General features: G+C 43.6%; 5 protein-coding genes across 6 annotated transcripts; 3 read left to right on the top strand and 2 right to left on the bottom strand.

Annotated features, from left to right (window-relative positions):
* Positions 1 to 22,097: 22,097 nt before the first annotated feature.
* Positions 22,098 to 22,964, bottom strand: LOC106024691 (extensin-like). The gene has a single exon (XM_029113463.2). The coding sequence runs from the start codon at positions 22,962 to 22,964 to the stop codon at positions 22,098 to 22,100; it is 867 nt and encodes a 288-aa protein (XP_028969296.2).
* Positions 22,965 to 27,166: 4,202 nt separating this feature from the next.
* pou3f3a (POU class 3 homeobox 3a) lies at positions 27,167 to 30,083 on the top strand. The gene has a single exon (XM_013137818.3). The coding sequence runs from the start codon at positions 27,766 to 27,768 to the stop codon at positions 29,053 to 29,055; it is 1,290 nt and encodes a 429-aa protein (XP_012993272.1). The 5' UTR covers positions 27,167 to 27,765; the 3' UTR covers positions 29,056 to 30,083.
* A 17,964-nt stretch (positions 30,084 to 48,047) lies between these two features.
* Positions 48,048 to 56,497, top strand: gpr45 (G protein-coupled receptor 45). 2 transcript variants are annotated; one of them, XM_020054613.2, is made up of 4 exons: positions 48,048 to 48,533; positions 52,674 to 52,957; positions 53,999 to 54,084; positions 54,188 to 56,497. In XM_020054613.2, the coding sequence occupies exon 4, from the start codon at positions 54,298 to 54,300 to the stop codon at positions 55,486 to 55,488; it is 1,191 nt and encodes a 396-aa protein (XP_019910172.1). In that variant the 5' UTR covers positions 48,048 to 48,533; positions 52,674 to 52,957; positions 53,999 to 54,084; positions 54,188 to 54,297; the 3' UTR covers positions 55,489 to 56,497. The 2 variants fall into 2 exon arrangements, with proteins under 2 accessions (XP_019910172.1, XP_010878822.1); XM_010880520.3 differs by lacking the exon at positions 53,999 to 54,084.
* Positions 56,498 to 59,700: 3,203 nt separating this feature from the next.
* c16h2orf49 (chromosome 16 C2orf49 homolog) lies at positions 59,701 to 63,254 on the top strand. The gene is made up of 4 exons (XM_010880518.3): positions 59,701 to 59,876; positions 60,590 to 60,753; positions 61,122 to 61,404; positions 61,700 to 63,254. Exons 1-4 carry the CDS (start codon positions 59,745 to 59,747, stop codon positions 61,754 to 61,756), a joined length of 636 nt encoding a protein of 211 aa, XP_010878820.1. The 5' UTR covers positions 59,701 to 59,744; the 3' UTR covers positions 61,757 to 63,254.
* A 245-nt stretch (positions 63,255 to 63,499) lies between these two features.
* fhl2a (four and a half LIM domains 2a) lies at positions 63,500 to 71,398 on the bottom strand. The gene is made up of 6 exons (XM_010880517.4): positions 71,304 to 71,398; positions 66,608 to 66,800; positions 66,345 to 66,519; positions 65,634 to 65,803; positions 64,975 to 65,161; positions 63,500 to 64,573 (listed from the first exon to the last, which is right to left on the bottom strand). Exons 2-6 carry the CDS (start codon positions 66,761 to 66,763, stop codon positions 64,422 to 64,424), a joined length of 840 nt encoding a protein of 279 aa, XP_010878819.1. The 5' UTR covers positions 66,764 to 66,800; positions 71,304 to 71,398; the 3' UTR covers positions 63,500 to 64,421.
* Positions 71,399 to 71,899: the final 501 nt, after the last annotated feature.

The raw sequence follows: 71,899 nt of genomic DNA, 5'->3' as shown, positions 1-71,899 counted from the left end.
GCTGTAAATAATAAATAACGCCACTCTGCATTGGGACAAAGATGGTATGCTTCCTCCTTCATCTGAGGGCTCTTCCTTCATCTGAGAGGTCTTCCTTCATCTGAGAGGTCTTCCTCCATCTGAGGGCTCTTCCTCCTTAATCTGAGAGCTCTTCCTCCTTAATCTGAGAGCTCTTCCTCCTTTATCTGAGAGCTCTTCATCTTACATCTGGGGGTTTTTACTCCTTCATCTGAGAGCTCTTTCTCCTTGATTTGAGGACTTTTCCTCCTTCATCTGAGGGCTCTTCCTCCTTTCTCTGAGAGTTCTTCCTTCATCTGAGAGCTCTTCATCCTTCTTGTGTTGGGCTCTGAGGAAGGGCTGTGCTGGGAAGTCCAATCTAGTCCAATGGGTACCACAGTACAACCATAACCCTAACCTGAACCACTAGCCTAAAATAACCTCTAAATTAGAATTGGCAAAATGAACTATTATTTTTTGATTTGCCTGTGGTTAACACATTAGTGAAGATTTCTTGTTCTCATCAAGTAATAGAGACACACACAGACACACAGAGACAAACACAGATATACAGATATGCTAACATAACAGAGAGAGCGAGAGCGAGAGGTGGAAAGATACATCAATCAATTAGCGACCATTAACAGCTAGCCTTCTGCTAATCAACAGTCCCTTGTCTCATCCCAGGCTAAGTGTTATTGGACTGTTAACTGGTTCCCAGGCTAAGTGTTATTGGACTGTTAGCTGGTTGGCACAAAGTCTATTAGCCCTGTTAAATTGATTCAAGAAGGAAAACCACTTCTTGCTATTTTCTACCAAATACTTCCACTGTGAAGGATGATACCAATAGTATCCTTAGCTAGCCTAAACAAAGTCAGTCCGTTCTTCTCTAATTAACACTCTGCCTCTAAAGCAGTCTTTAGCTAACTCTCACGTGTTCGAAAGGCATTCATTGTTCCTCCATAATAACCATTCCATTGTAGATTGTTAGTATATCATTCCCTGACTGAGGTTGTGTAATAAGTTTTATTAAAAGCCTTAACACAATAGCATGCATTTCATGAGGAAGGATTTCAGTTGGCACCTGACACAGATGAGAACTTTCAGAGTTTTGCTTTGTTTTTTGTTTCTGGAGGACTAGGTAGAACTTAAAGAATGCTATCAACCAGTTTCTTTGGTTTGTTTTTGTGGGACTAGGTAGAACTTAATAATGTTATCAACCAGGTACTTAAAAAAGGTTTAAAAAATAATCGGTTCGATTTCAGAACAATAAGGATATACTTTTGTCAAGTTTCTGTTGCTCAAAAAAAAAAAAAAACAGATACTTAGATCCATAAATGCATCAAGGTTTGTATGACAGACACTTCTCCAACAATCCATAATGGACGAATCACTTGGCTTTCTTAGTTTAAACCTTCCTCGCTGCATTTGAATACAATGGAAGAAAGGCCACTTTCAATGAAAATGCACACTACAGACATACAGCGGGGTACCGCTGCTCTGTGATAAAGATGGAAAGGGCTCCGCTGGCTCTAGGACTAGTCATGTGGATAATTGCCTATCGCTGCTATGGGACTGAAAAGCGCACCCGTATGAATATAAAAGAGCAGACTTTTAATTTGAAACACTGTCCAAACTACGCAGCTGCAGTCTGGTGAAACGTCTCTGGTCGCAGGGAAGCTCCAGAAGCTCCAGACTGGGTCTGCTGCTGAGAAGGAGAGTGCAGGATAACAGTGACCCTGGAGCATAGACGGGAGAAAATGGAGAGGGAGAGGAGACGATCAGGAGAGGGAGAGGAGATGATCAGGAGAGGAGATGATCAGGAGAGGAGACGATCAGGAGAGGAGACGATCAGGAGAGGGACAGGAGACGATTAGGAGAGGGACAGGAGACGATCAGGAGAGGGAGAGGAGACAATCAGGAGAGGGACAGGAGACGATCAGGAGAGGGACAGGAGACGATCAGGAGAGGGACAGGAGACGATCAGGAGAGGGACAGGAGACGATCAGGAGATGGACAGGAGACGATCAGGAGTGGGAGAGGAGCGCAGGGCAAGTAGAAAGGGAGGTAGAGAGGGACACAGGAGTGAGGAATATCTCATGAGCATTGTCATTATGGAAGAAAGAAAATTGAGTATTGCATATAATGAGTGACAAGATGAAAATATGCTGAAACACAGAAGAAAAAAACTAGTGACAAAGGGATGTTCTTGGGTTTGAAGCTGAAGTATCGACAGTAAATGCTCCATGGGTAGAAGATAATATGATTACAGGAAGAGGGAAAAAAGAAAAGAAGAGATAATTAAGAGAAATATTACAAGCTAACATCCAGGTAGTCAAAGTGTAAATGTATCACTGATCGATGAAGCAGAGGACAGCAACTCTGCTCTTATTGATCCTCTCAAGGCCAAGGTCACGATCAGCTTCACACACTGGAGCCTGGCCCTTTGACACCTTTGCCTTGGACTAAAAGCAATAAACTGACCTTTGACCCATAGCATCTGACCCCTAAGGCTCTACCACATGTGACCTTTGCCTGGTTGCATTTTACCAGCTTTAGATGCATCCCCCTCTAAATGCTCCATCCCCACTTCCCCTCAGAAGCCACACCAGGAAGGGAAGGTTAATGGAAGTCAACTGGGTTTTAGAGAAACAATCTATCCCCAGGCTTTTAGCTCGGCGTCATGGCGTGCCGAGCTAGAAGACAGCAAGCGAGACAGAGAGGAGGAGGAGCAAGGGAGAGAGGAGGAGGAGCAAAGGAGAAAGGAGGAGGAGCAAGGGAGAAAGGAGGAGGAGCAAGGGAGATGGCTGGGGAGAGCATGAACGTGACTTGCTGTATTGATCCTCAGACTGGGGGCGTCAGCTGTTTGGTGCATTCTTGTCACATGATGAATTTGCACTCCTCAAAACAGGAAGTCGATGGCTAACAAGAAGAAATACTCAGGTAGGTGGGGCAATTCTAGTTTTATGGATTTAATATAATAAACAATTCAAAGCAATCACGCGCACACACACACACATGCACATACACAGAATAGGTTGACAAAGTGCCATCTGATTCCAATTCTGGACTCCAGAGAGGTAATGCAACATCCCTTAAATGCAAGAAATAATGAATCTTACATTTTGAAAAAATAAATACATTGCATATTATTCCATGCGCCCGTGTTCAGTGTGTCCCAAAGTTTGAACAAGTCGATATTTAGTGTTGACTACCACAGATATAACGTGACCTTATACTGATGCAGTAACTTGAATCACACAGACTTGTGGAAAATGCACTCTTGTGGAAGCATAGCTTGGATCCCAGCCCATAAAAAAAACTATTTTAGTAGTGGATTACATGAATAAATGAACCTCCCCAAGACCCACACATTGTCACAAACACACACTCACAAAAGAGGGTGACGGATCAAAGTATTGGTCAACTTTGACAGTTTTGCTCCCCACTCAACCCAATCACTAACCCTAACCCACTACCTAATCCTAACTCACTTATAAACCTTAAACCTGACCCACTAACTAATCTTAACTCACTTATAAACCATAACCCTGACCCACTAACTAATCTTAACTCACTTATAAACCTTAACCCACTAACTAATCTTAACTCACTTATAAACCTTAAACCTGACCCACTAACTAATCCTAACTCACTTATAAACCTTAACCCACTAACGAATCTTAACTCACTTATAAACCTTAAACCTGACCCACTAACTAATCTTAACTCACTTATAAACCTTAACCCACTAACTAATCTTAACTCACTTATAAACCCTAACCCACTAACTAATCTTAACTCACTTATAAACCTTAAACCTGACCCACTAACTAATCTTAACTCACTTATAAACCTTAACCCACTAACTAATCTTAACTCACTTATAAACCTTAAACCTGACCCACTAACTAATCCTAACTCACTTATAAACCTTAACCCACTAACTAATCTTAACTCACTTATAAACCTTAAACCTGACCCACTAACTAATCCTAACTCACTTATAAACCTTAACCCTAACCCAATAACTAATCCTAACTCACGTATAAACCTTAAACCTGACCCACTAACTAATCCTAACTCACTTATAAACCTTAAACCTGACCCACTAACTAATCCTAACTCACGTATAAACCTTAAACCTGACCCACTAACTAATCCTAGCCCATTAATTAATCCTAGCCCACTTAATGACCCTCTCCCTGTTATAAATGTACTGTTACATAGTGTAGTTAGAGCAACACAGACAGTCCAATAGCTCCATGTCCTTTCATATGGCTTCCAGATGTCCATATATATCTGCTCTGACTGTTTCAAATCTCCATCTCATTTCCAGACTATGCGTACTTCCATATGCTCACTGAAGATCTGACTGCCTTTCAAGTATGGGAAGAAAAATTCCCCTAATGGTTTTCCTTGAGGGATATTTTTGAACGGGCTTTGCGATACGGATCCGGCCCGCTGGCTGTTCTTTGCCCAGTCCGGTCCCAGTCCGCATGGATATGAAAATAAATGTCTAACTTCAAATATCTTACGCATTACAAGAAACCTTTTAGAATAACTGCCCTTTGTCTGCACCACAACTTGCTTTTCACAACAACAACAAATCTGAGCGCCCCTTAAGCCAAAATGATTTCCCACGTCTCGACTAGGTTGAGGAGATTGCATTTCACTGGATCTCTCTCAACTAGCTGAGAGAACCAAACAAAATCTATTATACACCTTGTTTTACTGGCAAATCAAGGTATTTATTTTTGCCCAGGAGAATTTCACCTGATTGAACTCATCAAGGGCTTCATTAGGTGAGTCAGGCATGCTCATCCAGAGTAACAGCCAAGACGTGTACTGTTGGGAAACATGTGGGCATTGGGGAGGTATCCCTGTTCCCCACAACTTCACTCAAACAATCCCATTCAAACACATCCATATTCCATTTGCAATTTGGGGATCAGATCTAAAACAGGTCCAGACAGGAGAGGTCATGGTAAATGTGTGTGTGGGAATGTGTATGGAGGTGATGAATCAGGATCGGAATTACAATGTAACTCCACACTCAAACATCAACCTCTTCCCCTCCACCCATTAATTTGCATCTCCTGCAGACCACCTGAACCTTCCGTAAACAAAAGTGCTGGCTCAATAAACAAATGCTTTACTCAAGAAGATAATACAGCAGCCGATGTTTGGACTTTATAATTTGTAGATGTTATGGAGGATCTTCCTACAATCTTCTTCTTTTGTTTTCCTCCACTGCTACCTACAGCAACTGTGTTGTTGATGCCCAGATGAGATACATGCAGGTGCCGTCAGATCAGACCACCAATCATCCATCCGTCTTTATACGTCAAGGCACACCAGAATCTCAATGGGACTCCAGCAGCAACGGCCGCTGCAACTTCCTTGACAACCAGCCGAAGCAGGGTTTCATCTCTCCGCTAATTGTCTCATAGCGTCGTCCCATCACACTACAGTTCACAGCCAGAGGCCCATCCTCTTCCTTGGGTCGGCAAACAGAACAAAGCAGTCTGAGTTCAAACACTAGTTACCCTCTCATCTCCCGAGGAATCGACACTAGCCTAATTGGATTTAAATGAACTCCAAATTTCCCTTTGTTTCGGCAAATAACACGCAACCATTTTTAATTAAGATGCCCACGCTGGCCCACGTGGATCGAGGCCGCCAACGCTTTCATGTTCCCCTCTTCAACGGGCGAGCGGAGAGAGGCAGAGCCGGAATGGGGATGGGCCCGGGCCGCTGTCTGGCCCGGCAGGGGGTTCTACTGATTCTGATCTGAAATCGGTGAGATGTGGTGTTGTTGAATGCTGCCGTTCATGGGTTGGTACTGGTCCTACGTCTACTTACAGCCACTCTCATGCGACCCATCTTGGGAAAGTATATGTTATAGTCTTAGAAAAAGGCGTACAAGAAAGGATATTCATCTCATCCCATAGAATCACAATTTAAGGAATCCTTTTTGGCTTCATTTAGAACCCTATTTGGTTCAATACAGAACCCATTTAACAGATTACTTTACATGGAACGTGAAAGTGTTCTGGTTGGAACCAAAAATATCATATCATACCTGTCGTCTTTATCCCCCACCCCCTCATTCTAAAGAGGGAAATACAGTTCTTTAATTGAATTGGATCTTGGAAGGCAGTCTCCTAAGTAGTGAACTTTAGAGGACTCATTAACAGATGATTACTGTAATCCACGATAGCCTTAGTTATATGTCAAACTTTTATTTAAAGGGGCCAATATTCAAAGGGGCATATACAGCTCTGGAAAAAATGAAGAGACCACTTTCTTTCCTTTCCAAAAAAGTCGAAAAGGATGGTTTTGAGTGAGGAACAGAAGGGTTAAAATTAAAAGACCACTGCAAATTGAACACTTCTGTTCCTCACTCAAAACATTGCTTTTCAACTTTTTTGGAAAGGAAAGAAAAAGGTGCAATGGTCTCTTAATTTGCTCCGGAGCTGTATATAAAGGGGCAATATGTAAGGTTGTTACAGTACTACTAGCATAAATACATGCAGAAATGATCAGTAGACATATCTTAGACAAATATAAGATATCCACTGGGAGTAATTCCAACAAGGCCTAGTTTGAAGTATCCTGATCTTGCAAATCAGGATGGTTTGTTGAAGGCCAGTTTGGGCACGGCATCATTTAATTAATTATTAGACATGGACTAGTACTAAAGACCAATCAGATATGAGGAAAACACAGGACCAGCCTCACTGTAGAGGATCTGAAGTTGAAGCAGAGACTCCTTTCATGACAAATCCTGTTCGCCTGTAAGTCCTAGAAAAAGGTCCTAGCTCCTTCTTCATGACTTCATGACATGTCTTTAAAAGAGCAGCCTAATGACTAGCGGGTAAAAAGTTGAGAACAGATCAGTGTCCAGGCTTCTGTCTGCCGAACAGAGCTGTATCTTATCATCAGTCTAGTGGAGAGAAGATATTACAGCAGATTACTGTAACACAAGGGTGACACAGGACCAGTGTGATGGAAGATCTACTGTCCTTACCGTAATTCTGAGAGCAAGACAGTTTTGAACTCCAGATGAATGTCAGGTGGTTTGCTGTAGCGGTATCCCAGTGCTCTGGCTATTGGCCTCTTGGTGGCACTAATCATTGAACGTGCGCTCCCCTTCAGGGACCAACCCCTTCCTTTAGTGTGTGTGTGTAAGTGTGTGTGTGTGCATGCTTGTGTGAGAGTGGTTGCGTGTGAGCACAAGTTGAACAGTTGCATCTGGTTTGTGAGTGAATTAATCATGATGATTAATTGGCCTTCAGATTGAATCACCACAGAGTGGTGTCAGCCTGCCAGGCTTCATGGGTGTAATTGACAGCACTTTAAGGAGAAGCAGATTGATTTACACAAGACCCCAATGAATCCCTCTTTCTACTGCGGGAGGGGCGAGAAAGGTAAACAAATCTTGCACTCACCCCTTTCTCTCTCCTCTCAGTCTGTTTCTCTTTCTTTATCTTACCTCTCTCTCTCTTATTTCCTCTCTCTCTGTTTGTCTTTCTCTCCTCTCTCCTCCTTTCTTTCTCTCTCTTCTCTTTCTCTTTTACTCTCTCCTTTTCTCCATCTCTTCCTGTTCTCTCCTCTACCATTCCCAGTCCCCTCTCACTCTTTCACTCCCGATCTGTGTATCTTTCCTGTACTCTGTTTATTCCATCTGCAGGTCTGATTGACTGTCCTCTTTTGTCCTTTCTTACAGAGTAGTAAAAGGAAATGTGTATTTGTAAGAGTGTTTGACCATTGCCCCTCTCCACTCCCTCTCCCATCCCTCACCCCTCCCTCTCAGGTTTTCCTCACCCCCCCCCCCCCCTCCGTGGTTCGGTCCGTCGCCACACATGTAAATGAGGGTGAACTGTGCATGCAGGCGCATAATGCACTTCCTGGTTCACATTGCAAATGAGGGTTTTCATAGTAATAGTGGAGCAACTGATTGTGGGATCACTTTCCTGTTCCTGACGAGCTGAAACGACCAAAAAGTTCAAGGGTCATCACAATTTCCTTGTATAGATATTAGGAGGAAAGAAAGGAATGTCAACAAAACATGAAGTAAAATCAATAAATAGTACTTTTACAATTGTTGAGCATTTTTCAGTTCATGAATACTGTTATAAATGATTTATTCCAGAATGAGAAGACTCCCAACTTCAGCTGCCACTGGCCAACACATCTGTTCCTATATATATATTTCTTGGCCGGCCCCGGTCACATCATTAATATTGATTAATGATGTGGCCCTAAGACACCATGACCTCTAAAAATCACCACAGTCAAAAGAGGCCCGGCCACCGCCCTGGGCCATGTTCCTCTCTGGGTTTTTTCTGGGCTCTAGGCGTTTTTCTGCCTTTTGCTGCATGTTTCATGTTATTTAGTTAAATGAAACTAAATATGATCATACGTGGCAGAAATCAATTGTCATCATTCCAAAGAAGTGACGACAGACTGATCTGCCCTGAGCTCTTTGAGCAACAAACGACACAACAATCAACAATCAACACATAAAATCAATCATCTCAACTTTCCTTTTAATAACTGCAGGTCCAAATCAATTTCCATCTTTTATATCTATGGGTCCTAGTCAACTTCCCCTTTAATACCTATGGATTCAATGCAACTTCCCTTTTGATTCCTACAGGTACAAGGCAACTTCCCTTTTAGTATGTACGGGTTCAAGGCAACTTCCCCTTTAATACCTATGGGTCCAAGGCAACTTCCCCTTTAATACCTATGGGTCCAAGGCAACTTCCCCTTTAATACCTATGGGTCCAAGGCAACTTCCCTTTTAATATGTACAGGTTCAAGGCAACCTCCCCTTTAATACCTATGGATTCAATGCAACTTCCCTTTTGATTCCTACAGGTTCAAGGCAACTTCCCTTTTAGTATGTACGGGTTCAAGGCAACTTCCCTTTTAGTATGTACGGGTTCAAGGCAACTTCCCCTTTAATACCTATGGGTCCAAGGCAACTTCCCCTTTAATACCTATGGGTCCAAGGCAACTTCCCTTTTAATATGTACAGGTTCAAGGCAACTTCCCCTTTAATACCTATGGGTCCAAGGCAACTTCCCCTTTAATACCTATGGGTCCAAGGCAACTTCCCTTTTAATATGTACGGGTTCAAGGTAACTTCCCTTTTAATACCTATGGGTTCAAGGCAACTTCCCCTTCCATACATATGGGTTCAAGGCAACTTCCCCTTTAATACCTATGGGTTCAAGGCAACTTCCACTTTAATACCTATGGGTCCAAGGCAACTTCCACTTTAATACCTATGGGTTCAAGGCAACTTCCACTTTAATACCTATGGGTCCAAGGCACTAAATTAAATGAGTGCAAAGTAAACATATGCAATTATGTAAGATTATTTGTTTTGGCAGTGAAGGTACTTTTGGTGTTTTTGAATATAAGAAAATTCTAAAGTTTTCCATAAAATTTTGAAAAAACAAAAATTATTTAATGCTTTGCCAATTTTGTATCCAAAATATTTGTATTTCATTTTATTGTCTTGGGGAGGAAAAATCTTTGCCTCATTCTGCATTTCCTCGTAGCGTACAGTACTTACACTTTCCTCTGTAGGTCAGCCTGAGGGTGTCCCAGAGCACAACCAAGACCACCTCCGTGTTCTAGAGACTGTATTGAATGTAATATACATTTGTAGCCAACCGGTCATTTTTAAGTAATTTATTTGTAAGAACACCTGGTGAAGGTGTTCTACCACTGACTCTGTAGCTTAGCTTTTGGTTGATAGCATGTCATCTTACAGCAAAGCTAAACACATCCATGTTCCAGACTCTCCTGACTGGATGGAGTTAATCATGAGTTTGTAGTCATTGCCCTCCTGTTGCTCCTGACCGTATGAACAGTAAAGAATTCATAGTATGAAAATGCAGTAATGGAACAGTGTAATGGATCTTATTATGAGGAATAAATTGTAGTTATATCTATGTTCATTAATTGATATAATACCGTTCATGAACAACTTACTAATATTTCTATAAACTTAGGTACAAAGCTTAAAAAATAATGAATGAACGGTATACTACTCTGGTATGAATGCTTATTTGTATGTATTTATTACAATGTGTTTCTGCATTAAGAGCTGCCTGTATACAACCCAAAGCTGTGTGAAGGAATATCCCACTGGACCCTAAACATGGAAGCCACATCCACGTAAATCACACTCACCAACAGCCACGAAAACGACCTGTGTTATTTTTCAAAATAGCGATTTTAGCAAGCCCACGTAGCCAAATTATTATGTTCTTGTAGAAACTGGGCCTTGTGCTGAACAGAGGGTCATAACTGGTCAAAGGCAGGAGCTCATCTGATGGTCGTGTTTGATGTTCAATGCTACACGTTTTCTTCTCTCCCTCTGCTGCTTCTGCGGCCCCAGAGCCTCTCTGATATGCACTGATGCTCATTACTGTAAGAAAGCCTCTCCACCTTCACATCAGCTTCCAAGTCATGGTCAGCTGTCTTTGTGTTGTAAAAGGGGGGCAAACAATATCAATAACAGCAACAACAAACAACAACTAAACTAGCCTTCTGCCCCGGGAGGAGAGGAGGCGCGGAGGAGGAGGAGGTGGGGAGAGGTCTTTGATAGTGCAGATCAAAGGGTGGAGGTAGAGTAGACGTGTTTTCATCGCCGTGTCTCGGCCTCCCAAGGTCGGCTCTGATCCCAACAAGGCCAATCAGTTTACAATCACACTTTCTTATACACTTCAGAATTGTTACAGGGGAGATAAATGTCTGTGGGAGAAGTGGTTAATATAAGGTATCGTTACCACAACTGCATGAAAAGAATATCCTGTCTGGTGGTGTGGAGTTAGCAGTGGGGGAAACCAGGCTATCTAGGCTCTGTGGAGTTAGCAGTAGGGGGAAACCAGGCTATCTAGGCTCTGTGGAGTTAGCAGTAGGGGGAAACCAGGCTATCTAGGCTCTGTGGAGTTAGCAGTTGGGGGAAACCAGGCTATCTAGGGGCTGTGTAGAGTTAGGTGTATGGGAAAACAGGCTATCTAGGCTGTGTGGAGTTAACATTGTAGGAGGCATCAATACAAGCATCTTATGCAATTTTTTCCCACAATCTTTTTTTTCTCCATGAGCACATTGATGCACAATGGTCCTGGTTGCTGAAATTCTACACAGTTCACTCATTTCTGTTCATGTGAGAAAACAAGCGCTGCATATTGTTGGGATCATTATTTTAATCTGAATTGCTATGAGATATTTTAAAATACTGAAATATATCATTTTTACTGCTCTTTTTTAAATTGGTCCATCAAAACGGAAAGTGAAACACTAGAGTGGGAAGCTGGAGAGACGGCGATCTGCCTTGAATAACAACGGTTGTTGTTTCAGTTGACCTGTCTTCCACATGGAGACAAAAGTCTCCACATCCACAGAGCCTCCAGAAAGTATCAGTTGTCAGGCTGACAGAGCTTGGTGATTATTCTGTATCAGTGACGTTTACGTTTTGGGCTGAAAACAAAACAGAATAACCAGCCATCCCGCATTCCTGTCCACAGCTTTAACCGACCCTGCGTCTGCTCATCAGCACCCCTAGTGGGCAGTTTTCAAGTCCTCCGTAGACGTGTCTACCACTTTAACTAATGTCTAACATTACAGTTCTTCCCGTTTCTTACAAGCATCGAACAATGCAGACGTTACAGTAACAAAACTCTTCACACAGTCAGCTAAACAGAAGTGTATGTGAACCAAACTGTGAATAATTTATCATTGCTTTCACACAAAATGCATTCAATGAACACATTCCCCAAAATACATGAACTCTTTTCTCATTCAAACTCAACCACCTACAAAACAGTATATTCACTGCACGTTTTCTCAAATGCTCACACACTGTTCTCAAAACGGTTAAAAACACATTCAAAACAGAATGATGGCAACTGGTGTGCATTTCTGCAGTAACCAGATTGAAATATAAAGAAAATGTTTGATATTTGTTAGAAAATGTTAATTATGTTATAATATTTGATCAATACAAACACAGTTGATTGCAGTTTCAACTGAAAACCGACCCAAGTGTTGTACACTGTGCCCTTTGAGAGAAACGGCGAATGTGTGAAAGAACTCCGGTATCAATATATCCAGGTAAGATGTCTGTTCAATAACCAAACAGGGTATTTACACATTTACACATAATGTAAAGTACTGTAAAACTATGGATTTACTGTTTTTTTAGAGTGTAATGGAGATGGAAGCCAGTCAAACTGCACATAAATTCATCTTTGTGGATGAAGCTGGATTCAGCCTGGTAAAAACACCCCGCAGGGGAAGAAATGTGATTGGACAGAGAGCCACCATGGATGTCCCAGGCCAGAGAGGAGCTAACATCACAATGTGTGCAGCACTGTCCAATGATGGTTTGGTGTTACACAAACCACTCATTGGCCCCTACAATACACAGAGGCAAGTGATTATACTCTACTTGTTGATGTTTGTTTGTTTTTGTTGCAGCCCTGGAATTTGGGTAAATTCGTTCATTGTTTGAACTTATTCTAGATGTAGAAAAATAAAGGATATTCCTTCAAATTGCTATATTTGTGATTCATTCTTGTTCCATATATATTCTATGATCAAATACAGATTTACTTGAAAAATAATTTTAAAAACCTACAAGATAAAACGTTGTCATTTATGTAATGATCCCTGTTGTTAGTGTTTTTTAGGTCAGTGTGTTTCTGAGTGAGAATTGTCTTTTGGTGGAACAAGCTTGTTTTGAGACATGTAAGTGTTTTGGTGGTTTTAGTGAGTTTTGGGGGTGAGATTACAGTTTTTTACAATCACTTTGGCACTAATTTCAGAACCTTGACAACATTTTTCAAAACTCTAGACACAAAACTCAAAACGGTCATCACTTATAACACAGGCTGTCCAATGTTCAAAACATTGCATTGTGTATTCATATCTTTAAAGAAATCTTGCACTTGCACAATCATTGGTTCAAAAAACACATTTATTGTGAAATACCATTGAAACATTAGTTTAGATCACCCACAAACAAGCAACCGATAGTTTCACTGTGTCATTGTTCATACAGTCATTAAATATTGTAGCACAAAATAGGTGATACATGTTTCATTATGGTACTACATGTAAAAACATCCCTGTAAAAGTACTGCAGTAGTAGAGGGAATACTACAGACACAGTGGAATCATTGAACAAAATCTGAAATGTATTGATGAAAAACAATACAGTACAATCAAAACATAGGTTTATTTGAATCAAAGCAAAATAATTAGCTACGAAATAGAAAAAAGAAAAGACAGTACTCTAAAACATCAAATGCAGTGTTCCTCAACTTGCTTGCTTGTACTGTAAAAAGCAAAACATAGGAGTGATTACTGTACTTCTGTATTTTCATCAACTCTGTTTTGTGGATTTGGCCACAGGTTCTCATCTTCATCACAATGGATGTTTTCATTAGCCAAACATCTTGGAAAAAAAGGTATGTTTTTTGGCGAATCCAGGCCTGACACTGGTCAGCCGTGATGTCATTGCATGCGTCATCCATGGCCTGGAGAAGAGTGACTTGTTCATGAGGGCGCCTATCATAAATCTTTCATCTCCAAGTGGAGAAAAATTCTTCAATCGGGTTAAGGAAAGGAGAGTATGGGGGTAAATACAGGGTGGTAAATTGTGCATGGGCCTGAAACCATGCTTGCACCATATGAGCATGGTGGAACCTGACATTTTCCCACACAATGACATGGGTCACGCCATCAGTTCTATAGACCTGATCGAGCTCATCAAGGACGGTTACAAGGAGAGCTGCATTATATGTTCCAATACGAGGTCTGTGTCCCACCACACCATCTTCTGATTTAGCCACACACATGATAATGTTGGCCCCACATTTATTTTTTATTTTTATTTTTTATTTATAAAGCCCTTTATACAACAGCAGTTGTCACAAAGTGCTTTACAGAGACACCCGGCCTTAAACCCCAAGGAGCAACAGTAGTGTTGAATTTCAGTGTCTAGGAAAAACTCCCTAAGAAGGTCGAATTTTAGGAAGAAACCTAGAGAGGACCCAGGCTCAGAGGGGTGACCAGTCCTCTTCTGGCTGTGCCGGGTGAGATATTAAGAGTCCAATTGGAATAATAAATAAATTTCTCCGGGCTAAATCCAGAGTCTATTTGATTTTAGACTAGGTCAGAAGTATGACCAGGTGGACAAGGACAGGGACAGCAACGGGCCCCCCAAACCAGGTAATCCACAGGTGTGGACCAGGACCTCATCTCCTAAAATGTAAAACTGGAGGAGACTGAGAAAAGTTAGTAGTACATCCCTCATATCCCCCAGCACAATAATATAGCAGCGTAACACCTTGGAACTGAGACGGGGGGGTCCGGTGACACTGTGGCCCTACCCAGGGGAGGCCCCAGACAGGGCCCAACAGGCAGGAAATCAATCCACCCACATTGCCAGGCATCAACCAAAGGGACACCCACCAACCGCAACCCCTGCAACGTTGTCCAGGTACTTGCATGGTTGCCTGCTGGCCAATGAAATTTCGACCACTCCTCCTTGTCTTGGCCAGGTTAAAGCCTGCCTCATCCAAATATATGAATTTGTGATGGTTGTCATCAGCATCCAGCTCCATCACCCTCTAAAAATACATTTTGGAAAGAGATTTACTGATTATTTGTACAATTTTAAGGGAATTTTATTACAACAGCCAGCACATACCCAGTCCTCATTTGCTTCACTCTGTCTGCATTTCTTTCAAAAGACACACGGTGCCTTTTCAACATGTGTGCAATAGTCTGCAAACTTATGGATTCCATATTGTTGAACATGTCTTCTTTGTCCAAGATATGCTGGTGAATTTCTGTAAGGTGAATATCATTTCTGTCCCGAACCAAATTTACCACAGCCTGCTTTTGTTGGTCAGTCAGAATTTTGCCTCTGCCTCCCCTATTTGGCCTAGTCTCAATTCTACAGGGAACATTACAGTAAGAAGACACTTGGTCACATCACCTACTCTGTGATACACATTGGTATGCAGTCATTTGACAATTGAGAGTAGCAGGATGTTTAGTGCATGCTGACGACTTACTGGTTCTCATTGCGGAATGTTCTGATTATTGAGGCCACGGTTGACCTTCTGAGGTTTGGTTGTATCATTGTAACCACTTCAGTCATTGTCATGCCATGATTTATGATGGTCTACAACTACTGCTCGGATTTCATTGGACACTTGAAACCTTCATGATCTAAACATGGAATACTGTTTGTCTGTTTCCATACAACTATACATTACAAGTAATGCAACAGTTACTTATCATTTAGAGCAGTTGTATCAATTTATAGTTGGATCATTTTAATGAAATGAATAGACATTAATCTGAAATGTAATGTGTGAATTGCCTTTTGAAATAGTAGTACTTTGATGTTAAGATGTGTCATATTTCACAGGTGATTTTTGTTAAATGAACAAATGATCTTAGTTTTATGTGTATTGTATCCAAGCAATTGAAAAAAGTGTTTGCAATTTGCATTTTTATCATTAGTTGTGAGTTTTGTGTCTAGAGTTTTGAAAAATGACGTCAAGGTTCTGAAATTAGTGCCAAAGTGATTGTAAAAAACTGTAACTGTTTTGCAACGATGCGTGTTGGTAATGCACACTGTGTGTTTTGTTATTGTGGTTTCAGTATTGACCGATGCTTGTAAGCAATCGAGAAAAACTGTAATCTTTATGGAGTGTGTGTGTGTGTGTTTGTGTGTGAGTGTATGTGTGTGTTTGTGTGTGGGTGTATGTGTGTGTGGGTGTGTTTGTTTGTGTGTATGTGTGTGTGTGTTTGTGTGTGGGTGTATGTGTGTGGGTGTGTGTGTGTTTGTGTGTGGGTGTATGTGTGTGTTTGTGTGTGGGTGTGTTTGTTTGTGTGTATGTGTGTGTGTGTGTTTGTGTGTGGGTGTATGTGTGTGGGTGTGTGTGTGTGTGTTTGTGTGTGGGTGTATGTGTGTGTTTGTGTGTGGGTGTGTTTGTTTGTGTGTATGTGTGTGTGTGTTGGTGTGAGTGTAAGTCAGGCTGATAGAATGGCCATTTTGCATGATAGCAGTACAGAGTGGAGAAGTGCATTACATGTAAAAGATACCCCATGTGGAACAACGACACAAAGCCAAAACTTGAATGGAACCCATTGGCTCAAAGAGACTATGGAGAAGGGGACTGTTGTGTCAAATCAGGTCGTAGTACTCAGACAGGACTGCGTGTGTGTGTTAGATACCGTGGTTGTGGGTTACCAGCTGTGTATCAAACCGTACCACTCAGAGCTCCAACGGGCAGAGACATTCACTTTGAGTAGGACAGATCACTGAAATTGGTTTAGCGGGGGTTCCATTGAAGTCCTGGGGAGCTGTGGGTTTGGAGTGAGGGTAGACAATGGCACTTAGCTCATTCACTGAGCTCGCCATTGTGTAGATGGGGGTGGGGGGGGGCATCTCCAGATCGTTTCTCAGAGAGAAACGAGGAGTTAAAGTTCTGTCTCTTCTGTGATCCTCTTAAGTGACATCTCATCCTGTTGCCTGAGGCTTGGCAGTTACCTCTCATATGAATTTACTGCACAAGATGACAGCAAAGAAACTCCCTCCTTGTCAGCCCCCCCATTTGCTGAAACTTTGTGGACATGCCCAAAATGGAGTTGATCATAATACTGATGATAGAACTACTGATGATAGTACTACTGACAATAGTACTACGTATGATAGTACTACTGTTGATAGTACTTCTGATGATAGTACTACTGATTATAGTGCTAATTATGATAGTACTACTAATGATAGTACCACTGATGATAGTACTACTAATGATAGTACCACTGATGATAGTACTACTGATGATATAACTACTTATGATAGTACTAATAATGAGGGTCCTACTGTTGATAGTACTTCTGATGATAGTACTACTGATTATAGTGCTAATTATGATAGTACTACTAATGATAGTACCACTGATGATAGTACTACTAATGATAGTACCACTGATGATAGTACTACTGATGATATAACTACTTATGATAGTACTAATAATGAGGGTCCTACTGTTGATAGTACTTCTGATGATAGTACTACTGATAATAGTGCTAATTATGATAGTACTACTAATGATAGTACTACTAATGATAGTTCTACTGATGACAGTAATACTGATGACTGGAACAATTGCAGTCATTTTTGTCCTAATCTTGGGATCCCACCAGGGGAACTCTCCTTAACCACAAAAGGCCTCTATAATCGTGTGGCCCAGATGGGAACTGTAGGGAGAGCTCTTCCCATTCACTGAGCCCCATGCCTGGGTCTGAGTCTGTTTGACCAGCCGAGTCCTCAGGGACGCCGTGCTGTTTGAGTTGGCCGGCCTCGGGGCCAGGTACAGGGGGCCGGTTGTCCAAGCTTTCAGCCCGGTGAACCAGAGGTATTTCCTGACCCATTTTCCCCAGTTGTTTTTCAGTCTTATTTTGTAGAGGCTGGATGACCGTGATGCCTGTTTGAGGCGATGAGGATAGAAGAAGTGAAGGACTCTATTTTCTCCTTCATACTTCTTTGTTGCGTCCCACGCACCATATATCTTAACCCTTTTTTACTTGAAACCTTCTACCCAATATAAGGCCTGATGTTTTGTTATGTCCCAGGCCAGCGACCTTTCAAGCCTTTAAATTACAAGTATTTGTATAAAATGATAAAAAGTGTATATGCACAACATCAGAACGATATTCTGGCTTCCGATAGTGTGACACGCATGCGGGGACACACACACACACACACACACACACAGTAAATGCTGTCTTTCTCTCCTTATTCATTGTTTTCACACATTAGCCTCCCACAGCCTGTAATTGGACCACCCCCACAGCCATGTTTAACCAGTGCATCTGTCCTTTGGACCTAATCATTTACTCCGCAGCAGGGGGGATGAGTGAGCCTAGCTATCCAGGCTATAAATAGGATGGGATTTCCTCTTTCCGTCCTCCCTCATTCCCTTCTTCACTCCACCTCTAATTGGACCACATTAACGCGCTGCGTTCCCAGGGATGAGCCAAAATCTATCTTCTTGGGCACAGACTTGAAGGAGCCTGTCTTTCACCTCAGCTCCTCTGAATGTCTGCGTGGAGTTTTACCTAATTTCATCCAGGCTACAGTGAAACATGTCCTCCCAACAGATGATCAGGGTTGTTTTGTGAATGGTGGATCTCAGTGACACATCACTTACATCAGTTTAGTCAAAGTGTGGTGGCTCAGATATTACCCGGGATGTACTGTCATACCCCTGGAGACTGCAGTCCCCTTACCAATGTCATGATGGGGGATCATTAATATGTTCTGTGTTATTGGACACCACGGGGGCCCTCCTGCACCTATGACCATTGTGTGTTTTGGTTTTCCTTCTTCCTCTTCTGTGTCTCTCTCCCTCTCTCTCTTTCCATGTCTCTGTCTCCCTGCCCCTCTCTCTCTCACTTTCAGTTTAACCTTCGCTCTTTATCTTTTTCTATGATCCTTTCCTCCTTTCACTTTTTCTTTCTTCCCTCACTCTCTATGGTTCTCTCCCTATGGTTCTCTCTCTATGGTTCTCTCTCTATGGTTCTCTCTCTATGGTTCTCTCTCTATGGTTCTCTCCCTATGGTTCTCTCTCTATGCCTCACTCTATTGCTCTCCCTATCACTCTGTGCTTTCTGTGGTAGAAACATGCAGCAAGGGGTTGTGGGTAGGAGGCGTCTCCTGTTGTCAGGGTTGTCTCTGGCTCAGGGAGAGATGAAGGTCGGAGACACTCATCAGAAAAGGACAAGGAGAAAGAGGAGGAGAAGAGGAGGAGAGGAAGAAGAATGATAGCTCTATCTATCTCCTCTTCACTCCTGGGTAGAGAGAAGAGAAAGAGGACAACACAGACTGAGAGAAAAAAATCAGAGAGTGAACGGGAAAAAGCTAAATAGAGATGGACAGAGAGTGATGAAAGAGTGACAGAGAGAAAGTGAGAGGAGAGGGAGACTGAATACAGATGGGGGGCAAAAAATATGACCCCAATCAGACCGCCCCTAAGAATATAGTATGGAATAGTGTTCACATCTCTGATTGAACAGACACATTTCCTGAGCCATGCATTTGGCTCAATGACAACACTGTGACATCACTGTCTACTGTATGTTCAGCAATACTGCATTCATTCAACAATGTGGGAATGTTAAAATGACAGGTTGTGAGGTTGTAAAAGACCAGCAGAGAAATGTTTGTTTATCAACCATAAACTACAAGAACAGCTGTAATGCTTGTAAAAAAAAAAATTGTGTTGAAATATGTATTTTATTCTTTACATTATGGTCAGCATGTGGGAGATGATAGATAAGTTTCCTACTAATCCTTATTGGAGGGTTATTTTAGTCAATCAAGTAAATACTATTATCTCACTTAGTTACAAACCTATGTTAAAACAATGTTTGACTTGAACGGATGAGCTCTATATTCTTGATGTCATGAGGAAGAATGGATGACCTCTATACATCTGATGTCAGGAGGAAGAACGGATGAGCCCTATACTCCTGATGTCAAGAGGAAGAATGGATGACCTCTATACCTCTGATGTCATGAGGAAGAATGGATGAGCCCTATACCCCTGATGTCATGAGGAAGAACAGATGAGCCCGATACTCCTGATGTCATGAGGAAGAATGGATGAGCCCTATACCCCTGATGTCATGAGGAAGAATGGATGACCTCTATACCTCTGATGTCATGAGGAAGAATGGATGAGCCCTATACCCCTGATGTCATGAGGAAGAACAGATGAGCCCTATACTCCTGATGTCATGAGGAAGAATGGATGAGCCCTATACCCCTGATGTCATGAGGAAGAACAGATGAGCCCAATACTCCTGATGTCATGATGAAGAATGGATGAGCCCTATACTCCTGATGTCATGAGGAAGAATGGATGACCTCTATACCTCTGATGTCATGAGGAAGAACGGATGAGCCCTATACTCCTGATTTCATGAGGAAGAACGGATTACCTTTATACCTCTGATGTCATGAGGAAGAATGGATGAGCCCTTTACTCCTGATGTCATGAGGAAGAATGGATGACCTCTACACCCCTGATGTCATGAGGAAGAATGGAAGAGCCCTATACTCCTGATGTCATGAGGAAGAATGGATGACCTCTATACCTCTGATTTCATGAGGAAGAATGGATGACCTTTATACCTCTGATGTCATTAGGAAGAATGGATGAGTCCTACACCCCTGATGTCATGAGGAAGAACGGATGAGCCCTATACTCCTGATGTCATGAGGAAGAATGGATGAGCCCTATACCCCTGATGTCATGAGGAAGAATGGATGAGCCCTATACTCCTGATGTCATGAGGAAGAATGGATGAGCCCTATACTCCTGATGTCATGAGGAAGAATGGATGACCTCTACACCCCTGATGTCATGAGGAAGAAAGGAAGAGCCCTATAATCCTGATGTCATGAGGAAGAATGGATTACCTCTATACCGCTGATTTCATGAGGAAGAATGGATGACCTCTATACTCTTGATGTCATGAGGAAGAATGGATGACCTCTATACCTCTGATGTCATTAGGAAGAATGGATGACCTCTATACTCCTGATGTCATGAGGAAGAATGGATGACCTCTACACCCCTGATGTCATGAGGAAGAATGGAAGAGCCCTATACTCCTGATGTCATGAGGAAGAATGGATGACCTCTATACCTCTGATTTCAAGAGGAAGAATGGATGACCTTTATACCTCTGATGTCAATAGGAAGAATGGATTACCTCTATACCTCTGATGTCATGAGGAAGAACGGATGAGCCCTATACTCCTGATGTCATGAGGAAGAATGGAAGAGCCCTATACTCCTGATGTCATAAAAAGAATGGATGACCTCTATACCTCTGATGTCATTAGGAAGAATGGATGACCTCTATACTCCTGATGTCATGAGGAAGAATGGATGACCTCTACACCCCTGATGTCATGAGGAAGAATGGAAGAGCCCTATACTCCTGATGTCATGAGGAAGAATGGATGACCTCTATACCTCTGATTTCATGAGGAAGAATGGATGACCTTTATACCTCTGATGTCATTAGGAAGAATGGATTACCTCTATACCTCTGATGTCATGAGGAAGAACGGATGAGCCCTATACTCCTGATGTCATGAGGAAGAATGGAAGAGCCCTATACTCCTGATGTCATGAGGAAGAATGGATGACCTCTATACCTCTGATGTCATGCAGGGCAATTAGAAAGAGTCTAAGATCTCTGTGGGAAAGATACTTTTTTTCCTCAACACAAACACACACAAACCTTTCTAAAGATTTGATGTTTTCAAACGGGACAAAGCGTTTGTGTAATCAACGTCCAGCTAAGGAAGTAGCAGGCAACCAGAGAACTAAACAATGAGGTCACTGGGGTCTTCAGCATCTTCTAACAACTACAGTAAAAACCACCATGTTTTATGGAGAAGCTAGAACAGGAATAGAAATCCTGTAGTCTCTTCAGAATTAGAATGGAGAAGACAAAATAACATGAAATACACACACACAGTCAAAGTGTGGTGTATGTATGTGTGTGTGTGTGTGTGTGTGTGTGTGCGTGTAAGTGTATTTGCATGTTTGCTTGTTAGGGAAGGTGTGTGTTGTGTGTGTGTGGGGGGGATATATGCATGTATGTTTGGGAGTGAAGGTGTGTGGTGTGTGTGGGGGGGTATATGCATGTATGTTTGGGAGTGAAGGTGTGTGGGGTGTATTTGTTGTGTTAGGGAGACGAACTGTGAAAACAGAATGCGAGAGAAAGACAGAGGAGGGAGAGGAATAGAAACAGGGAGAGATAGAGGGAGAGATAGAGATAGAGGGAGATGGAGAGATAGAGGGAGAGGTAGAGGTAGAGGGAGAGGGAGAGATAGTGGGAGGGATGAGGGAGAGATAAAGGGAGAGACAGAGGGAGAGACAGAGGGACAGGGAGAGATGGGGGAGAGAGAAAGAGACAGAGACAGGAATAGACAGAGGGGGAGACACAAGCAATGCCTGCATCCTTCAAGAGATAAAACAATAATACTCTCTATAGATCAGGGTCTGGGGTCTAGGGTGTGGGGTCTGAGTTGTGGGGTCTGAGGTGTGGGGTCTGAGTTGTGGGGTCTGAGGTGTGGTGTCTGAGGTGTGGTGTCTGAGGTGTGGGGTCTGGGGTGTGGGGTCTGAGTTGTGGGGTCTGAGTTGTGGGGTCTGAGTTGTGGGGTCTGAGGTGTGGTGTCTGAGGTGTGGTGTCTGAGGTGTGGGGTCTGAGTTGTGGGGTCTGAGGTGTGGGGTCTGAGTTGTGGGGTCTGAGGTGTGGGGTCTGAGGTGTGGGGTCTGAGTTGTGGGGTCTGAGGTGTGGGGTCTGAGTTGTGGTGTCTGAGGTGTGGGGTCTGGGGTGTGGGGTCTGGGGTGTGGGGTTGTGGGTTGTGTGGTCTGAGGTGTGGGGTCTGAGTTTTGGGGTCTGGGGTGTGGGGTCTGGGGTCTGAGTTGTGGGGTCTGAGGTGTGGTGTCTGAGGTGTGGTGTCTGAGGTGTGGAGTCTGGGGTGTGGGGTCTGAGTTGTGGGGTCTGAGTTGTGGGGTCTGAGTTGTGGGGTCTGAGGTGTGGTGTCTGAGGTGTGGTGTCTGAGGTGTGGGGTCTGAGTTGTGGGGTCTGAGTTGTGGGGTCTGAGTTGTGGGGTCTGAGTTGTGGTGTCTGAGGTGTGGGGTCTGGGGTGTGGGGTCTGGGGTGTGGGGTCTGGGGTGTGGGGTTGTGGGTTGTGTGGTCTGAGGTGTGGGGTCTGAGTTTTGGGGTCTGGGGTGTGGGGTCTGGGGTCTGAGTTGTGTGGTCTGAGGTGTGGGGTCTGAGTTGTGTGGTCTGAGGTGTGGGGTCTGGGACTCCAGGACACCCATTTGGTATATCAGGACAGAGCAGTTAAGAAGGGAAGGAATAATCAATTAAAACATTCAGAGGACAGATGACATAGCTACTGTATATACTCTCTCTCCGTAACTCCCTCCCTCTCTCTCCCCATTTCTCCCTCTTTCTCTCTGACACTGCTAGGGACAAAAGTACCCTTCCTTTGATAGAGAGATGTACAGAGAAAAAAAGGGGAAATCACATGTGTCTTTCAGAACCAAAAGCTCTGGGAACACAGATGTAGAGTTTTCTTTTCTTCTCTGCAGTTTTCAACTGCTGCATTTGCATATTTCTAAAGTCTCCCAAAGAAAATAGCCTGCAGCTAAGGTAGCCCAGCCGCTGTGCATATTGGAGACTGAAAGTAGAAGGAGGGAGGGAAGGAGCCTGGGAGCGAGAAAGGGAGGGAAAGGACCAGGGAAGACAGGACCTGGAAAGAGACAGTGAGACAGGTTAGCAGCTATGTGAAAGTAAAGGTTAGATGGGACCATCCTGCTGCCCTCCAGAACTAAACTCTACAGTGCCCCTCTTTCCTTTTGCTCTGAGGACAGAGTGAGAGCAGATAGACAGATAAAGAAAGCTAGAGGGGGGGGGGGGGGGGTAGGGAGAGAGGGCTAAAATATGTGCATCATAAGAAGCCCTCTCCACCCAGCTTCCTTCATGAATATCAAACAGTCGACCTTGGCCTGCTCCACACCGCGCCAACACAACACATTAGAAACATTACTGCTCCAAGAGCAGACACACACACCAGTTTCTCCTGACCACACTATTTGACAGAAGGAAACATTGGGCTATTTTCCAGACTATAGCTTTAAGCCTATAGAGGAAACATTGGGCCTGATTATAATCTAAAGTTTTAATCTATAGCTTTAAGTAGGAAACATGCATCCTTGGTTAAGACTGTATCTGCTATGAAAAAGTCCTAGCCCATTTGTGTGTGATGGGAGGAAGATCTGGTTAGGACCAGAAATACACAGTTTTAATACTTTGACATATTGTTTCTGCCTACCCAAGCCCTTATTATTAGCAAAAAATATTTTACAGGAAAACTAAAGTTTGACAGGCCCACTGAGATTAAAAATGACCAACCCTTTCTGCTTTTGCCGGTAATAGGTTCCTACAGGGGGGTCCTACAGGCTGTTAGGGGGTGTTTTTAACTGTATTAACAAAATCGTGTAATACTGAGAAGCACGAACCAGATATCTAAATAAACTACATGTACAGTATGCAATATGCAGTGACTAAACAGGTAGAGTTAACAAAGGTCTTTACCCACTATTATTCTGTTTTGTGAAAAGGCGAATGACCATAACTACTCGTTTCATACAGGACAAGGCCGCTGACTAATTATGGCAGCATTAAATCAATTATCCCCCTGTTTCTTAGAGCGGCTCATTAACGCACACACCCGATAAGCTTAAGGGACGTGTGAACGAGATGAGGGCAGTACATTTCGCGTTCCAGTGCAATAAAATATGTCTATACGGGCGTTAGTAATTTAGTATAAAATGGAAGGACCAACCGACTTTAAGGTTGCATTTCACAAGGATTATTGACTTCCACTATGGACTCCAAGAAAGAGGAGGAAGCTGTACATCAATGTATGAATTTATGAATACATGAATTATAAACAAACACACGATTGAAAAATATACTGTTAACTGAACAACGGTGGTCGTACACGAAGGTTAATTGTAAAGTAGTCATACCGTTTTTGTTATGGCCTATAATAAATAACAAACATTTACATTTCTGTAAAAAAAAAAATTATTTCCTGTTATAATAAATTATGTTATTAGGCTACTTATTTGTTTAGCCATTATTGCAGGCTATTATCACATGATTTATTTTCAGTTGTTCGTTAATTTAACAACTTATTCAGAAGAAGTTCTGTACTTCATTATTTTAAAATATAGATATTACAGATAGACAAAATAAGAGATGAGATAAAATTAGATAGATATACATAGATGAAGATATGGATATGAAAAATATACCTGACATAACACTGGACGTATAACGAAATACCGGAAGGTTTGCAACACTTAGCCTAGGACGTAATAATAAGCAGGACGGTCCCGTCCTGTGTTTTACTAACACCGAAGTGAATCAAGCAAGCCTTTTGGTACAATCAGCAGCATTTAAAAGCTCGTAACCTAAAACGTAAAGCTAGAATTATGTTCCATTCCTATTTGGTATTTCAATAACAAATATGATACCCACTGTTATTAAAATATAGGCTATACATGCTTGTTCACGCTAGTGTTAGTTAGTGTTTACAAACGTTTACAAAGATCCCATGAAACGATATCAAAAATATTCGGCCACGAGTCCTCACACACCGGTAAATTGTGCGGTTATTCCCTGGTAACGCACAGAGTGATGTGGGTTAATGCGTAGGCCAACGTGTAGATATTATGGACCGCCAGTGTTCGCATCCAGAATTTATTTGAGAGGTTTCATTTTTCAAGGCCCTTCCGTCAGCTTTTAAACAAAACAAAGGCGCGGCAAAGCTTTGCAATTATAACAACTGAGCATTCTAACTTCACCAGTAATAACATCGGGACCCTTCTGTTTTATTTTCTTCCATGCTTCGGATCCCTTTGTCGTCTGTGCGGTCCTACGAGGTGCTTCGTCTCTAGCGGGTTGCAGTGAATGCCTTCGCACAGGGAGGGCAGCTCGCCCAATTGATGGGAAGACATACTAAACACCCTTAACCGGTTTCCATGGTGATTTGAATAGGAGAATGGGGGTAACGTGGTCGGTCGTATTGTTGCATAGGAGTCCGTTTAGCATACACCAAAATTTCGACAGTTTGAAAGCAAATGAATAGAATAGACAATGGCTTTTCTTGCACGTTTCGGGCCTCACTTGAGCGCAGACATTTTAACGCATAACTCCCTTCGGCAAACAGTATATCCTTCTAAACACAAATGTTAAGGCTACTGTAGTCTATTTTCTCTATTTTTCCCACATTAAGAAAAAACTGTCTCAGAAAGAATCTTCCGGGAAAGAAAACATCAGTTTTGGCTGCAAATTTATTAGTTGCACCTGGTTTGGTCTCCGCTCAATTTCTCCTCTTTCAATAGGAAGAAAGCTCCAGTGTGTTAAGAGTTTGAGTTTCTGGGAAAATCTTGTGGCTAGAAATATTAGGAGAAAGGTTATGATTTAGCTTACCATCAGCCGCATACACTCTGGAAACAGTCTATTAAAAGAACACTTCTCCCGAAGATGGAAAAAAAACTAACGGGTTTGCTAGGGACTGCATGCATTCTGGCTGCTCTCCTGTGTAAATGTAGCTTGTACAAACTCACGCACGCTTACCCGCGCGTCACCCGCAGTGGGTCTTGCTTTAGCATTAGGAAAGGGCATTAAGATGCAAGTGGCGTGTATAACCCCTGGGTGTATACAACCAACCTGGGTATCCTTGGCACATCCCCGGCCACTCAGCGCTAGAGGAGGAAAGGAAAACAACACAGAACTTCGGTCCAGACATGACATCCCTGGCGTTAAAAAAGTGGTCTTTTCCTTCTGTCTCCGAAGGACTGCTCAATTTGGCCTTGATTGTATGGACCCCTGAGGTTTAGAGAGGTTGCCTCTGTGTTTCTGCCTGGAAACCTCCCTCATCAAACTATCAATCCCAAGTTAACCATTAAATGGCCGAATGTTCTTTGATTAGGCCTATACTATAGGCATGCGAGATTATATATAGCCTAGATAGATATATATTTTAAGCTCCATGAAAAGGCTTAGTTGTTTCTAACAGTGCAAGTTGTTTTAATAGAAATGCTACATCACTATCACAATTAGGCCAGTTAGGATTTCATTTTGATATTTATTATTGTTATTATTGTTATAAATGGAAAATTATATAGGCTATATGTGTAAATATATACTTGATATTACACCAGCTTTATAGCTATATTAGCCTAAATGCAATTTAAACTAAACTATAATATCCTAGAAATTACAATCCCAATATTAGGATATTTTGTTGTGATCATTTAATCAATTCCTCTGTTGTCTTTTCAGAGGAGAACCTTGCACACCCGAGGCTCTCCAGACCAGCCCGTCCCTCTCTGCGTATCGTCCAATCAGCGAGAGTCCTGCTCTCCGCTTCCGCTGTTAATTGGGGGAAGATGGGAACGGCGTGCGCTAGCTTGGCATAGGGTAAACACTCGCGTGTCCACGCGCTTTCAGGAAGGAACGGAGAGAAGTGTCAGATGTAAGAGAAAAAGTGAAGGAAGAAAAGAGATAAAAGCATGCGTAGACAGTTGTATTATTTGGAATTCTCAAACTCGTCAGATGAGAAGTGCAGCCGAAGGGAAGTCAGGAGTGTTTACGTCGAGTTAATGAATGGTCCTTCTCCGACAAGCCTCTTTCTACAAGGATCCTGAGAGCGACTTTTGTGGGAGATAACTAAATCTATACGCCCAGTACAACTTCACAGGACGCAAACCTTTAGTATTTTTATTCATCTGTTTGACCAATGGTTTCCCTAAAAGCGTAAATATATTGTTCAATGCACCAGCTACCATTTAAATAGTGGGATATAAATATTATGCATACTAATTGACACTGACAAACAAAACATTAACTTTTATTCGATTTTTTGTGACTCTTCATGGATGGATTAATTTGAATTATTGTATCTATTATATGGTATTTAGTATACCACATTATTCAGTACGCACTCTCTGCGTTTTTATAGATTTTTTTATTGCCTTGAAGCTTATTTTTTGTGTTAAGAGAAATTAACCCAACGACGGAAGAAGCAGATAACTCGCAGGCTTTATGGTTTGGGGAATGGCAACAGCCACCTCCAGTCCATATCTGGCCAGCAACAGGATCCTATCCACCGGCTCCGTGCACTCAGACCGGGGGGTCGGTGGCATGCAGCCGGGCAGCACCGCTGTCACCTCGGTGTCCGGGGGATACAGAGCGGACTCCTCGGTAAAAATGGTGCAGAGTGACTTTATGCAAGGCGCTATGGCGACGAGCAACGGTGGACACATGTTAAGCCATGCCCACCAGTGGGTGACATCCCTGCCTCACGCTGCCGCCGCGGCAGCCGCAGTCGCTGCAGCCGAGGCCGGGTCCACCTGGTCCCCCAGCCCGGTCGGAATGACGGGAAGCCCGCAGCCGCATGACGTGAAGAGAAACTCCGGCAGGGAGGACCTGCACTCAGGCTCCGCGCTACACCACAGGTCTCAGCACCTGGGCTCTCACCAGGCACACGCGGGAACCTGGGGCGGCACGTCAGCCGTGCACATAGCCAGCATGTCCGAGGAGCAGCAGCAGCAACAGTCGCTGATCTACTCCCAGACGGGAGGATTCACGGTTAACGGGATGCTCAGCTCACCCGGGAGCCAGAGTCTAATGCACCCGGGGATGGTGAGGAGGGACTCTCCTGATCTCGACCACGGCAGCCATCATCATCACCACCACCACCACCACCACCAGAATCCGCATCACCAGCAGCACCACGGCGGGGTGAGCCACGAACCGCAGTCGGACGAGGACACCCCGACCTCGGATGACCTGGAGCACTTCGCCAAGCAGTTCAAACAGCGCCGTATCAAATTGGGCTTTACGCAAGCGGACGTGGGCTTGGCGCTGGGCACCCTGTACGGTAACGTGTTCTCCCAGACCACAATATGCAGGTTCGAGGCGCTGCAGCTGAGTTTCAAGAACATGTGTAAGCTGAAGCCACTGCTCAACAAATGGCTGGAAGAAGCTGACTCGACCACTGGTAGTCCGACCAGCATCGATAAGATCGCGGCGCAAGGCAGGAAGAGGAAAAAGCGCACGTCCATCGAGGTGAGCGTCAAAGGAGCGCTGGAGAGCCACTTCCTCAAGAGCCCCAAACCTGCGGCACAGGAGATCACCTCGCTGGCGGACAGTCTGCAGCTGGAGAAGGAGGTGGTCCGGGTCTGGTTCTGCAACCGCAGGCAGAAGGAGAAGAGGATGACGCCGCCCGGGCTTCCTCACAGCCCTGAGGACGATTACTCTCAAGTCGGCAACATGAGCGCGGACACGCCGTCCCCCTCCATGGACTGCAAACGAATGTTCAATGATACGTGAAAGGTCTTCGGATTGCAATAAGACAATGAGAGGTACGCAGATTAGGAGCGAGCAAGATCAATAATCTTTCTTACTGTGACGCCAAGGAGGACTCGTTTTCACATGTCAAACAATGAAGAAACATTTTCCCCATTCGCATTACTCCAACCTCCAATCGCATATTCTATTTAATGAAAGGAGTATTTTAAATCATGTTAGATGATTTACACGTAATCTAACGGCTCGTGCAATGAGGGTCAACTCGTCAAGATCATATTTGTTCATATAATTTGTTTGGTCGCTTTAGGAAATCCATCAGTTTTCAGCCTGAAATATTCCAATAGCGTGTGTGTGTGTGTGTTCGTGCGCGCGTGAATCTGGGTTTGTGTACGAGTGCATATTTCTTAAACTTTAGTATAAGAATTTTTCCCACTTATTTTATTTGAAACATGGTTTTAAGAAAACCATAGTTTCAAGACTTTAACCTCTTTTAAAAGATCATGATAAGATGAACCTCTACATAATTCCACTTCTTATTTTGTAAATGTTCAAGTTGTGTAATATTTTATATTATGGAACAAACAAAATCATAGAAAAAAATGATTCATTTTTCAGCACTTAAACAATGGTTAGGCTTTTTTTTTTTTTTACAAACGAGTTAAGATAATATTTTATGAATCAGAATCTCTTTCATTTTGTTAACTCTGTTATCAGGCTACCAGGCTGCCATTTAGCATACCTAATCTAATAAATGTATTATAATAAGCAATACTTTGTTTTCCCTCAGAACGACGTGTTTGTGTAGTTGATGACTTTACCGTTTTGTTCAAATTGATCATCATTAGATTGTTATTAAAGGATAATAACAATGTCAATATGAGCACAAATTCACACACGCTGATGTCAGTGTTTGTTGTAACCTTTATATAGCCTACCTACCTATTTGTGATGATTTTAAAAGTAATTTATTTTTAGTGGCTATTTCATGAAAGATTATTGAGAACAATAAATTTGTCATAAAGGATACCATTGTGTTTTTTATGTCAGCTTACAGAAGTGGGCTTTATAGTCCAACTTTAAATATCTGATTTGAGTGTTCGGGAAGAGGCCTAATCGAGATCAGTATCACAGGCTATATGATTTACAATTATTTTATGACATTTCATATAGCTTATGTCTGAAATTAATTGATATGAGATAGTTGGATAGTTTAGATCCTGAATGTTGATTGGCTGAAAGCACTGGTATATCAGACATTAAGAACTGGGTAGTTTGGGTCCTGGACGCTGGTTGGCTGAAAGCCATTGTATATCACACCATAGAAGATGGGGATAACAAAAAGCATTTAAACTGTTGAAATCAACCTTCCAGTTTATAATGTCAATAAGGTACCTTGGGAGTTAGCGGTACATTTCGGCAAAGGCTGGTAAAAATGTTCTTTGGTTCCATCATGCTTAAGAATAACCTTTAGACCAGGTACAATAATGACCATAAACACAATTCTGTAATGTATCGTATAGGTGTGTGTGTTTTTGTGTGTGCCTGTGTGTGTATATATACATATACAGTACCATTCAAAAGTTTGGACACACCCATGGGACTGGTAATCTATATAAATATGTACAAACCTTTCTTAAATCTTAGGTATATTAGCTGTTATATTTAATCTTAGCCTATGTATTTAGAAAGCTGTAATTGTTGTACTTTTTAATCCCATATCAGAAATCCCATATCAGAAAACATCAATAGTTGCCTTAAATGTATTGAAGTGGAAGCGATGAGCCTAAGGCTTGTTAAGGGACATTACATTCTGCATATTAGCCCTCCACAGTGAGCCTGTTGTATAGCTTATTTACACTGTAGCAGCAGTATTGAATAGGAGGCTTTGGGCCACAGCCGTAATGAATTGACAGTCATGCATATGGTTCCAGTTGACTGCTTGGGAACTTAATAAATGTACAGTTCGGTCTGGTTTTAGTTTTAGGACTCAGACTTCTTTGTTTTGTACAACAAGCATGCACGCTTTGGAAAGACTCAAATTTTGCAGAAGAAATTTCAATTCCAACCCAAAGGCACACACTTCAGAGTATCTTCCATATTGAAAACTGCCACTGACGTTTAGAAAAGTACTTTACCTAGTCTCTTAATTATTAACAGTTCAAGCGCTCTTAAGAAACGTGTAAAAGTGCAAATGTTAGGCTATGAAGTAGATTACCCAAGACATATCCCAGTATACAACTGAATCTTTTGAAATTACAACTTTGTCATGGAAAAAATGAAACAAAAGCAATTTAGAGAAAAAATTATTGAGAGTTGGTCTATTTTTTTGTTGATTCTTTTCTTTTGCGCAAATTAATTGGAAATGGTTATTCTTATTCAGAAGTTGCTTTATAATAATAACAATTTTATGAATTTCTGGTTACCTAATTCCTCACAGCATGCTTACATAATTCTGGTAATAAAAAAAAAGAAATCTCTTGACATTTGACGTTGACCTATTAGATTTGTTTTCATGCATTACGTATAAATTAAGAAGTTTGTCCATAGAATATAGTGGCATACAAAATAATATCTCACTAATGGCATGACTCTGAAGCTGAGCAGGATTGTTCCTAGATGGTCCCTGGATGAGAGATCAGATGCAGCTGGAAATGGTGTGGAAGGGTCAGACAGAGGTACTCTTCCCTCAACTAAAGATCAATGCCAGAGGGCCGTCACAGGGAGATTGCCCAAGTAGGGTGCAGTCATTTCCATGCAACTTTCAACGGGTGTCCCATGGCACTGATCAGAAGAGAAGGACTGTTCACGCTTGTGTCCTGGCTACACTTTGAATATGGCACTCGATCCTAGTCATTCCCAGTAAGTACAACATGTTCTAACCAATAATGTATGTAAGTCACTTTGGACATCCTAAAATGTTTGGGAAGAACTGATGATAAAGTTTTTATGAGTGAAAATAATATGGGGCAGGTCATATAATCTGGGATACATATTATTTTCATATGATAATGAGAATGAGAATATTTTAAATGCAAACACATTGAGAAATGCATTTGAATTGTATTCAGCTGTCATATTTTGTGGTTCTCACTTTGCAAGACAGATTTTGGGGAACTGTCTTTAAACGTTGTTTATTTGTTTGGGGGAAATTCCAAATTATATAATGCCTGTAATTCCAAAGGACAGTTTTGGAAGCTATATTGAAGTCAGGAATCAGCTCTTGTAATTTACTTCATTTTATGTAACTACAAATCTGGAATTGGACATATAGTATTATTTTTTTTTTTTAGAGAACTGAGGCTTCTGGCCCATTCTCTCCCGTAAACATAGCTAGCTACAGAGATGAGCACAAATACATCAAAAAGTATCGGGATATAAATTACAAACTACTTGCTCATCAAACGCAATTAAATTAAATACAAAATACAGGTGTGAGAAAATGTATTTAATTAAAATACAAGTAATTTGTAATTTGAAAATACATACAAAATTATCATTTCAAAATTCATACAAAGTTACTATTTCAGGCATTTAGTAGATGCATAAGAAAAAAATATGAATGACCTGTTGCAATGTAATTCCTATGGCATTCAAATTGCCCAAATCACATAATTAAACACATAAGAATTATTGATATGTATGCATTAGCCAAGATGCAGTCACTCCCTTTCAATTTTAGTAATTATTCTTCATAATTCAAATTGTAAATTTTTATATTTGAAAAGACATTTTGTGTAATCTGCTATAAAGACGCAGACATTTAGCTTTTATGAAATACATTTTGCCCTTAGGAACAAAAGTAGCTAGCTTGATTTATCGCTGATGAAGTCTTCCATATTACTAACCATAAGATGCCACTGTCCCAGGCTGTCTGAGCATGCCTTCTGTCCTATAATGCCACCAGTGAGCAATATCTGGTAGTATATTTTACAACATACTTTACCTTGAGGCAATTTTCACTGAGCACCAAAGCAGCTTCTTTTGTTGGGTTGCTGGAAAGTGGTCATGAGGAAAATGAACAGTTTACAACGAGCAAACTGGACCCAACAGGATGTGTCAAGTGATTTACTTCCATCAAGTCAAAAACTGTGAGTGACTATATTTAGTAGTCCTATTTAGCCTGGTGATAAAAATTATTGTCTTTTTCCTTCAAAGTATTTTGTAACAAATTACATCTGATTATTTTCCATCCAGCAAAATACAAAATACATTTAATTGAAATACTGCCCATCTCCAGCTAGCTACAAAGCTATTTATTAACTTGCTTGAAAATATCAGCAAATCAACAAGCAGTTTAGCCTTTAAACTACAGTTAAAAACCAGGCAATGAAAACGCTTTAGCATAATAATCTAGCTAGCTAAAAACAAGTAATTTCATTCTCAGGCAACTGTAAATTGGTACAGCTAATGAGCCCTGCTATTACAAAGGATAATGTGTAATCTAAAATCTCTTAAAAGTGCCTCTCAGTATCAAGTCTCTCCCTTTAAATTATCTGGTCCCCTGTTCTGTTTACCTGGCTAGGCAAATGAGATGACATCATCACCGTGGGTACTGTGTAGCTGTGGGTTCTGCCAGTATGAAAAAGTACAAACTCGCTGCTGTAAATTACTCTGGATTGGATCGTCTGCTAAATGACTTAGATGTTAATATTTGTGTAATACATAATAATACATGTTAATATCAAATCATTACTCTAACTCTGGCAGACAATAGAGATGTTAAATCTGTGAACATGATATTCAATTACCTATATACTGGTACGTGCCCATTTGATTTTAGGCTTTGATGTTCAGTACTGAAAAACTTTCAATGTTTGTTGACCAGTATAAAATATTTATGTATTTCAAATGCGCAAACGAAAGTATTTCAGTGAAAATATAGTAAAACAAATCAGGCGATAGTTCATAAATCATTTAATACTCTTCTAATTTTATGCCAAAGTTGAATATTACATATTTTGGTTGTTCAGATTTCACCCTTTGACATACAAAGACATAATGTGTGTAATAATCATGATTTTATTAATCAAGTTTTTCAATTAATTTACTTTAATAATTGTTAAATAACTGAGGAGAGAAATGTTCAGTAAGAACAATTACAGTTTTAAACATTTTATTTTATATTTTTTGTCATTCACTTAAATATTGTTGGATACAAGACCTAAAGGTGAAAAAAGCCTTGACATAAACAAAAAGCGTCATTTTCAGTAGTGGGTAGCCATTTTCATCTTTTTACAAAAACAATCATGGGCAGGATGACATCATCATGGGCAGGATGACATCATCATGGGCAGGATGACATCATCATGGGCAGGATGACATCATCATGGGCAGGATGACATCATCATGGGCAGGATGACATCATCATGGGCAGGATGACTCCTAAGCCCTAATTTCAGGCTCCTAAACTCAGTTAAGATGATACTCAATGATGGTGATGGCATGTAATACTAATAACAAAAACAACAACAATAATAATTAACAGTTTACCTAATTTTTATGCACTTTCCATACAGTACACAAAGTATCAGGAGCAGAAAACAAACCAAGGAAGTTAGAAAATAATAAAAGGTTGTCCACAAGCAGATGCTTTGTCTTTGAAAGCTGCATCCTATGCAGATAAAGAGTTAAGGTTAGAAAACAATTATGCCATCCGCTGGAGTAAATGTTTCTGTAACCTAAGTATTTAGGTTAGGATCGGGGTTATGGTAAGGATTAGGCTGATGGTTAGGATTAGGGTGATGGTTATGATTCTGATAAAGTTTAGGGTTAGGTTGAAGGTTAGAAAAAAGCAATCACCTCTCAGTGAATTTGAATTTACAGCCATTGTAGTGTAGGTCAGAAGCGTTTCCACCTCTCCACTGTCCACAATGCTTTAGGAAACATGTGCTCTGTTTAACTCTAAACCCACCCACCACAACCCAAGCGAATGCTCTGTACCCTAACGTAATGTAACATGGCTTATAAATTTGTCTGTCACAGATTTACGTATACTATCTCATACATTTCCCTGACACTAGCCTGACCATTGTATTTAGTTATACAGCAGTATAGGAAAAGAAGGCTTTGGCCAGTCAGTTGCATTCCGGATGTTTGTGTTTTCCTTATTGCTTTCCCGTCAGTTCTTCCAGCGGCATTATGCCCTCTGGAATGGCAAGTGGCCAGTGGAGGTCGGCTGTCCCAGCTGGCTGCTCACCTCTGCAGCGGTTGTCAAGGTGACAGCCTGTCAGAGCCGCTTCTGAGTGGCGGGAGGGATTGAGACGAGAGTGAGTTTATCAGATGTTGGCTTTCGCTGGTATACATTAGGTCTGAGGGACAGTCGGCACCCTGTCCATCTCTCTGTTAAACAAACACACAGTCACACTCAAAAAGCATAAACCATTGTTCTCAGCTGACTTCTGAATTTCAACCAACAGAAAACAGAAAAACACAGGGAGGAAGAAAGGTCTCACTAATACGTCCCTAGACCCCAGTCTAAATTGTGGACCTGACTGTTAGATGTGGAAAGATGTTTGTGTTTTTGCGTGTCAGAATGAACACGTTAAATAAATGTAGTGGTCCTGTTCGATAACACAGAAACAGATTATTGAAGTATCCTGAACACCATGAACAGCAACTGCAGTCATTTCAGAGTTCCTTAGGAACGGATTTCCTTCATCTGACTGTATGTTGGGGACACGCATGTAACAGTTTTCCTTCATGGGACTGTATGTTGGGGACACGCGTGTAACGGTTTTCCTTCATCTGACTGTATGTTGGGGACACGTGTGTAACGGTTTTCCTTCATCTGACTGTATTTTGGGGACAAGTGTGTAACGGTTTTCCTTCATCTGACTGTATTTTGGGGACACGTGTGTAACGGTTTTCCTTCATGTGACTGTGTGTTGGGGACACGTGTGTAACAGTTTTCCTTCATGTGACTGTATGTTGGGGACACGCGTGTAAAGGTTTTCCTTCATGTGACTGTATGTTGGGGACACGCGTGTAACGGTTTTCCTTCATGTGACTGTATGTTGGTGACACGTGTGTAACGGTTTTCCTTCATGTGACTGTATGTTGGGGACACGCGTGTAATGGTTTTCCTTCATGTGACTGTATGTTGGGGACACACATGTAACGGTTTTCCTTCATGTGACTGTATGTTGGGGACACGTGTGTAACGGTTTTCCTTCATGTGACTGTATGTTGGGGACACGCGTGTAATGGTTTTCCTTCATGTGACTGTATGTTGGGGACCCGCGTGTAAGTATCGGAGGTGTGGTTACACCTGGGCCTGCGATGTGTGTGTGTGGGGGGGGGGGGGCGTGCTGGGCCTCTATCATAAAAATATCCTTTTTAATTACATTTTACATTGTGTGTTTCCATTATCATAATCGGAAGCCAGTACATCTATTGTACACCGATCAGCCATAACATTATGACCACCTGCCTACTATTGTGGAGGTCCCCCTTTTGCTCCCAAAACAGCCCTGACCCGTCGAGGCATGGACTCCACTGGACCTCTGAAGGTGTGCTGTGGTATCTGGCACCAAGACGTTAGAAGCAGATCCTTTAAGTCCTGTAAGTTGTGAGGTGGGGCCTCCATGGATCAGACCTGTTTGTCCAGATGCTCAATTGGATTGAGATCTGGGGAATTTGGAGGCCAAGTCAAAACGTTGATCTTGTTGTTGTGTTCCTCAAACCATTCCTGAAATATTTTGCTTTGTGGCAGGGCGCATTATCCTGCTGAAAGAGGCCAATGTCATCAGGGAATACTGTTGCATGAAAGGCAACGAACGGCAATGGATAGTGCATCCTGGTGCCATGTGTTCTCCAGGTAAACGACGAACACGCACCTGGCTATCCAAGTGATGGAAAAGAAAATGTGATTCATCAGACCAGGCCACCTTCTTCCATTGCTCTGTGGTCCAGTTCTGATGCTCACATGCCCATTGTAGGCACCTTTGGCAGTGGACATGGGTCAGCATGGGCACCCTGACTGGTCTGTGGCTATACAGCCCCATATAGATGCACTGTGTGTTCTGACGCCTTTCTATCAGTACCAGCATTAACTTTTTCAGCAATTTGAGCTACAGTAGCTTGTCTGTTGGATCGGACCACACGGACCAGCCTTCGCTCCCCACGTGCCTCAGTGAGCCTTGGCCGCTCATGACCCTGTCGCCGGTTCACCGCTTTTCCTTCCTTGGACCACTTTTGATAGGTACTGACCACTGCAGACCGGGAACACCCCACAAGGGCTGATGTTTTGGAGATGTTCTGACCCAGTTGTCTAGCCATCAGAATTTGGTCCTTGTTAAAGTCACTCAGATCCTTATGCTTGCCCATTGTTCCTGCTTCCAACACATCAACTTTGAGGACAGAATGTTCACTGTGGAGGGGTGGAGGGGTCTCTACAGATTTACCACTGAGAGCATGAGAAACAGGTGTGTGTGCGTGTCGGGGTGCTGTGTGTTAATGTGTGTGTGTGTGTGTGTGTGTATCTGCTGTACATTAAAGGAAGCTCAGGCCTTTGGGTTATATGGAAATGGCTCTTTCTCTGGCTCAACTTGTACATGTGAGAGGCCTGTTTTTGAGCGTGGGTTCAGTTCAGCCAGTAAGCTCAGGTACTCAACACTCACAACAGGTCAGGGATGTTCTCACGTTTCCTCAGAATGGTAAAAACCTGTTGGTGTTCATTTGTCATCATTGAATAACTCATTGTATTCAGTCTGAAGAATGCCTACAGGATCCTCCAAGTATCATCTGTTATAATGATGATAGGACCAGACCATTTACTGCTTATTTAATGTCAGAGGATGGTCAGAGTTCTTATCTAATGCCAGAGGATGGTCAGAGTTCTTATTTAATGTCAGAGGATGGTCAGAGTTCTTATCTAATGCCAGAGGATGATCAGAGTTCTTATCTAATGTCAGAGGATGGTCAGAGTTCTTATCTAATGCCAGAGGATGATCAGAGTTCTTATCTAATGTCAGAGGATGGTCAGAGTTCTTATTTAATGTCAGAGGATGGTCAGAGTTCTTATCTAATGCCAGAGGATGGTCAGAGTTCTTATCTAATGCCAGAGGATGGTCAGAGTTCTTATTTAATGTCAGAGGATGGTCAGAGTTCTTATCTAATGCCAGAGGATGGTCAGAGTTCTTATCTAATGCCAGAGGATGGTCAGAGTTCTTATCTAATGCCAGAGGATGGTCAGAGTTCTTATCTAATGCCAGAGGATGGTCAGAGTTCTTATCTAATGCCAGAGGATGGTCAGAGTCCTGATTTGGTGTTAAGGATCAGATGGACCCTATAAGTAAAAAATAAAGGCACCTGTCGAGATACAAATTCAGTATTACATACTCAGTGAGAATGCCTACACTATATATATATATATATAAAACCCTTTTTGGTTTCATATATAACACTATTTCCAAAAGTTGGGATGCTGAATGCAATAATAATAACAGAATGCAATATTTAGCAAATCACTTAAACCCTATATTCAATAGAAAAATAATACAAAGACATCATATCAAATGGTTATTATTTCTTAAAAAAATAAATGCCCACTTTGAATTTGATGCCAGCAGCATTCTGCATTGACTTTGGGACAGGGGCAACAAAAGACTGGACATTTTGTGTAACCCCAAAAAAAACAGGTGGAACATCTCACAAGTAATTAGTTTAATTGGCAACAAGTATAAGAAGAGCATTCTAGAGAGGATGAGTCTTTCAGAAGTAAAGATGGGAAGGGGTTCAACACTCTGTGAAAGACTGCGTAGGCAAATAGTGCAACAATTTAAGAATAACTTTTCTCAATGTAAAATTGTACAGATTTTGTGGATTTCATCATCTACGGTACATAATATAATTAAAAGATTCAGAGAATCCGGAGAAATGTCTGTACGCAAGGGACAAGGGTGAAATCCAATATTGGATGGCTGAGCTTTACGGGCCCTCAGGCGGCACTGCATTTTAAACAGACATGATTCAGGATATAGAAATTGAGGACACATGCTGATGTAAAATAATACATTTGGATGCATTTTCAAATTCCTTCAACAACAGACGTCCTTATATTCTGCACTCGAACAGGATCGCTGGGAGGAATAAAGTGCCACTCAGAGTGTGATCTTCGGGGCCTCAGGTGGCGCTGCATTTAAAACAGACACGGTTCTGTAGTGGACATCAATGCATGGGCTCAGGAACACTTCAGAAAACCATTTTGTGGCACTTTATGAAACTAAAAATATGACAAAGGAGACCTCGAACGGTTGAGCAGCTGAAATCCAATATCAAGCAAGAATGGGAAAACATTTCACTTGGAAAACTACAGCAATTGATCTCCTCAGTTCCCAAACAATTACAGAGTATTGTCAGAAGAAGAGGTGATCCAACACAGTGGTAAACATTCCCCCGTCCCAACTTTTTTGAAACGTGTTGCTGGCATCAAATAAAAAATGGATAGTTTTCCAAAAACAATAAAATGTCTCAGTCTAAACATTTTATATATATGTTATTTTCAAATAAATTATAAATATAATAAATAAACGAATGGCACATCATTGCATTCTGTTTTTATTTACATTTTATGCAGCGTCCCAACTGTTTTGGAAACAGGGTTATAAATCCTTTTCCACTGAGGAAAGATTTACTTACAACCAAAAAATTCTTCTGGGAGCCATAAAAGCTTCTTCCTTGGAAACCCAAACCCTTTTCAACCCCTTTTTCCCCCTAAAAGTGCACAGTACAGTAATATGAAAATTCAGGACACATGCTGATTGTAAAAGAATACATTTGGACGCACTCTAAAATTCCTTCCGCAGCATCCTCTCCTCCTCTCCTCACTGCCCTCCTGCAGTGTTCGCCAACCCTGATGATGCATGGGCAACACACCCCTGCCCTGCTCCCGTCCTCCGCGGTGGCAAAGTTAAGCCCTTTGGATTGTAATGTGATCCTGGTGGCAGCTTAGTGGTGTAGAAATGGGAGATAAAGCAGGAATTAGGGGATGAAAGGGGCCCTTTAAAGGGTTGTCTCATCAGACGCTGTAGATGGCCGCTCGGTGAATCTCAATTCTCGGATCTGAAGGTGTGTGTGTGTGTGTGTGTGTGTGTGGGGGGGGGGGTTGTTATAAATGTTCAGAGAACTGTAGTTTTCAAACTCGTTATACAACAGAAGCCTCATAGCCGAGATAGAAGCACCCCTGGAACGTAGAGCAGAATGCCAGGTGCACGTCCCTACAAACAGTGTATTGAACTAGAAGCCTTCAACTTTTGTTACACATTATTATCCCTTGGAATGACCAATCCTTTTTCAGAACATGAGACCACAAAAGTACAACACTTCCTGAAATAATCTCTTTGTTTACTATAATTAAATATTTTTCGGGGCTCTTTCACAGCGCCAAGCTAATCGGCCCTGTCTGGATTTGGGTCTTGGCTGCGCTGCGTGCTGTCTGGCTGCTGGGAAGCCCCATGAGTGATGCAGATCGGCGCGCATTGCCTGGGGAGGAGAAGGAATCCTCAGCAAAAGGGTTTTCCTGTTCTCATCACACACTAGCAACTCCCATGGGCGCCTGCAAAGCTAATTGAGGTTACCGGGTGTCTCATCACTTCCCGGTTGGACGAGCTGTGTGGGAAAACACAGAACCTCATGGCGAGGGTGGCGAGGAGGAGGGCAGGCCGCAATGTTCAGCTCTCCTGAATCCATTGGGATAAAGTTACATGTGGAATGGGGGTCCCTGGGATGCAGTGACCTAACTAAGTCACCTGAATCCTGGTTGCATTCCAACAGTGCCAGGGTCCCACAGAGGCCTCTAGCAACGTGCTAAGTGCCACCCTTTGAGGACGTTGGATACGGTTGCCTTGTCAATTAACACTCTAGCCACTCCCTGTGGTAGGTTTAGGTGCCTGCACGCTCAGTCCTGGTTGTTGGCTGAATGCAATCTCCTTCAGGGTGAGTTTGCCGGCAAATACAGCGGGGAGAACAAATATTTGATACACTGCCGATTTTGCAGGTTTTCCTACTTACAAAGCATGTAGAAGTCTGTAATTTTTATCATAGGTACACTTCAACTGTGAGAGATGGAATCTAAAACAAAAATCAAGAAAATCACATTGTGTGATTTTTAAATAATTAATTTGCATTTTATTGCATGACATAAGTATTTGATCGCCTACAAACGAATAAGAATTCCGGCTCTCACAGACAGGTGTCCTGGTGCGGTGAGCAGCAGCGCCACCGTGCCATAAATTCTGTTTCCCATTACACATTTGAACACATCCCAGACTTGTTTTGTCACGTCTTAATCATGCACACCAGGTCCCCATCTACTAATTTGTATGTGTTTAAATGTTTCCCCTCTGCTCCCCACAATGTGGATCTTTGTTATTGTCAGTTCGTGTATCGGTGAGTGTTGTGTGTATGTACTGTTTGAAGATTTCTTGATAAGACACGTTGTCGCGCACTTTTGTTTCATTAAGTCGATAGTATAGTGTTCCGGTCCCGTCCCACCGGGAGGAGACCCCGGGGAAGACCTAGGACACGCTGGAGGGACTATGACTCCCGGCTGGCCTAGGAACGCCTCAGTGTCCCCCCGGAAGAGCTGGAGGAAGTGTCTGGGGAGAGGGAAGTCTGGGCATCCCTGCTTAGACTGCGACCCGGGCCCCGGATGAAGCGGAAGAAGATGTATGTATGTATGTATAGTTTTTCCGTTCGTTGTTCGGTTTTGTTTTGTTTGTCAAATAAACCCACAAACGCGATATATGCCTGCGCCTGGTTCCTTGCCCAACACCACACCACACAAAGAGTGTGACAGAATGATCCACCTAAACTGGAACCAGCAGGCTATGACGGAGGAGGATCACCTGTGGAATCGCCGCCTCCTCTTGTGCATACTCGGCACGTTTCTCAACCGAGACCTGGAGCGGGAAGCTCCCTTTACCGTGGAGCGCGTCGAGCGTGTACTCGGGGAGGCGTGCAGACAACGGGCCATCACCAGCACTAAGGAGCTGCTGGCCCGGTACCCATTCCGTCTGCGGAGGGACATCTTCCCTTCGTCTGGGAGAGCACAGCACTCGAGGGCGAGGTGCCCAACACCTGGTCCGTGGTCCTCCACAGAACCGAGGCCTCCCCAGAAATGTTTTAGGGGGGGCTATGGGGGTGCCCGAGGAGGGCCCCTCTATGTCCGGTGCCTGCTCCACGGCACCGACTATTCCCTGCTGCCCACATTGTGGATCTTTGTTATTGTCAGTTTGTGTATCGGTGAGTGTTACGTGTATGTACTGTTTGAAGATTTCTTGTTAAGACGCGTTGTCGCACACTTTTGTTTCATTCAGTCGATTGTATCGTTTTTCCGTTCGTTGTTCGGTTTTGTTTTGTTTGTCAAACCCACGAACGCGATATATGCCTGCGCCTGGTTCCTTGCCCAACACCACACCACACGAAGAGTGTGACAACAGGTGTCTTTCATACAGGTAACGTGTTCAAACAGGTGCAGTTAATACAGGTAATGAGTGGAGAACAGGAGGGCTTCTTAAAGAAAAACTAACAGGTCTGTGAGAGCCGGAATTCTTACTCGTTGGTAGGTGATCAAATACTTATGTCAAATGGCAAATTAATTACTTAAAAATCATACAATGTGATTTTCTGGATTTTTGTTTTAGATTCTGTCACTCACAGTTGAAGAGTACCTATGACAAAAATGACAGACTTCTACATGCTTTGTAAGTGGGAAAGCCTACAAAATCGGCAGTGTATCAAATACTTGTTCTGCCCACTGTATGTCTGGGTGTGACAAAGATCACAGCAACTTGGCGAGATGTGTGTCAGGTGACAGACGTCTGAATCTCTGACTCTTCTGAACATGCTGTGGAGTTACTGCAATGATACTGCCATTATTTTTGGAGGGGAAGAAAATAGGGTTTCACTGGGACAGATATTTTATAAGAAATTCAACACTATTGTTGTTTGCTCCTTGGGGTTTAAGGCAAGGTGTTTTGTAAAAGCAATTTGTGACAACTGCTGCTGTAAAAAGGACTTTGTAAATACATTTGATTGATTGATTGAAGAATATGTACATGCATATTAAAACAGCACAATATACTTTATATAATCTATATTTTTGACTGTACCATCAGTTGGCTGGAACTGTGTATCAACCTACATATGAATGAGGATAAAAACACATAAAAACATTTCCAGTTACAATATGATTTGTAGTGTGCTTAAGAAAAATTTCACAAGCCTAAAATGTTGTGGTGTTCAATAAAGTGTTTTTGAGCAAACTCTCTGTGCTATTGCAGGTGGGGACCTTACAGTTGTTCGTCCCCATTTTACAGTGTACTATGCATTGTTTCTATTTCTCTTTCTGTCTGTTTCATTCTGCACACACACACACACACGCTCATCATGAATCTGTGTTGTATGGTGTTGTTAACTTTTCAGAGGCAGGTATGCCACCAGAAACTAACACTGATGAACAGACACCCTCCAACAAGCATAGTTTGGGGGTTTTCAGCAGGATGGGGGGGGGGAGAGAGCCTGTCACATGACTTCTGCTTTTGGCTGTTGACAAGGCGGGACTACATTTAAACTCCTCCACATTTACTGGATGGTTTGACAGTGCAGAAAAGAAACTCCCACAATGGGGAGGAGTCAGGATAGAGAAAAGAAACTCCCACAATGGGGAGGAGTCAGGATAGAGAAAAGAAACTCCCACAATGGGGAGGAGTCAGGATAGAGAAAAGGAACTCCCACAATGGGGAGGAGTCAGGATAGAGAAAAGTGGGAGCACGCATCGAGAACTGGGGTATAAATATAGAAGGGGGAAGTATGACTAGAGAAGGGGGGGTAGAGAGGAGGGAGTATGGATAAAGAGGGAGGAGTCTAGATAGAGAGGGGGGAGTATAGATAAAGAGGGGGGAGTATGGATAGAGAGGGGGGAGTATAGATAGAGATGGGGGAGTATAGATAGAGAGGGGGGAGTGTAGATAGAGAGGGGGGAGTATGGATAGAGAGGGGGGAGTATAGATAGAGATGGGGGAGTATAGATAAAGAGGGGGGAGTGTAGATAGAGAGGGGGGAGTATATATAGAGAGGGGGGAGTATAGATAGAGATGGGGGAGTATAGATAGAGAGGGGGGAGTGTAGATAGAGAGGGGGGAGTATGGATAGAGAGGGGGGAGTATAGATAGAGATGGGGGAGTATAGATAGAGAGGGGGAGTGTAGATAGAGAGGGGGGAGTATGGATAGAGAGGGGGGAGTATAGATAGAGAGGGGGGAGTGTAGATAGAGAGGGGGGAGTATGGATAGAGAGGGGGGAGTATAGATAGAGATGGGGGAGTATAGATAGAGAGGGGGGAGTGTAGATAGAGAGGGGGGAGTATGGATAGAGAGGGGGGAGTATAGATAGAGATGGGGGAGTATAGATAAAGAGGGGGGAGTGTAGATAGAGAGGGGGGAGTATAGATAGAGATGGGGGAGTATAGATAAAGAGGGGGGAGTGTAGATAGAGAGGGGGGAGTATATATAGAGAGGGGGGAGTATAGATAGAGAGGGGGAGTGTAGATAGAGAGGGGGGAGTGTAGATAAAGAGGGGGGAGTGTAGATAGAGAGGGGGGAGTGTAGATAAAGAGGGGGGAGTGTAGATAGAGAGGGGGGAGTGTAGATAGAGAGGGGGGAGTATAAATAGAGAGGGGGGAGTATGGATTGAGAGGGGGGAGTGTAGATAGAGACGGGGGAGTGTCTTGCCCAGGCCTCCATCCCCAACCTCAAGTCCCATGCAAGAGAAATATGAGGTCTGGGGGGACGAAGGGAGCATGTATGGGAACAGACAGACAGGTGCAGAGAGAGATCAAAGAGGTGTGCAGGGAGACAGACAAGACGTGAGACCAGAACGAGAGTAGCTGTGCTTTTCATCCCAGCCTCACAAGCACCACAGGAAGGCTCAGTGCTGCAGGAAAAGGCAAAAGAGAGGTGGGGGGGAGGAATGGGGGAGGGGAAGGGTTGGTTGGTTGGGAAAGAGACAGGGAAGGCCTTGAAATGATTTCCATGTGAGATGGAGACAGGCTTTTAGAGTCTGGAGTTGTTTTAGCCACATTTTTTAAAGTTGGATTGTGTCAGCATGTTTGTATGCATGTGTAAATGTGTAATCTACCGTGGGGAGAACTAGTATTTGATACACTGCCGATTTTGCAGGTTTTCCTTCTTACAAAGCATGTAGAAGTCTGTAATTTATATCATAGGTACACTTCAACTGTGAGAGACGTAATCTAAAACAAAAATCCAGAAAATCACATTGTATGATTTTTAAGTAATTCATTTGCATTTTATTGCATGACATAAGTATTTGATACATCAGAAAAGCACAACTTAATATTTGGTACAGAAACCTTTGTTTGCAAATACAGAGATCATATGTTTCCTGTAGTTCTTGACCAGGTTTGCACACACTGCAGCAGGGATTTTGGCCCACTCCTCCATACAGACCTTCTCCAGATCCTTCAGGATTCGGGGCTGTCGCTGGGCAATACAGACTTTCAGCTCCCTCCAAAGATTTTCTATTGGGTTCAGGTCTGGAGACTGGCTAGGCCACTCCAGGACCTTGAGATGCTTCTTATGGAGCCACTCCTTAGTTGCCCTGGCTGTGTGTTTCAGGTCGTTGTCATGCTGGAAGACCCAGCCACGACCCATCTTCAATGCTCTTGCTGAGGGAAGGAGGTTGTTGGCCAAGATCTCACAATACATGGCCCCATCCATCCTCCCCTCAATACGGTGCAGTCGTCCTGTCCCCTTTGCAGAAAAGCATCCCCAAAGAATGATGTTTCCACCTCAATGCTTTCTTCAGGTCATTGACCAGGTCCTGCCGTGTAGTTATGGGTTGATCCCTCACCTTCCTCATGATCATTGATGCCCCCCGAGGTGAGATCTTGCATGGAGCCCCAGATCGAGTGAGATTGACCGTCATCTTGAACTTCTTCCTTTTTGTAATAATTGCACCAACAGGTGTTGCCTTCTCACCAAACAGCTTGCCTATTGTCCTGTAGCCCATCCCAGCCTTGTCCAGGTCTACAATTTTATCCCTGATGTCCTTACACAGCTCTCTGGTTTTGGCCATTGTGGAGAGGTTGGAGTCTGTTTGATTGAGTGTGTGGACAGGTGTCTTTTATACAGGCAATGAGTTCAAACAGGTGCAGTTAATACAGGTAATGAGTGGAGAACAGGAGGGCTTCTTAAAGAAAAACTAATAGGTCTGTGAGAGTCGGAATTCTTACTGGTTGGTAAGTAATCAAATACTTATGTCTGATTTTAGACAAAGACTTATGTCTTAATTAATTAAAAATCATACAATGTGATTTTCTGGATTTATGTTTTAGATTCCGTCTCTCACAGTTGAAGTGAGAAAACCTGCAAAATTGGCAGTGTATCAAATATTTGTTCTCCCCACTGTGTAGAGGACCTGATGTCCCCACAAAGACAGTAAACCTGAAAAATGTGTTTCCCATAGGAATTTCTAGTCCCCACAGTAGAAGTTTTGGAGTTAGGCATAGGGAAAAAAACATACTTGGGCATAGTGCATGAAACGGGTTACTTTCAGGGTTAACAGTAAGGTTTAGTGGAAGGCGTTAGGATAATTGAGGTAACGGTCAAGGTAAGGGTTAGGTTTAGGTCAAGGGTTAGGTTTAGGTTAAGGGTTAGGTTTAGGGCTAGGGGATGGGAAACGTGTTTCTATGTTGTAGATCCCCACCAAGATAGAAAACATGTCTGTATGTGTGTGTGTGTCTGTCTCTGTGTGTATGTGTGTGAGTTTGTGTGTGTGTGTTCTCCTGTCACTAGTAGATCCAACAACACCCAACATCTCCCTGGACACATCTCCCTGGAAACATATCTCCCTGGACACATCTCCCTGGACACATCTCCCTGGACACATCTCCCTGGACACATCTCCCTGGTAACAGATCTCCCTGGACACATCCCCCTGGTAACAGATCTTCTTGGACACATCTCCCTGGTAACATATCTTCTTGGACACATCTCCCTGGTAACAGATCTCCCTGGACACATCTCACTGGTAACAGATCTCTAGACTGACCAAGCCAGGATCTGAATGAATTAGACTGACCATTTAAATACCTTTCAGAAACTAGAAAAGCAAGTTGTTTTTACAAACTGCCAGCAAAAACACCTACATTTTCTACATTCAGACTGAGTGCTGGACATGATTTTTCTTCAGCCTACCGTGTTTGCTCTCATAGTGAGTAATGTGATGAAGTATCCAGCTCTCTCCATCACAGAGGAAGGAAAGAATCTAAGCAAACATCTGTGGAATAATGGAGGGGGAAATGAATTCTCTCCCCACTAAGAGAGCGGTGTGCCGTGTCGTGTGGGTGTCACGGGACGTGACCGGCATGCATGCGCCCAGCCGGCGGAGTGGAACGCGTTTGACGGGTACGTTCGGCACGTGGGCGCGATGCCAATTTAGACAAGCTTGCACGCCCATGAACAGCATCTCGCTCTGCATGGCAAGTGTAAAGAGGAAGGAGGAGGGGTGGGCAGTGTGTGTGTGTGTGTGTGTGCGTGTGTGTTTGTGCGTGTGAGTCAGTACAGAAGACAGTAAACAGAGCTTCACTACTTTTTCGTTCATGCTCCAATATAATACAAATACCATATACGTGGGTCTAGTATAGGAATTGTGATCCGCATTTCTACATCTTAAATATCAAGGAAAGTATAGAAGCCTGCGTGAACAGGTAGATGATGATTTACTTTTTTACAAAACATTGGCATGCATGCATGCATGGAGCGGTTGACAACCTTGTGTGCGTGTGTGTGTTGTATTTGTACGTTTGCAAATGGTTGTGTATCACCACTGACCCTGAGAGGCGTCCGTGTGGTGCTCCAATATCTAGTGAACAGTTGTATGGCAATGCTGCCATCTACTGGGAATAACACGGTTACTGCACTCTGGACCATGACGTCAGGTCTTCCCCAGTAGTGTTGGCTCCAGTCGTCTTCGGCCTGTGCCCACCTGCACGCGAGTGTGGATGTGTGGATGTGTGTGTGTACATGTATGTATATCTACTACAGTATTTTTTTTGACTATGTTGACTACATGGATAGATGTGTGTAGTCAGTCACGATAAGTGACATTTTGACTGTTGTAGCCTATACATTTGTGAGATCTGTTTCACTCTCACTTCATTTTTGACTTAGATTTTTTCCTCAGTGAAATAACGAATTTCAGTCGGCAAGTCGATATTTCCTCTTCAAAGCAGCTCCTTTAAACCTGCGCATCGCTCAGCGGTTCGCGCGTCAGCAAGCGACTGCACACGTTTTGACTTCCGATTGTGGAATGAAGAGGGTCTTGGAGGGAAGGCTGTATGGGAGGCGGCCGAGGAATGGATGACTACCATGGACGGTGCGTCCGCCTGTAAGTCGTCTAATGACAGCAGCTTAAGGACCGCTAGACAAGCCACCTGAGACTCATCATTAGCGACTTTGTGACTCCCCGTCATCAAAGGTATGTTGTTGTTTTATTACCTGTCATTGTCTACCGTTTCCACATTGCAATGATTGCGCTCGAAATCCCGCTAATCACGAAATATGCAGGCTATTTTTGCGATATGTACAAAACCGCACCATTACATAACAAAGAATGCGTTCGAAATAGGCAATTGCTTAAATTAATTACTGAATGATTAATCAGATGTGAATCTAATCAGAATTTACGGAGGAGATAGATCGGTTGCGCATACGACGGCACGATGTGGAAATATGAGATGTCAATCAGAATCTATTTTACACACATTTAAATATGGTTATTGGTAAAGGTGAACCACGGACACATGCCACAGGCCTTTGGTTCAGGTCTGGCTCGCTCTCACATCTGACTGGATGTCTTCCATTGGAAATCATGTTTCGTTATAGCCCTTAGTGAGGCGTTTGCACAACACAGGAAGAAACAATGGTTCCGACAATAATAACAAATGCCTATTTCGACCGAAATCTGTTATATGTAACGGTACGATTTTGTCATATATGGCTTCTATTGTTCTCTCTCTCTCACTCGCTCTCTCTCACACATACACACACACACACACACACACACACACACACACACGTAAACACACACAAGTACACACACGGAGAGAGAGACTCCATGAGTACATAAACAGCTACTCTCTCAATCAATGCAGGTCTGTCGTATCCCAGCAACCATATATTGACGTGAAGAAGAGGAGGGCTAATCTCTCTGTGTTGACAGAATTATAATCTGCATTCTCATTGGCTAGTAAAGAGGGCCGAGTACCGCAAATATGTCGTCCAATGTCGTCCTAATTGGAGAGAATGCATTGACGTGAGGACCCCACGCCGTAATTGGATGCAGGGCCTTTTTGTTGTAGCTTATATAGATTTACTACACATTTCTTTATGTGGCTATAACTGAGTCGCTCGGATTCAAACTATGACTGCGTTGTAGGAGCATAGTCTGATGCTTGATATGTATAATATGTGATAACAACTGTTTTTTTTCAATACAACTCAAGTCAGTTCAGTCTTGAGCAGGTGATAATGTCTGTCTGACTGTCTGTCTGTCTGCCTGCTTTTCTGTTTGTTTGTCTGTCTGTCTTTTTGTCTGTCTGCCTGTCTGTCTGCCTGTCTACCTTCCTGTCTGTCTGTTTGCCTTGCCTGTCTGTCTGTCTGCTTGTCTGCCTGTCGGTTTGTCTGTCTACCTGTTTGTTGGTCTGCCTGCCTGTCTGTCTGTTTGTCTGTCTGTCTACCTGTTTGTCTGTTTGTTGGTCTGCCTGCCTGTCTGTCTGTTTTTCTGTCTGTCTACCTGTTTGTCTGTTTGTTTGTCTGTTGTCTGCCTGTCTGTCTGTTTGTCTGCCTATCTGACTTTGTCTGTCTGTCTGCCTGCATTCCTATCTGTCTGTCTGCTTGTCTGTCTGTCTGACAGTCTGTCTGCCTGCATTCCTATCTGTCTGTCTGCTTGTCTGTCTGTCTGACAGTCTGTCTGCCCGCATTCCTATCTGTCTGTCTGTATGCTTGTCTGTCTGTCTGTCTGACTGTCTGTCTGCCCGCATTCCTATCTGTCTGTCTGCTTGTCTGTCTGCCAGTCTGTCTGCCATCTCCATGTGTGTGACATCCTCCTGATCAGCCAGGCCAGTCTGTCCAGGATCCTGTGTTACATTATCTGATCTCTGTATATAATATCTGCTCTATATGTGATTGTAATTGTGTTAACAAACATCATTTGGAAAAGAGACACATAATCCCTGTATGAATGAAAGATTTAATAACAACAAATTAATGCAAAAATCTAAAGCACCACTTTTCCTTTTTGAAATAGATGACGAGTTCTTTAGGCAGGTAATAAACTCGGGAGAACAGACGTTCTCCTGACGTTCTCCCTCCTCCCTCATCTCTCTGTTGCCTTGACTCCTTTCCTCTAAAGTTTGAGAGTTTGCCACTTACATGTTCTCCACAATTTTGTGTTTGTGGTGTAATAATATCGGATGATTTATAAAGTAAGCATCTAAAAACGTGTCCACGTGTTTGAAAAGTGTGAAAGTACATTGAAAATTAGAAATACAATCAAATAAATAATACAAACTGGAGTCAGAGGATCCACCAGTCACATCGATGAGGATCTAACAGTCACATCGATGAGGATCTAACAGTCACATCGATGAGGATCTAACAGTCACATCGATGAGGATCCACCGGTCACATCGATGAGGATCTAACAGTCACATCGATGAGGATCTAACAGTCACATCGATGAGGATCTAACAGTCACATTGATGAGGATCTAACAGTCACATCGATGAGGATCTACCGGTCACATCGATGAGGATCTACCGGTCACAGTCGATAGGAGCTACCGGTCACATCGATGAGGATCTAACAGTCACATCGATGAGGATCTACCGGTCACATCGATGAGGATCTACCGGTCACATCGATGAGGATCTAACAGTCACATCGATGAGGATCTAACAGTCACATCGATGAGGATCTAACAGTCACATCGATGAGGATCTACCGGTCACATCGATGAGGATCTACCGGTCACAGTCGATAGGAGCTACCGTTCACATCGATGAGGATCTAACAGTCACATCGATGAGGATCTACCGGTCACATCGATGAGGATCTACCGGTCACAGTCGATAGGAGCTACCGTTCTCATCGATGAGGATCTAACAGTCACATCGATGAGGATCTACCGGTCACATCGATGAGGATCTACCGGTCACAGTCGATAGGAGCTACCGTTCACATCGATGAGGATCTAACAGTCACATCGATGAGGATCTACCGGTCACATCGATGAGGATCTAACAGTCACATCGATGAGGATCTAACAGTCACATCGATGAGGATCTAACAGTCACATCGATGAGGATCTACCGGTCACATCGATGAGGATCTACCGGTCACAGTCGATAGGAGCTACCGTTCACATCGATGAGGATCTAACAGTCACATCGATGAGGATCTACCGGTCACATCGATGAGGATCTACCGGTCACATCGATGAGGATCTAACAGTCACATCGATGAGGATCTAACAGTCACATCGATGAGGATCTAACAGTCACATCGATGAGGATCTACCGGTCACATTGATGAGGATCTTCCAGTCACAATGATGAGGCTCTAACGGTCACATTGATGAGGCTCTAACGGTCACATCGATGAGGCTCTAACAGTCACATCGATGAGGATCTATCGGTCACATCGATGAGGCTCTAACAGTCACATCGATGAGATCTACGGTCACATCGATGAGGATCTACCGGTCACATCGATGAGGATCTAACAGTCACATCGATGAGGATCTAACAGTCACATCGATAAGGATCTAACAGTCACATCGATGAGGATCTACCGGTCACATTGATGAGGATCTTCCAGTCACAATGATGAGGCTCTAACGGTCACATTGATGAGGCTCTAACGGTCACATCGATGAGGCTCTAACAGTCACATCGATGAGGATCTATCGGTCACATCGATGAGGCTCTAACAGTCACATCGATGAGGATCTATCGGTCACATCGATGAGGATCTACCGGTCACATCGATGAGACTCTAACTGTCACATTGAAGCGGTGTGCTTGTTTTCTGGGTGGGTGGACCTCATCCAACCCTTGATGCATGGTAAAATACGTCCGGACGCCCTGTTACGCTCTTTCCCAACGGCATTTTCTCAGTCCTGACTAAATGTATTCATAAAAGAGAGTAATTTCACTGCAGCACTGAATGAAATAACCAGCAAGAGACTGTTAAAGTGCTGATTTGATATGTGGGTCGCAACAGCCCCTCTCACTAAGGCAACCTTACAATATAATGTCTCAGACAATGGCAGGGAGCAGAAGGAATGTGTGTGTGTGTGTTGGGGGGTTTGCCTTGTTGCCATGGGACTGATGACCTGGTTACCTTGGCAATGATCAGTAACACTTGACACAAGGTCAGCTGTGTGAGACAGCAGCCATTATGCAATGGATCATTCATCTTTGCAAAGATTGTAGTGTCATATCAAGTAGTGATATCACACACACGCACACACACACACACACACACACACACATATTCTTATTGATTGATTAATAAATGAGCTTGATAATGTTGACACAGTGCTCCTGCCCTCCAGGTTGTCACCTGCCTGTCCGAGAGCTGTGTCATTGGGGGAATCATCATGCTTAGAAGGGCTCTCTGGACCTGGCTCTGTTTGGGGGGTTAAAGGAACCCCTCAGTGCCTCAAGATGGAGCCCTGAAAGCCTGTAGTCCTAAACCCTCTACAACGCAGAGAGAGAAAGGGTTGTAACCATGGAAACAACTGTGTGTGAGCTCTTTTGAAGATGCCACTCACTTTCATCTGGAATACATTCTGTATTGGAGCTGAACCTGAGGATTACATTTTGCCTCAGGAACAAGGTCTGTGTTTGTGTGTGTGTTTGTATCTATTTATAATGTGTGTGTGTATTGTATCAAATTATAGTGTGTGTGTGTTGCATCAATCTATATTGTGTGTGGATTTCTAAATCTGCATCCACCATTATCAACCAGCCGTCTCTTCATGTCTGGGGCAACATGGACCTTGTGCTCTGTCATTGTCCCTGGGTGTGGAGGTGCTTCTGTTGCTCCACCCGAGAGGTGGAGCAACAGATGCAGATCATGCAACAATGGAGACATGCATGCAGCCAGTCAACCAGCATATCAATTAGCCAGTCAACCAGCATATCAACTAGACAGTCAACCAGCATATCAATTAGCCAGTCAATTAGCATATCAATTAGCCAGTCAATTACCCATTCAACTAGCCTATCAACCAGCCAGTCAACTAGCCATTCAACTAACCTATCAACCAGCCAGTCAACAAGCCATTCAACTAGCCAAACAACTAGCCAGTCAATCAGCCAAACAACTAGCCAATCAACCAGCCAATCAACCAGCATATCAACTAGCCAATCAATTAGCATATCAATTAGCCAGTCAATTAGCCATTCAACTAGCCTATCAACCAGTCAGTCAACTAGCCATTCAACTAGCCAAACAACCAGCTAGTAAACCAGCCAGTCAAATAGCAACACAACTAGCCAGTCAACAAGCCAGCCAACTAACCATTCAACCAGCCTGTCAACCAGCCAGTCAACCAGCCATTCAGGCAGCATATCAACTAGCCAGTCAACTAGCCATTCAACCAGCCAATCAACTAACCAAATATCTAGCCAAAAACTAGCCAGTCAACCAGCCAGTCAACCAGCCAGTCAACCAGCCATTCAACCAGCCAATGAACCAGGGCAGTGAACCAGCCAATCAACCTGCCATTCAACCAGCATATCAACTGGCCAGTCAATTAGCCATTCAGCTAGTCATTCAACTAACCGCTCAGCTAGCCAATAGACTAACCAATCAAGTACCCAGTCAACTAGCAGTCTGCTAGCCAATTAACTAGCTTCCTTCCTTTCAGAGCAGGCCTGGTATGGACTTCACTTCCCATGACACCATCTGTATAGACAGGAAACACCATAAGGGGATGTCAGCCGTGTGATCACCCGCTGGTATGTTGTCTAACCATGGTTATTTTGATGTGTTTGGTGTGGTTTGTTTTGTTGCTCTCAAACATCAAATTTTCTTACCTGTTTAATTTTGCTCCTGTTTCAGACCTTGCCATGACTGAGGAGACCAGGAAGCGCTACTGACTCGGGAACCTTCACATTAGTACACTGTCAGACCCAGATGAGGTACTGACTCGTAGCCTGGTAACCATCGCCATGGCGTTTTGCAACGGCAGTCTCCTCACTAGGTGCGCCCCCCTGATGGAGCCGGACGAGGAGGAAGGGGTGATCATCTCCCCCCCGCCGCCCCCCTCACTGGGGGTTGGCACCACCGGCCCCATCATGCCCGCCACACTGCGTGTGACATTGGCTGCCATCATGATCTTCATGATTGCCATTGGTTTCCTGGGCAACGCCATCGTGTGTCTGATTGTGTACCAGAAGCCCGCCATGCGTTCCGCCATCAACCTGCTCCTCGCCACGCTGGCCTTCTCCGACATAATGCTGTCGCTGCTGTGCATGCCGTTCACCGCCGTTACCGTGGCAACCGCCGACTGGCGCTTCGGGGGTGGTTTCTGCCGCGCCTCCGTCATGCTTTACTGGCTCTTCGTCCTGGAGGGCGTGTCCATCCTGCTGATCATCAGTGTGGACCGCTTCCTCATAATCGTCCAGCGGCAGGACAAACTGACGCCACACCGCGCCAAGCTGCTCATCGTCGCGTCCTGGGCGCTGTCCCTCTGCGTGGCACTCCCGTCTGTGATTGGCTGGCGGGTCAGTTCGGCGGGCGCGGCGGGCATCGGCGGGGCCTGGGCGCCGCAGTGCGTCCTGGGATACAGTGAGTCGCTGGCCGACCGCAGCTACACGGTGCTGCTGGCAGTGGCCGTGTTTTTTGTGCCGTTCGGGGTCATGCTCTACTCCTACCTGTGCATCCTCAACACGGTGCGCCGCAATGCCCTACGCATTCACAACCACGCCTCCGAACAGGCCGGCCTCCCGGCCCTCAGCCAGGTCAGCAAGCTGGGTCTGACGGGTCTCCAGCGCCCCCCGCAGGTCAACGTGGACATGAGCTTCAAGACACGGGCCTTCACCACCATCCTCATCCTCTTCATCGGCTTCTCCGTGTGCTGGCTGCCGCACACCGTGGTGAGTCTGCTGGCCGTGTTCAGCCGGAGGTTCTACTTCAGCCCGGCGTTCTACCCGGTCAGCGTTGGGGCGCTTTGGCTCAGCTACCTGAAGACAGTGTTCAACCCGGTCATCTACTGCTGGAGGATCAGGAAGTTCCGCGAGGCGTGTCTGGAGTTTATGCCTAAGAGCTGCCGGCTCTGTCCAAAGTTGCCGGGCCGGAGCCGCCGGAGGGTGAAGCCCAGTAACATCTATGTGTGCAGTGAGACCCAGTCGGCGGTGTGAGGAACCAGTGGCGAAAAGCATCGCTCGTCGGCGTTGGTGTCGAGGAGCTACGGAGTACTCCACGGGCATGAAGGACCCGCTGTAACTGCTAGATGCTTCATAAAGACATTGACTTTCAGCCTTTCGGAGCAGGAGTAGAGCGGAGAGAGTACAGTTCTGTGTTTTGTCTAAGTGCTGTGGATGTTGGCGAGCTGTTAAGAGAGGTAATCTCCATCTTTGTGTGACCTGACAAGAGTGTGGAATGACGCGTAACCAGGAACAGTTTTCTGCTGAACCGTTTCTCCGGTGTTGCTATAAATGGCTCAGCACTGTTGGTTTACCCGGGTGGATGTTTCATGTCTCGTACTATATGTAAATGAAAAGTTTGGATGAACTTGTAATGATATATTGATCAATATAAAAACTGTTGTTTCAGCAAATGTATAACTGATTTAATGAATTAACTAACAAAAACAGTGAATAACAGTTGTGTTAACTATGCAGATATAGACTATGTATAAATGAAAAATAACAAATCCTGAAAACACAGTTATAACTGTTGTAAGTTGTGTAGATGCACTGTAATAGTATTGTACATTTTCATAAACCTAAAAAACGAAAAAAGAATATTGTATGTTGGGCTGGTTGACAAAGGTTCTTGAACACCGGCCAGACAACCATCACCTGCCTCTGAAGTGTCAATACGACGGTTGTGTTGCCAGGATACTAAAGACATCTGTTGACAGTAAGTTACTGAGTGTTTTAATGTGTGTAGGATCTGTAACAACTGTGCCATTTCTTCCACAGCAGAACACACAATATGTATAGCTAGTCTCCATCTGGACAGAGGTTAAACAATTCACTGAGACTTGTTTTCATCCAGCCCATCCAAGATTTTCTGATACACCTTGCACGTGAGGTCTGCTCTCGGTTTTACTGCTCTTCACACGTAACATATTGGATGTTTCCATTAATACCCAGCTGGGGACTTGTCAGGGGAGGACAGCTCTTTAATAAATCCTGGAATAAAGTCAATGGAATTCTATGGAAAATGTAACGTCTTCTTAACCATCCAACAACACTGTGCCAGACATTATTATGGATTATGTCATTATTATCTAACCCTCAGCAGCCAGCAGTGTCCAGATGAAAGATGGCCTCCAGACGACTCTGGCATCACCAAGCCTTTCCCCCATGGGCTACTCTCAGACATCATAAACCATGTCCGAGCCACCTGGGATCTGGAAACTCGAAACCAGCCTGTCCAAATACTGAATGATGATTGGCTGATAGTGTTGGTATATGCATGGAATAAGGCACAAGGGGGTTTAGTGAACAAATGACGGCTAAGAGATGTTCTTAGGTACTACGGATCACAGAGTGACAAAGCTCTTGGTTGTGCTGTATTAGCAATATATTGTGAACCCCAGCGATGACTTCTTGAAGCGGTTAACATCGTAATTAGGACAGTATGATGTCATAACCGTGGTATACAGTGTCATATACCAACACTATCAGCCAATCAGAATTCAGAATGCCTGAATACCACGGGTATGACATTACATCACCTTTTACTGTTCTAATTGCGTTGGTAACAGTTTTATAAAAGAAATCTCTCAGGAGATTGTAGTATATTCCCTTCATGATATGTTGTGCCTAAAGAACTCTCTTAGTTGTGTTATATTAGCAATTTACCACATCTTCTTGTCCCTTATTCCCTATTCCAATAATCAATTTATTCTCGAAAACTGTTGAAATTCAAAAATCGTTTGGTATAAACTTATGTATTCAGTAACAAAACATCTATATAGTTTAATAAATCCTAGCTTCTTCCACAAAGAAATCCTAAAATGGCCAGGACAATATTACTGGCATATTACAGAAGTATTGAGGAATAGATTTCAAGAAAGTGATATTTTTCACTTGAATTTGTGGTGAGTTGCAGGTGATTGCGAAATGAAAATCACTAATTCAACCATTTCAATAGAGAAAAGGAGAGATCTGGATGTTATCAAGAGGTCTAAGGCTCATGTCATCGTACAATAGGTTCAATTCACACCATCCATCGCCAACCTAAAGAAACGTGGTTGTAGGGTAGGAGACCGAGGAAGACCCTGCTGCACACACTCAATATGGTAGGAGACCCAGGAGAGGCATAAGAAAGCGTTACTGCAATTTGCCAAAACACACCTGAACATGCCAGAATCCTTCTGGGACCATCTGTGGACAGGTGATACCAAATTAGAGCTTTTTGGTAAACCTTCTCTACATGTTTAGAAAATAAAATGAAGCCTTCAAAGAAAAAAACCTGTTCCCCACAGTCAAACATGGAGGTACAGAGATATTTCAGGGAATTTGCTTTGTTCCCTCTGGCACTTGGTGGGTAATGTTGAACACAGTGTCCTCAAATGTGATGGATCTTCCAGCAAGAAAATGACCCCAAACACTGAACTTGAGAAAGAAGCCAGACGGGGTTCAAGACAAAATGCTGGACTTTTTCAATGAGCCCAGATAAAATTCTATTGAATTCTTGTGGAAGTGTCTGAAAACAGCACTTGGGAGGCACCCTTAAAATCTGGGAGAACTGGAGCAGTTTGAAGAAGAGTGAATCAAACTGCCAGTCCAGAGGGGCAGGAAGCTCATCCATGACTATAGAAAAGGTTTGAGTGCAGTTACAGTGGGGAAAACAAGTATTTGATACACTGACAATTTTGCAGGTTTTCCTTCTTACAAAGCATGTAGAAGTCTGTAAATTAAACTGAGTGACGGAATCAAAAACAAAAATCCAGAAAATCACATTGTCTGATTTTTAAGTAATTAATTAGCATTTTATTGCATGACATAAGTATTTGATAAATCAGAAAAGCAGAACTTAATATTTGGTACAGAAACCTTTGTTTGCCATTACAGAGATCATACGTTTTCTGTAGTTCTTGACCAGATGGTCATTGGCAAACTTCAGACGGGCCTGGACATGCGCTGGCTTGAGCAGGGAGACCTTGCGTGCTCTGCAGGATTTTAATCCATGACGGCATAGTGTGTTACTAATGGTTTTCTTTGAGACTGTGGTCCCAGCTCTCTTCAGGTCATTGACCAGGTCCTGCCGTGTAGTTCTGGGCTGATCCCTCACCTTCCTCATGATCATTGATGCCCCACGAGGTGAGATCTTGCATGGAATCCCAGACCGAGGGAGATTGACCATCATCTTGAATTTCTTCCATTTTCTAACAATTGCGCCAACAATTGTTGCCTTCTCACCAAGCTGCTTGCCTATTGTCCTGTAGCCCATCCCAGCCTTGTGCAGATCTACAATTTTATCCCTGATGTCCTTACACAGCTCTCTGTTCTTGGCCATTGTGGAGAGGTTGGAGTCTGTTTGATTGAGTGTGTGGACAGGTGTCTTTTATACAGGTAATGAGTTCAAACAGGGGCAGTTAATACAGGTAATGAGTGGGGAACAGGAGGGCTTCTTAAAAAAAAACTAACAGGTCTGTGGGAGCTGGAATTCTTACTAGTTGGTAGGTGATCAAATACTTATGTCATGCAATAAAATGCAAATCAATTATAAAAAAATCATACAATGTAGATTTTCTGGATTTTTGTTTTAGATTCCGTCTCTCACAGTTGAAGTGTACCTTTGTATGCTTTGTAAGTAGGAAAACCTGCAAAATCGGGCAGTGTATCAAATACTTGTACTCCCCACTATATTTCATGGGTGTCCAACCAGAGTTCCACAGAGAACTGAGTGTCTGCAGGTTTTTGGTTTTTCCTATAAATTGGTTCCCAGTTCACAGCTAAACAACCAGGTGAGGGTAGAAACTAACCAATTAGTAACCTAATTAGTCAATCAAGTACTAGGTGAGAGTGAAAACCTGCAGACACACAGCGCTCTGTGGAATAGTTTGGACACCCCAGAGTTATTTTGACCAAAGGCTGTGCCACCAAATGTTGTCTGTATGTTGTCAGTAATTTTGTGAATATCATATATGGTATATAAAATAATATATTAGATTCTAAATAAAAAAAACAAAGGTCCTATAATATTAACAATGAAATAAAAAACAGTGGAGTCCAAATCATTAGGTCAGTTTCAGCTTATCTAAGGCTAAAATAGAGATCAATCAAATCACGCCAGAAAGTTTTTCACATTTAATATTATATTGATAATTTATCGAAAAAGTAATAATAATGAAAAAAAATATTCACCATGATGATTACTCTGATTGGCGGGATACGTCACTACCAGACGTGGAGCATGCTGGGAGGTGGAAGCAAAGATGGCGAACTTCAACAACATGGGACGTGAAGGTAAAGGCACATATTTGAAGGATAGAGGCGCTTCTAATGCAGAACTCTTACTACACCCCGAACTCCTCTCTCAGGATTTTATCCAGTTGGTTCTGAAGGAGGTAAGAAACTAACCAAGACCAATAATGGTTATCTACAAAGTCAGCTAGCTACAGCAGCTAAACACAATCAATGGCTTTGATTACTCGTACCGTAGTAGTTGTTGTGTTTAATCACTACTTTAAGCCCGCATGTTTTGTTCTTGCAGCTGTTTGGTTGTCTGGGTACAGTACCAGGATCTTTAACTAACATTTGATCCATTGCTATTTTTGTAAATGACAGGAACAGTGGCAAGAGTAGAAAGTATAGCTGAATAGAAACGACAATCACGTTGGCCGTTTACAAAACCAGCGTAGAAACGCTTTAATATTTAAAGTTGATGCATAGCTAGAATTCTGAATACACGTTAGAAAATCAAAGTGTTATTAAACATAGCTTGTGGTTTTTCTACAGGCGTTAGGTGCTCCGTTGATCAACGACACATCCGTATATAATTACCACAAATGTTATGCATACAATGCTGTTCAGTGAAGTTGTTACAGTACATGGTTTGGCACATTTGTTAAGGTGATAATGCATCCAGTAACAAAATACATTTTCCAACAAAAATTATTAATTTGTTTAGTTGCCTTGTATGTCCTATACACATGACCATTAGGTAGTCCTGATCTCCCCATTTTGACATGTTTGATTCCTAGTAAATGCTTCTCTGCATTAGTATCGACTGTCATTTCTTGTCTAATGTGCGCTACGTCCTGGCCTGTGTCCCGGACAGAAAAACATAACCACCGGAGACGATGGGGGACGCGACCGGCTTACGGACCTCTACCTTCGACATGTCATCCCCCTCCCACAGAGGGCCCTGCCCAACAACCGCTGGGGGAGGAGAATGGAGCGGGCCCGCGCACGGCAGAACACGCCCAGTGGACTGAGTTGCAGGTGGGGAGAGTGGTTCTTTCTGAGTGTCAATCCCGTCTTCCAGCTTTTTGACTGGTTAAAAACACGGCAGACATTACCTAGAGACAGCGCCGGCTCTAGCCTTTTCGTGGCCCTAAGTGACCTGATTTGGGGCCCCCTCTCCCCTATTGGTCGGCGCTGTCTCTAGGTAATGTCTGCCGTGTTTTTAACCAGTCAAAAAGCTGGAAGACTGGATTGACACTCAGAAAGAACCACTAAGTGACCGCCTGTGTTGCTTATGCCCTGTAACCGGCCCTGCTTCGAGGTAGACTGCACTATCGCTTCAGATATTAAGACAAACATGATGCAAGACCTCGCTTTCTCAGTCACTGTCTCATTTCGTCCTGCAGTTCCAGTAACGACCACAGCGGGAAGAGGCCCCAGATCGTATTCGACGCCAGCCCCTCTAAAAGTGTCCCAGTCAGGCTGAAGACGCCGCAGGGTCACCCCTCAAGTTCTGGGGTGACCGACAGGCTCAAGCCACCTCCTTCCACCAACCCTTTACGCAAACTGTCCAGCACCGCTGTCACATCCACCTCGTCCTCCCCCGTCTTCGCAGGCTCCCAGAGGAACACGTGTCTGGGGAGGCCCTCCCCCACTTCAGTTCATCTCAAACGGGAAGCGGACAGCCTGGTATGATACCATAATATCCAGAGTCAATATCTTTTTATTTTTACCAACACTCGTTCTGGAGTGTTGCTAGGCGCCTGCTTGCATTCCAGATTTACATAATCTTGGCCTTTTTTTAATAGATCTTTTCTTAACCTGACCAATAGTGTTAATATTTGATAGGTCCCCACCAGGTTTGGTTGCTTTCATTGCGTATTTAACTGACATGAAGAGGTTCAGGAATGTTGTCATTGTTGATGGATCACTTTCACAGATCTGCTTTACTCAGTCTGAACTCTGAATGTCTCTGTCACCACAGGGTGAACAGAAATCTCCGGAGGTGAAGAAGAAGATCCAAAAAGTAACATGGCCCTGACCTTTGAACCTACTGAGCTGTCGTGAGCAGCTTCACACTGCAGGGGAATATCTGCCAGTTGACAACCACATGACTTCATCAGAACTGTACCTGCTGAATCCCAAATTGTCCCTCTGCCCTCCATCTGTGTGTTCACGTGCTTCTCCGCCATTTGAACAAGTGTCCCAAAGCTGAGGGAGCGAAAATTATCAAGGGTGTAGGGGGCTTATTAGACCTCCAGTGGCCCTTCCCAACATTGCTGCACCTGCTAGCAAAGTGGACCCTCATAAGGCATTTTGTTATTTCTGAGCTTGTGCACTTTCACACAAATGAATGGATCGAAGTGGTAGATTTTCTTACTCATTAATTTCTTTGTCTGATTTCAAGACTTGTACAAAATAGAATGCATCCTGAATTAGGCTTTTAATTAAGTGTTTTTCTTCTAAAACGATAAGAGATTTGTTTAATTAATTTTTTTCTTTTCTTTAAAGTGAATCATCAGTTGCATTGTTTAAGTCAGGTGTGCCCCGAAGTTGACTGGTTTACTTATCCCCTCGCCCCTCCCAAATATACCCACTGAGTTTTATAAGCAGTGTGATAACGAAGGGCAATCTGAGCAGGTCCGTGAGGACTACTGTCTTGGAGAGGGGACGTCAGGACTCTACCCACTTGGAGAGGGGACGTCAGGACTCTACCCACTTGGAGAGGGGACGTCAGGACTCTACCCACTTGGAGAGGGGACGTCAGGACTCTACCCACTTGGAGAGGGGACGTCAGGACTCTACCCACTTGGAGAGGGGACGTCAGGACTCTACCCACTTGGAGAGGGGACGTCAGGACTCTACCCACTTGGAGAGGGGACGTCAGGACTCTACCATCTTGGAGAGGGGACGTCAGGACTCTACCATCTTGGATAGGGCACGTCAGGACTCTACCATCTTGGAAAGGGGGGTCAGGATGTAGGGGCAGGGGGATGGCATCAGGGCTATGAATCTTTCAGATAGAAGCTTATGTTTGTGGGGAATGAATACACTGCTGACCCTCAAGTGTCCTTACAGTGAGTCCTCTTCCTTGGTCCTGCTGCGCCCTCCGGTGGAGCCAGGCTGAACTGCGACTCAACTGGCCTCTATGGAAAACGTCCCGAAATAACCTTTATATGCATCATAGGACCTAGCCATTTAACCTTCTATGCTGCTCCAATGCAATATATTCTGTGATGCTGCCACTTACCCGGAGGTCTTCTGCCAGCAGGTGATTCAACATTTAGTCTTCCAGGGCTGTTTCTAGAGAAGCCAGGCTGACAGAGCTTCAATTATGAAAGAAGAATATTGGGATCCCGTGATGGTTGCGCCTTCTGTACCAAATTCATGTGTTGCAAAGACAGTGGGTCCTGGCATGTTTCTGAAGGGGTTTTGATACTGTTTGTTCATTTGTGCTGTGACTTTCATGAAATGCTTAGGCTCTATGAATTGTCTGGTATGAAGTGGGTGCGTTTTAATAAAATGAAAATCGGACAATTTGCTAATGCCCAAGAAAAAGCATGCACATAATATAGGATCTGATTGGCCAACCGTTCAGCTGGAAAACCAATGTGATTGGTCAAAAGACAAACTGTGACCCCGCGACCCTTGAATTCTCCACTTAACCCGGTTGTATCTTACCCTGCTTGGGCTCGCAGTGCTGCCTGCTGCTTTAGTAAAGTCTCAGTATGGGCTTTATTAACGTGTTTCGGGTTATGTACAGTCATTCAAGGTAACAGCAATGGATGTTTTAATAGTTCTTTATTTGGAATTCAGACACAGACTTCATCCGATCCCTGGTAGTACATTAGATGGGGACAATTCTGTGTCGGCTCTTAGCTTTCTAGGCTCTATTGGGTCTGTTACCAAAGCATTTGCATCAGGTTAAACTGTAAGCAATCAGCTAGGGGTTAAACAATCAAACTGTCCTTTATAATTCTGATATTTGTCATTGTCTTTAGTAGAAGCTTTGGTTTTAGTTCCATTTGTTTAGATGTCTGTAAAGCCTGTTTTCTTAGTTATTCACATTTTAAAAACTCCACATTGACTCTGAAACGTAAACTCCAACATACACGCCACTTAATAGCTTTTCAAAACGCAAAGATAGTTCACCCAAATTATAGATTTCTTTTTCCTCAAACTGTCAGACTTATTCTATAATTTAGATGAAATATTCCTATAAATACATAAACTCTGAATATATGAATATGAATCTAAAAAGTATATAATCTATTATGACAGCAGACATTAATGGGCAAAACCTCAAACTGATAATGGATATATCAGGCCAGGGCATGCACTAAGCAATATTTTCTATTGCACAAAACACAATCAGAACTGTGACAGAACAACCTGTGATAGGCAAAATAGTATTTTAAAACTCAAACAGCATTGGGTTAGTAGCCAAATATTGTGTTTTCATGTCATAACTGAGGCTGTGTGAGAGGATCAAACGCACTGCAGTAGACCACTGGTGAGCTTGCATTGAAAATAACCTCAGTTTGGAGGGTTTCACAGTTAACCCACGACACACTGCAGTTGTTGTATCCTCTCTAACACAGCCTGACTGTTGCTGACAGTGTCACTGGGACCTGTTGTTCGCCATGATCTCTTCCCGGTTTTTCTTCTTCATCGAATCAGGTTACTCGCTAATTGCTGCCTGCCAATCAGATGTCTTTGCCGCACTCAGGGCACAGGATGTCGTCACGCTCTGTGAGGAATCCCCGGCCCACCAGGGAGACGGAGCACTTCTTACAGTTGAAGCAGTCGTTGTGCCACTGACGCTCCTCAAAAGAGATGTACTTGCTGCCACCTAGACCTGAGAGGAGTCAACAACTTATTTAAATGGACGTCCCAGAACTGAGGAGTCAATACACACTTATTTAAACGGACATCCCTGAACTAAGGAGTCCTGGACCTGAGAGGAGTCAACACACTTATTTAAATGGGAGTCCCAGACATAAAAGGAGTCCCAGAAGTCAGAGGAGTTAACCCATTTGTTCAGGTTATATCTCCATGTCCTTAAAAGTCATGTGTCAGGTAAACAGGTACACTGGATCCTACTTCATCTAATCTCACTGCAGGTTCAACACCCTTCATTGGATCATATATAATAGCCTGGTTCCTGATACGCTGCAGAGCCCCAGTCTGATGCTTGTGAGTGGTGCCTGAGGAGAGAAGGCCTGCCTGGAACCCATCTAGATGGAGCAGAGGATTTACCGCTGATGGGGGTGGTGCAGGAAGCACACTTCTTGGCGTACAGGTTGCAGAAACAGTTGAGGCAGTAGGCGAAGTCGTCCCGGGAAGTGAACCGCTGGCCCGACAGCTGCTGCTTGCAGCCCGTGCACAGGAAGCAGTCTTTGTGCCAGGGCTGGTCACGGTAGGTCACTCCGCCAGTAGTGATGGGCTAATAACACCCAGGAGAGTTAGCAACAGGGATGCACATTACACACACATGTACACACATTAACACCAGGTTCTGTGGACCAGAGACCAACAGGTTCTAGGTTCTACAGTCAACCATTTAGAAAATTGCTATTTGAATGTACACAGTAAGTGCTACTCCGTGTTCGTGTAGTCTTGCCTGGCAGACAGAACAACCCGGCTGAGTCATACTGGTTCTGATTTGACCCCCCCTGGGAAGACCAGGGGGTGTTGAGTTTTGGTCATCACTGAAGTGATCATTGAACTAAGCAGCTCAGTACGGGGGGTCCAGCTGGAACCGAGCCGTGCAGTGACGGGGGCGTTCCAGGATCAGAGGTGACTACACACACAGCTTATGTTAAAATGCTTGAGATGTTTTCCGTCAACATGACTTATATGCTCCTTCAGCGGACGGGGAAAAAACCCAGTTATTTACGCCGAGGTCACGACCCTACCTTCTTGCAGTGGACACACTGCATGGCGAACTGCTTCTCATAGCAGGGGACGCAGAAGTTGTGGTTCTCCTTGGGGATGAAGCTCTTGGTGCCGATTGGCTGCTGGCAACGCTGGCAGGTGAAGCAGGTCTCGTGCCAGCTGTTGCCCTTGTGCTCCATCTTCCGGGAGCCTACAGAAGATGGAGGTGGGGGTGCAGGGCGTGGACAGAAGAATGGGGAGAACGGTCATTTCATGAGGGGACACGGGGAGGGGAGGAAGAGTGAGAGACGGGACACAGACTCCTGGGGGTCTCCTCTGTAGCCAATCACAGAGAGGTTTTGGCCCTGGGGGTCTCCTCTGTAGCCAATCACAGAGAGGTTTCGGCACTGGGGTTCTCCTCTTTCAGTGTTTTATAACCATGCCAATAATACTTCTACTTTTACTGCGACTAATGTACTACTATTATTACTAATACTACAACTACTACCACTACTACATAATACTTACTACTTACTACTGCGTTTCAGGTTAATTCAGACTATCACCTTGGCAAAGGGAGCTGTGGTTGGCTGCTGGTGTTTGGTTCATTAAGAAGGGCAGATCTAAATTATGTCTGGAACTGTTAGAAACATTTGTGCATGAAAGAAATCTGTGTTCATGCCTGTGTGTGTGTGTGTGTGCGCGTGCGTGGATGCGTGTGTATTCGTTACATTAGGTGTGTCCGTTCCCACCTGGCATGATGGTCTTCTTGCACTGGTGGCACTTGGATGAGTACTCGTTGGAGTAGCACTCTGTGCACAGCAGCTGGTCGTCCTTGGTGGAGAAGGGCTTGTCCACCAGAGGGCGTTTGCACTGGAAACACTGGAAACACTCTTCATGCCAGTGGCGGTCCTTGTAGGACAGGTCCTATGGAGTCAACAGAGGGACAATCTGAGCACCGGACTGTACTGGTGTTTGCTAGCCTGCCGCGCACGCGAGTGTCAGTGTTCCCCACCCTGGTGTTGCAGCCGATGGGCTTCTTGCAGTCCTCGCAGGTGTTGGAGTACAGGCTCTCGTAACATTTCACACAGTACGGGTTCTCCTCCCTCAGGACGTACTTCTTCCCGAACAGGGATTCTTTACAGTAGTGGCAGTCGTAGCGCTCCGTCATCTCGGCACCGGGGGGGGGGGGGTCTCAGCCCGTCAACCTGAGGAGAGGGAGAGTTTGGGAATGTCACGTGTCCAAGTACTGGGCGAAGAGTTCATGGAAGTCATGTACACTTGGATTTGTGAATACAGTCTTTTTGTAAGTTGTCTGGGTTTATAGGATTTGGATTCCACCACAAGGGACTCAACTTGGACTCGTGGTCCAACTAACCTGACTACATCCGATACATACTGTACTTTTTAAAGCGGATTTTAGGAGTTCAGATAAACAGAAGTTACCATTGGAATAGTGTGTCTGTTGGACTTGTCTGGGTGCCAGTGTATACAGAGATATCCGGTCCCAGAGCCTGATTACGTTCTTCAGCTTTCCCTGTTGGAGAACTCTTTCATGTACGTTTGTGAAAATCGTTCTGCAGTGAACCACCAAGTATTCCGCCATCAACCAAAAGGTTCCTACCTAGAACCTGAAAGGGTTCTTCAAAGGGTCTTGCTACGGTGAACTTTTAGGTTCTAGATAACAGTTATTTAGCGTCACAGCAGAGGTGAAGCACCTTATTCATCGGTCAGTCCGAATGATCCCAGACGAGACGTTGAGGACATCACATCGCTCGCCCGCCTGTCAGCCTTTGAGCCGGGGCTATAACAGCCGACGGTCCTAGTATCAAGTTGTGCTTTTGTGTCCAGAATCTCTCTCCAGGTTTAGCGTTTAGCCTTTGTGTCTGTCAGCAGCCAGCCTTTGGTCTGTTGGTGTGACAGCCGCAGGGTGACAGGTGACAGGGATATTAATAGCTAATCTGTCAGTCATGCTTAGAGAGGGACCGGGGACCTTCGCCCCCTCACATACCAACACCCACCACGCCAACCTGCAGACTCTGTCCATCAGCACTCCTTCAGCGGGCAGCACCAAAGCCCTCGCAGTGCCACATCCCACAGTGTATGTGCGTGCGTGGGTGCGTGAATAATGTCTACTCACGGTCTGCAGCTGTTAGTGGCCCCTGATAACTCCCTGGGTCACCCCTCTTAGTGCCTGGTGTCTCAGACCAGGAGGGGGGGCTGAAGGTTTCTCGGTGTCACAAGCACACTCCTCTACACTTCAGTTTTCCCTCCTCTCTTCTTTCTCGCTTTGTCTCTCCCTCTATCTTTCTCACTAAGTTCTGACCAACTGCACAGGTTTGACCATATAAGGATGCATATAAGGATGCAGAAGAAAACAGAATTCCTCCTCCTCTTATTCTCAATGGCTTTTCCTTACAACAAAAAAATTATCTTATCCTTCTGCCCTCCTCATCTCTTTCTCTCTCTCTGTCCCTGTGTCTCTCTCATCGTTCAGTCTTTCCCTGTACCCGCCCCTTTTCTGTTTCTCGTTGTTCTTCGCACTTGCATGTCTGACCAGTCTTTTGGTTTGCATTTCCCAATTTCCTGAGTCAGTCCCTCTCCTCTCTCTGAAGTTAGCCCCCTGTAGAATCCTGCAGGTTCCCTGGTATCATAATGATCTGTGTTCGAACAGTAATAACATCAGATACACCTCTTACTCAGGAATAGAGGATACCAGAGTCCAACCGAACTGCTCTGCTAAAGGACTAAAGAAGGGTCTTATTGTACTGGGCCTAATTGAATCAAAACATGTGGTATGGGGAATTTTCTGTGCTGTGCCTTCAAGTTGAAATCCTACCTACCAGTAATATTTACTCTCCCTCTGGAACCACTCGACTCTCAGTATCTCATCTCTCCCTTCTTTCTCTTTCTATTCTTCTATCATCCCTCCCCGGTCTTTTCATTTCAGTCGTTCTTCGTCTCTACTTCCTCCCTTCTCTTCTCTCCATCTCTCTCTCCCTGCCTAACACACCTAGCTTAAACTTGGATTTATCCCGTTCCTAAAATAAAAAAAGATAAACTGAAACCCCCGAAAAAAAAAACATCCAGCTATTTTAAAAAGACAGGCAGCTGTTGCGAGACTGGGCTTCTGTGCTCTCATTAATGTTACCATCCCTGCGACCACTAACGCCAAGTGATTAAAGACAGATACCACAGCCCTGACCAATGCACACAGACATGAAAGGTTGAGGAGGGCAAAGATAACCATAAGTGAAGTTCCAGAGATGTGATTCAAAGTGGTGATTCCTGTAACGTTTTTTGACGACCTAATTTTCCACCACAAAGAACAAATAAAGAATATGGTCTGCCACATTATACAGACTTGTAACTTTATTTTATCACTGTTTGCTAAAAATATTGTATTATACTTTATATATCATTGAAACGGTAGTATTAACAACTCTGCAAAACTCCTGAAAGTTAGTTGCAGTCCCTTGCTCAGGGGCACAACCGTCGACAAGGACAGTGAATTTGAAACCAGCAAACAACTCTCATCTCACTAACTTCCCTCCATAGTTGTAGTCCTTGCTGTGGGGCAGAAAAATATACTGAGTGAATCCTTTCAACACGTCTTTATCTGTCGATGATTGGATAGTATGTTTAGGGGCTGTCTGCGCTATGGTGACGTGGGTTGGCTCTAGTGGTGTAATGTAATGCTTGAGTAACCATCAGGTACTTAGAGATACACACACACACACATACAGCCAGCCACACACATTAAATATTGTCTTATGACCTTTATGAATTTAATCAGTTGAACTTGCATTACACTGCTATAAAAGTTAAAATGTCTATTATCATATTTCCATTAACAAACATAATCTTACCTGTAATTAGATTGAAATCTATGAATGTTCTCATTTTCTCAGCAGAACAACTTGTTTTTATATACATGTTTGAAAACCCCCACACCTCTCGCGTTTCTCCCCCTCCCTCAACTTTCTTCCCCACCCTTAACTTCTTAATGCCTTAATCTGCCACCTCCAACCCCCCCATTCTCCAACGCCACTCTACTCGTTCCCTCTTTTGGCACTGACAAGGGATCTATTGCACTCGGTTGTAGACTTGAGCCACAATGGAAGCGCTGGATGGCAGTGACATAGGCCCCTAATGATAGCCGGAGCTCTTTCAGGAAACTGGAATGCATTTCAGAGCCTCAAGAGAGAGACTTCAGCAGGTGGGCCATAGCTCAACGTTTCAAACTACGTCAGAAATGCAACGTCCTTCACACATTCAGCCGACGATGCGATCGGAACACGTTCGAGATTATTCCATTGGCTCCATCGCGTACCACTTTTAACTGTAAATACTGGCCATAGATACTTGGCGCATACCATAATATCTTAATCTGCTCAGTCTGACAGCACTTTGTCCACTCACACTGATAACCTCTCCAGTGGTCCGCTAGCATTAAATGCCATTGCAAAGACTCGTTCTCTCTGTGGTTAAAACCGACCACCATTGTTTAAAGTGGGCTTTCACTTCCCTCGGGAAATTGTTCTGCAGCTACCTTAAGGAAACGTCGTGACGCTGCCGTATCTATATTCAAGAGAAGTATACCGTTAATTTACATTTCCTGAAAGTACACATTGTGTTGTCAGATTGATGTTCTACCTTCCTCTACAACCGTGACAGAAACGTCTCTTCTCCCGCCTGCAGGTAGCGCATTGCTATGGCAACCTGATTCAGACAGATATGAGACTAAACCTACTGCTTCACATGCTGATATTTACTTTATTATACTTATGGATTGGTTGTAGTTTCTTAGCCACTGAGGTAAAAAAAGTATATTTTCTTGACTGAATAATTTCCTCTCATTGACACAGCAAACTTCCAGATGAGTCTGGCTTACTAAGGGACACAGAAACACATATTTGACAACTTCTTTGTCATTCATGTAATCCATCACAGCAATAGAGATGTCTCTGAACTGAGCTCAACGGATTACCTCTGGTTGAAAGTGACAGTGACAAACGTCTTCTAGAAATAGTTGTGTTTACACAGGAAGCCCTGTTCAGGTTTCCCCCCACTTTTGGTATTAACCAATCAGAACTCCAAATGCAGTCTTACCTAAATTAACACAATTGGGCTGCCTGTGTATGTTCTTCTGAGTTCTCTCTGAATGGCCTATAGTGAATCCCCCCCCCCCCCCCTTTTTTTTAAATCAAACCACATGGGAGTAATGTAGTCTGGTTAGAAATTAGTTTGCATGTCACATATCTTCACCAAAAATGCAGTCATACTAATAGCAATAAACCATAATCAGCGATGGAACAGATAGTGAGACCGAGAGAAAACAGAGAAAGGGAATAGAGATAGACGATCGGTTTAAGGAGAGAGAGATGTTCAGAGTTTAGGAGGGATTCAGTGATGTTGTTGGAGCTCAATAGAGTGGATTAGAGGGTGATAGATTCGGGGTTATTTTTAAGCGGTGACAGTTTCAGCGGGATGGAAAGAAGGGAACATTTGGAGACGGGTTAAGTAGGAAGAGAGAAAGATAGAACTACAGCAAAGGTGGAGATGAAGGAATGAGCGTGTGGGAGAATAAATGGAATGAAATGTTTCTGAAACAGAGGAGAGAGAGGGAGTGCTAGATGAAATGAAGGAGTAGTGAAGAAGGGAAGGAGTGGTAGATGGATGTTTAAGGAGTGAACAGGACTCTGCCTTACCTGTTTGCCTGTGGAGGGTGTGTTTCTGGGAAGAGTCTGGTGAGACTGAGACAGGAGATGGAGGGCATATTGTAGTCACTCCTGATTGGATTACCCAACCCACAGGCGACCAATTGTGGAGCGGGTAATGCGAAAGCTGGAAAGTGGGAGGGGACTTTTTTTTTTTTTTAATGGGCTATAAATACATTGGCCCTTAAAAGATAAAACTCTCTCTTACACACACACACACCCCCCCCACACACACGCACATATACACATTCACTCATCAGTCATTCACTCACACATTCCTTACTAACATACACACACACACACATCAACAGCTCTGTGGCCCTCTAAGGCATTGCCTGTAGTTTTCTACACACAGATAAGATCATGTCTTCATGAGTTAATAGTTTAATAAACCACCAGGTGGTTCTGAAATGTCTTCACATACCCCTGTCTCCCCCCCATCTCTTACTCCATCCCTCCTCCTGTCCCCCCCTGCCTCTGTCACCCCCTCTCATCCCCCTTTCCTTTCCCCCCTGCCTCCACCATCCCCACCCTGTCCCACAACTGTCCTGCTGTCAGATCAGGTCCATACAGCTTCCAGCGCTCAG

This window comes from Esox lucius, chromosome 16, assembly GCF_011004845.1.
Source record: "Esox lucius isolate fEsoLuc1 chromosome 16, fEsoLuc1.pri, whole genome shotgun sequence".
NCBI lineage: Eukaryota > Metazoa > Chordata > Actinopteri > Esociformes > Esocidae > Esox > Esox lucius.
The sequence above is the reverse complement of the archived record's forward strand: the minus strand, read 5'-3'. Positions and strand labels throughout refer to the sequence as shown.

Coding starts and splice junctions, on each gene's coding strand:
- LOC106024691 (XM_029113463.2), bottom strand. CDS start 22,964: ATGGGTGTCCTGGAGTCCCAGACCCCACACCTCAGACCACACAACTCA.
- pou3f3a (XM_013137818.3), top strand. CDS start 27,766: ATGGTTTGGGGAATGGCAACAGCCACCTCCAGTCCATATCTGGCCAGC.
- gpr45 (XM_010880520.3), top strand. CDS start 54,298: ATGGCGTTTTGCAACGGCAGTCTCCTCACTAGGTGCGCCCCCCTGATG.
- c16h2orf49 (XM_010880518.3), top strand. CDS start 59,745: ATGGCGAACTTCAACAACATGGGACGTGAAGGTAAAGGCACATATTTG. Junction 59,877..60,589: donor TCCAGTTGGTTCTGAAGGAG/GTAAGAAACTAA, acceptor TGTCCCGGACAG/AAAAACATAACCACCGGAGA. Junction 61,405..61,699: donor AACGGGAAGCGGACAGCCTG/GTATGATACCAT, acceptor CTGTCACCACAG/GGTGAACAGAAATCTCCGGA.
- fhl2a (XM_010880517.4), bottom strand. CDS start 66,763: ATGACGGAGCGCTACGACTGCCACTACTGTAAAGAATCCCTGTTCGGG. Junction 65,804..66,344: donor CAAGAAGACCATCATGCCAG/GTGGGAACGGAC, acceptor CATCTTCTGTAG/GCTCCCGGAAGATGGAGCAC. Junction 64,574..64,974: donor CTGCACCACCCCCATCAGCG/GTAAATCCTCTG, acceptor GACTCCTCTCAG/GTCTAGGTGGCAGCAAGTAC.